Raw genomic sequence first — 70,529 nt, forward strand, 5'->3', positions numbered from 1 at the left:
TATATGCAGACACACACACACACATATATATCTATAAACCAACTGTGCAATATCTAGGCATCATGGAATGCTAAAGGGTTTTTTTTAGCCAAGACAGACCGGCTCATTTAACTTGTATAACAGGATTCTTTGAACCTTGCCACTGCAGGTGTCTTCATCCAGGTTCAAAATGGATGATCTATGTATTTTAGGGGATGATTGGTTTACTTATTTACTAAGGCATTCTGAACATTTAATCAATATTAAAATAAAGATGGAGCTAAGCCAAGCTCATAGCATGTACATTTAGGCTTATGCAAACACTGATGCAAAGAAAAATGCAGAATATAACATTATGTTGCTGAATAGTAGATTGTGAATGTGCAGGAATCATTTTGACTTTGGCTGTGATTTTTTTTGGTGTGTGCTTTTTTTTTTTTTTTTAAATCCCCAAAGCACCGTCCCACATCAAGGAATATGATGCTTTGTCATTCAATTTAGCTTGACTTGACTTTCTGAGTATTCTTGTATTTTCAGGATGAAGGACAATAGATAAGGTAACCATGTGGACCTGTAGTTAATCCCAAAGCCAACAGACTGGCATTTTTGCTTATCTGGGGTATCCAAGTAATGGCTTTAAAAATTCATGTTCATATTTTTAATATTCACAAAAGGGGTTGAAGTTATATAAGCAGCAGTTAATAGTGGAAAATAATTTATGTTCAGTATTTGTCAGGGTGGATTTAGAGTAGTATGCATTGCAGTATAACAGAACATCCTGGATATGTATCTTAATGAAGCAATGATACTGGAACACATGGCGATTGGTGCTATCAGTTATATATGTTGGGGTTTGCTGTATGTTATACAGATTTTAATTGAAATATTTCTTCTGCTAGAATACATGTTAAAAAAATACATTTTTGAGGGAGATGGATGCAAGTAGCTGTATGACAACTACAGCCTCATTGATACTGTAGTATTTTTATGAAGAGAAATGCTCCTATGTGGATGCTGTGCAGCACCATCCTACCATCTGCACATGCTCAATGCAGATCATGCCTGGTCCCCTTCCGTAGACAAAGTAGCCAACCCCCACCCTAAGCCAACAATGGGTTTAGCTGGGAAGGGGACTGACCGCTTAGCACTACAGCTTTATGAGTGTGTACAGCATCAGACCTGTGTTACATATACTTAAATGTCAAAATGTCATTAAAACACAGTCAAAATAAATGTGGTGCAAGGAAACTGTTAGACTGTGTGATTTTGCAGTATTCAAGCAATGTCTTGCACTCAGTCTAAATGTACCATGAGAAAACATGCACAGGACAAGATAACATTTAGGAATTTTTTTTTTGTGATAGACCTGTTTTTGATTTTAAGGTTTGTAGGTGTGCAGGAACACACCACACAAGGTGTGGTGGACACACATGCACGAACCTGTACATACCGTGTGTATTTATCTCTTCAGTGACTTCTATCCTACCAAACCCTGTATCTTTGCAGTTTCTATTTTTCATTCTGGGGTGTGATTGGAATCTGCTGTTGGTATCCTTTGGTGCTTGCTCATTGTTCTCTGTAGATGCGCTGTGACCACACACCTTCACACAATAAAACAATCACTCCCCTGAAGCAGTCATTGCCATAACTGCACAAGGTGCATTCCCACATTTACCAGTTTACTCAATTGTTCATAGACCAGTAACAGTAAGAAGACTGAATTTCTGTAATGTTCATACGTCCTGAACTTTCTGCATAGAGAGCAATTTGACATGGTTACGCTAAAATAGTTTTTGGACGAAACTGATTATGTATACCACGTTCAGCCTCTGGAACTTATACTGTGTAGGTTGTGTTGAACCCAAGCACTCCACCTAAAGAAGCTATCTGATGAGTTCTTATGCCTCGTTGATCACCAAGTTTGCATGTGGCATGGCTGCACTGACTAGGAGCAGAAACTGTGAACTGGGATGCAGTACAGAATAATACAACCATATTTAATCCATTAAAAATATTTTCAAAGGATGTTTTTGACCCCGTGCCTAAACTGTGTCATGGGCCCATCACCACATTCGTACCGCAGTGCATGTAATCTGGGAATATTAGGATCCATATGCCTTGGGAGATGTGGAAAGATCCTAGGATAATGTAATAGATGTGATCTTGGTCTTAAGAATTCTGCTCTTACACTTTAAATAATGACTGATTTCCAATTAACTTGAGACAGTCCAGAAACTCTACCCAGCAGGCTTAACAGCACCAAAAGATACTGGTACAACATTGGCCTTCTCTTCACAACCTATCAAGCACTGGTCGCACTTCCTCCACACTCCAGATACCATATACCCAGAAATGTCCCCAGGTAGAATGAACTGGACAAGGCCCATGACTCTACAGATGTAAGGGGAGGCCACAAAAACTCTTACTCTCCTGTAAGGCAAATACATAAGACCCTTGGATAAGTCCCTGCTGTATAATGATATTGTATTATTAGGCATAGGCCCGAAGCTGACTGTATCATCCACAGATCTGTTATGAATAATCAGAGATGCAGGGAGCATTGGCAGAGCAAGTCCAGACCACACCAGAATAAAACACCATAACAGGCCAAAGTTCAATGTACATCATCTGATAAGGCTCTTGAATGATCAGGCGTGCATGGCTTCAGTGGAGATGGACAAAGTTCTTTACTAACAAATTCTGCGCACAGAGTACAAGGCGTTACAATGTCTGTTGAATTCCCCTTCTCTCTCGCTCTCTGGGACAGATTTATATCTTGAGTCATGTACTAGTTGAAACCGGTTGATAATGTTTACCTCACAGAAGGATGTTATCACACTTTAGCCAATAAGCAGAGGAAAATAAGGAACAGACTGCAGCCAATAAGAAAGCACACAGGGGACAGATGGTGATAAACACAGAGAGAAAAGCACTTAAAATGTCTGACTGATGAGAGAGAATAAACAGATGAGAATGTGTCAGGAGATCACTATAAACTCACCTACAACAAGAATCAGACTTAGATGAGACAATATCAGAATTTAGAAAACAGATTAGGAATACTAGCAAACACGGGGAATATAGCTGACTAACTCCAGAGTGAAAAACTGCAAAAAAAAAAAAAAAAAAACAGACAGAGTGAAATGTAAGGGTATATATTAGAGACTGAGGATAACGATTAAGGAACAGGTAAGAGAATTATTCAACAAGCTTGCTGAACTGATGGTAAGTCAGCGACATGGACTGTTGATAAGACGAACTGGAGGGAGCTTGCAACAGGATGTGTGACGTCAGTACCATAAGGCATTAAGTTGGCAAATACGGTCATGTGAATAAGTGCATCCTATGGAAATTGTTGACTTAAACATATTTGAACAAGCAAATATTTGACCCTACAGATAAAGGTGATATACTCGAACAAAACCACAAGGAAAAATGAGCTTTTTCAATCATTTATTCAACAAAAATATCAATAGATGTAATATTCTTCTGTGGAGAAAGTAAGTACACCCTTGGCCTCAGAGGCTAGTATTGCCCCCTTTAGCAAAAATAACTTGTAGGCATTTTGCATAGTTGTCCACCAGTCTCTGACATCGGCTTGCTGAAGTTTTTGACCACTCTTCCATGCAAAATTCTTCAGGCGCAAGATGTTTGAGGGTTTTCTTGCTAGGCCCCAGGAATGGCTTAGTCAAATCTAGGCCATTCCATAACCATCCATTTCTTCTTTTTCATCCATTCCTCAGTGGATTTGCTAGTGTGCTTAGGATCATTATCCCATTGAAAGGTTCACTTCCTGTTCAACTTCAGACAGATGGCCCCATATCATCTTCCAGCACTCTTCGATATGATTCGGAATTCATAGCCGAATCAATGACTGCAAGCTGCCCAGTCCCTGAGGAAGCGAAGCAACCCCAAACCATAACATTTCCACCACCGTGCTTCACAGTTGGTTTGAGGTTCTTCTCCTGAAAAGTTGTCTTTGGTCCGTGCCAAACATGTTTACTGTTGCTGTGGCCAAACAACTCTCTTTGATTAGTCTGTCCAGAGCACAATGTTCCGAAAGGGCTGGTTTTTGCCTCTGTGTTAATTGGCAAACTGTAGTCTTGCTGTAATGTTCTTTTTGGACAGCAAAGGCTTTTTCCTGGCACGCTTCCTATGCAGATCAAATTTGTGCAATCTCTTTCTGATTGTAGACGCGTGCGCTTTGACACCAGCTGCAGGAGTTACCTGCAGATCCTGTGATGGAATTTTGGGGTTCTAGGAGGCTTCTATTTGCATCAAATGGTCTGCTCTCAGGCTGAATTTGCTGGGGTGGCCAGTCCTGGACAAATTGGCAGTCATTTGAAATCTGCGCCACTTGTAAATGATTTTCCTTACAGTGGAATGATTTACTTCAAATAATTTGGAGATCTTTTAAATCCCTTGCCAGACTCATAGGCATCCACAACCTTTTTTCTAAAGGCCTTAGAGAGCGCTTTAGATCTTGTTTTCTGATCTGTGATCTGTTTTTTTTTTTTTTTTTTTGATTGATTTAAATTATGAAAATGACTACAAAATGTGAATTTTATGTATCATTTGTTGGAGTATATCACCTTTATTAATAGGCGCTATTTCAAAGAGGATCAAATGTTTGGTTGTTCAAATATGTTGAAACAGTCAACAATTTCCATGGGGTGTACTAAATTTTTCACATGACTGTAGTTACGGCCTTGAGATACGTTAAGGCGATGTGATAAAAGTCTTTATTATCAAAGAAGTTAGAGCAACTGGTCTGTCATTGACAGGCAGCCTATTTTATTGTTTTAAAATGAGCAAGAACAGTGCACAGTTACAATGATTGAAAACACATTCAGAACAGGAGATAGTGGGTATCCACAATGTTTAAACAAAGGAAAGGAGATTTGGATCTAGATCAAGCAATCTTCTCATGTTCTGTGCGCTAGCGTAGCCACGGAGGTGCTCGGATGTGCCTGTGGCATCTAAATCTAAAGCTGGCACACCCAGTATAATCATAAAAATGTATGAGTTAGCTGCAAATAAAAAAAAAATCTTAAGATTATTTATTGTTATTTCTTACACTATTGAATTTAATAGGAAAAAATAGACTAATGGACAGAGACTTCCCGTCACTTTTGCTGAAAGTTCAAATGAACGCGGGGTGACGTTGGCCCAGGCGTTGCATTTATACTAGTCAATTGACGGTCAGTGACAGATCACAGCAAGATGTCCAGTGAGTAGACCATTGAGTTCGCCACAACTCCAGGTTTGGAATTGCGTTTATGCAACAGCTGTGCTATAACGTTACTTAGGAAACCACTGCAGCATTAAATGAGGAAATTATGGAAGCCCTAAGATGCCATCAGTTTACATTTTAATTCTGATTCCGTGTTCTCGTGATAACGTGTTATTTTTCTTTGTTTTCTCGAGATGTCGAGTTATTCAGGTCATTACCACGAAATAACGAAACTTTGTTTTCCCGTGATAATGACATAATGAATTCGATATCTCGGGAAAACGTTACATTGTTTTCCCGTAAGAGCGAATTCATAGGTCGGTGAGGTGGTCTGTCAAGTGCGGGATGGCATTCAAGGTAACGATGTCTGGGGAGCATGGTATCACTCTCTCCCTTAATGCAGCATAGAACGGTTCCGCCATTTCTACAGGTTTGAGAGCGCGCTGACATGCACCTGCTCCTTCTGCAGGTAACTGGTTACACGTCATGCAGCAAAGCACAGTCCACATGAATATTACTTTGTTATCACGGGAAAACAGGTTATGTTGCCCTTAAGGCATTCATTTGTCTTTCTTGTTTCAAATTTCTACTTCTTCCACTTCCTGTACACTGTAAAACTTCATTTATTTATGCCCACTTATTTCTTCTCTTTCAGTCAAAGTGCTATGACAAGTTTGAGATATTGAACTCAACTGTGTGAGTTTTCAAAAATTAAACTTACAGTAATTCATTGTGTTGACTCTTTGAGAATTTTGTAAGAGCTATAGCATATGTGTTCATTGAACGAATGTTTGTAAGTAATCTGTTGAAAAAAAAAAAAGCCAGAAAAAAAGCAGGATGGGGGTTGGGTGCTTAAGAAAAAAATGCGACTTGTGTGAGAATGAGAAAAACTTTCTTTTATTTAAACCAAACAAGGCTGAAGCATAGAAATCATCTACCAGTTATCCACTATCGATAAGCCATATAGATAGCACTCCAATGCGAACAAAAATATACTTTGTGGTAAACAACAGCTGACTACATCAACAAGTGAATGAACTGTTGTTAGGAGATGAAACCATTTTGTTTGATAATATGATCATTTTGTTCTTAAGGAATCTTCATGAAACACATATACTTACAGTAGGTGCTTTGCAGGCGGATGAGGGGGGATGCCATCACCCTCATTAGCAAAATGACCAAAATGCATCCCCCTTGTTAACATGCCATCCCCCTATATATTCTATGGAGTAGTGTCAGTGACCATTGAGCCATCCCCCAATTAAAAGATCAAATCACCTACTGCATGCATACATGCATACATACATACATACATACATACATACATACAGAGTGTGAGAGTGTTTGGTAAACACATAGCAATATTTTAAGTTCATGTGTAATGTTCAAATATATGTACTGTAGCGGTGAGTTTATGTAATAATTAGAAGTTCTTGGGTTAGGGATTTATGGGTTATTACTGTCTTAGTGTTCTTTAGCATAGTTTTCTCCTAAAGTGTAAAAATGTTACAGCCTGGGCTGTATATATGTGTGTTTAGAGGGAGCTTTGAACTTAATAACAGTGTGTGTGAATGACAGAATGTGCGCAGTCACCGTGACAGATAAGCCCAGTGCATCGTGTTAAGAGCAGTAAATGGCAAATGAGGTGATGCAGTGTCAAATTTCTAAATAATCACAGAACGAAAGGTGGTGGCAAGACTTCCAATGACCTGAGATGTCTTATTGCTTTTCTTGCACGTCCGCGTCTAAGCTATTTCTTAAAAGCTGAATTCCAAAGGTGTTCATTTCCAGTAAAGTTTGAATCCTTTTAACTTAAAATGTTAAGTAATATAAATGCAGTCGGGTTACTCAAATTTGTGCATTAAAGGAGTGCAAAAATCTGTGTTTCTTTGACAAGATAAGGAAAGTTTTCTTTCATGGCTAATGAAAAATAATAAATTGTTTTAACTCAGAGTATTAAGTTAAAGCAAGAAGTGACCAAAAGTTAAATGAATATCGAAAACGTAAAGAACAATGCGAAGAAAACAAATGCTTGGTAGTTAAATCAACTTTTTCAACAGTTTTGGAATTGAAACAATGGTATTTTTCAAGTTGACTTTACTCATGTTTTCAAGGCAGCAGGTAAACTTAGGTTTTTAAGTTTAATCAACATGAAATGTTTTACAGTGTATATAAATACACCATGTAAAAGGCCACCATGTGAAAACAGCACGTACTAAACTAGTCACACTAGCTATACTAGTTAGGTGATATTCTATGGAATCTGAAATATTTGAACCAGTATATGCAAAACAGGGCGGGGCGAGGAACATCCCCTCGACTGAACTTCTTGCTTTGAAAATAATAACAGCAGTAACTGCCGGTCCGCAGAACCCTGCTGCTGCGGCATTTTCACCAATAGATCACCCTGCACAGAGATGCCAGTGAGAGTTGCACAAAGTACTTATGTGATTTTTCGACCTATTTTGGCTATCCTTATCAGCACGGTTAAATTGTCGTTCGGCGATATTGGCGTGTTATGGTGTGCATATGCGACATTGTACCACTTCTTGTAGGGGAGAGTTACTTTGTGCCCTCTTGAGTGTGTAGCTACACTTTTGAGATCTACTGCAGATTGACTGAACAAGCTGTTGATAACCTGTCAGTGATCAAAAAGTTGGAAATGAGCAGTCAAGTTAATTAAACAGTCACAAAGGGAATCAGGCTGTTCGATTAACTGACGCTAGAAGATTGTGCAACAGGGGCACGACAAATTCAAGAGGTCTGTTCCAAATCTTTCCCATAAATAAGTAATGATGTTAGTCCTTGTATTCTACAACACACCAGCTATTGGCAAGATTTGTTGCATTTGGTCAAAGTTGTTTAGTTATGTGGAATTTGGATGAGAACACCTGAGAAATTAATAAATGTAAATGTAAATTATCTAAAATCAGATGAGCTTTAAAAAAATATAGGGAGGGTACTGGATGTGTATGATGCATGAGAGTGGAGAGAGGGGAAGTTTCTAAAAGACACTGACTGGAAAAATGAATTCTAAGTGGATGAATTTTAATTCTCAATGTGCATAAATCTTCAATTAAAAACCTTTTTGCTCAGGCAAAAAAAATTTAAACTATCCTATAAGAAACTGAGAGAATTTCACCTGAATAAAGCAGCTAAAGCTAGAAATGAAAAAAAAAAAAACCTTAATGTCAGGCAGTTGGGGAGCAGACTTAAATTCAGCAGAATGACTTGAAGATTGATGGCAATCCATCATTTCCAAGTAACAGTTATTTCATACAAACGTGAACATGTACGGAGAGAAGACAACTAAATAGATAAATAGATAAATAGATAAATAAATAAACAAACAGAAGAGATGGCATTGTTGTGATAGCTGACAAATCAAGTTGTGTGAGCCAAGACTGCCCCAAAACTGTCAGTTTTTATGAACAACTTGGGTTAATCAAGAATGAACAGAAATTGGTGGAGAAACAACCATTTGTTTCAATGTCAATTTGGTACTGTATGAATTATATTATGTTGTGTAAAATATTATCTTTGGAGGGCTGTCAGTTCTTGTCAGACAAAATTATTATATGTGAGCAATGCTGATGTTCTCAGTGTTTTTGTTTGTTAGAGATTAAATATGGTCTAACCCAAAAGTATTTAAAAATTAGAGATATAAAAATTTTTACCTCACCAATTTCCATTAAATGTTTTGTCATTTAAACACACCATAAGCCAATAACTGGGGATTATTTGCTTCTCTATGTTTTTTTCTCTCCTTGAAAGAGAAAAATAAGTTGATTTGTGAAGGCTTTAAGTGAAATGTAAACACACAAACATTTAAGAATGGTCGAATGTGTGCACTTGGTCGTTCAATTAATGAAAACTAGGAGAAATCAAAACATTATTTACTTAACTGATTGCTTTATCATATCCTATAATTTATGTTCTGTTCTCGTTTAACCAGCAGTTTCAGTGAGAATTTGGAAAACTCGTAAATAAACACAATTTTAATCAAAATAAACATTGTGGGCTGAACAGTGACCATGCAGGTCAATCTACTATTTGTTTTATGTCTTCATCGGATTACAGAAAAAAAAAATTCCAGGTTTTTGGATGACGAATTGTTCCCTTGTCATGATTGACTAATGTTTTCCTGGAGAAGCTTATGATATCATTTTATGAAATGTTTTGGCTGGGTTTAACTGGGGTGTATGTAGCCTACTGCATCACGCCCTCTTCAACCCACAAAGCTTGTTTTGCGAGCTGTCGCGAATTATTCACAATACTACAAGACTAGGTAAACGATTAAATAGAAAGCAGGAAAGACAAAGTTGACGAGAAAAACGTCGCCTTATCCGCTGTGGTGAGAATGGCCTGTGGGCTAAAGGAGTTAGAAATTACAATCTAGGAAATTGCAAAGGTACAATTACGACAAGGCTATAGTCTCTGGCCACCTTGGTTTACTTTGTCGGCAGTAATCATTTTCTTCTCGTGATAAAGGACTTTCTTGCCATTTTGATCATTTTTGTCAAAACAAAATCATACTTAATTTAGTAATCAACATGTCGCCATTTTAGGTCTGTTTTAGTCTCCACTTTTATCATAATTTGAGGATTTTTCTTATCTTTTCTATACGGATTATCGGAAAGGCAATAGTGCACACGTTCTGCGAGTATTTTTTTAACGTAAATATTGAATGAGAGTCCATTTGTCGCGTCAAATCATTTGACCCCTCGTTTATGCAAGAGCAAACGTTGCTTCATTGTTTTTGTTTTCCTTTTTATGCATTTTACACCTTTGTCCAATTAAAAATACAAGTGTAATGCTTGAATACCTTCCGCTCATACAAAAACGTAAAGCGTAAAACTACTTACGCGTTTTGGAAGTAACGCTGTCAAAACTGGCCAGAAAATGACGGTCGATTATTCTTACAAAAAAATAAATAAAATAAAAACATAGTTTCGAAACATCATATTGTATGCAATCTATTTTTGCGCATTATGTCCATAAGTGGGCAAACCAATACAACGAGAGACATAACTACCTGTATAGGTATATTCATTTCTGCATAAACATGTCTTTTAAATGATCTACATACCTACACATTACCAAATAAACAAATAAAATGATTAGGTTACGGTAGAACGGACATTCGACGCTCCAATTGAGCTGTTGGAATGGTAGGCCAACTGTAGCTTACATGCAACTTTATCCCGACGTTCCACAATTTTGCCGTCTACTGACCAAAACCCGAAGTATTTCCAAATGGGGCTGTTTAGACTGCTAAGAGTGCAAATCACTCTCTCTGCGGCCGAGTTGGGTTGTGACGTCTCTGCCATCATTACAAAACGGTTCTGTTGAATTATTCGCTCGTTTCAGCTTGACCTACACTTCATTTTCAATCAGTGAAAGCGAAGTTGTGTGACTCTTGTCCGTCATGTAGTGCATTCAGTGCAGCGGCCCAGGCCCACGCGAGAACTCATGAGGCAGACAGCCGCGGTAGTGCTGCCTTTTCCCCCTCAATAGAATATTAATTTTACAATCGAATGTCTGTTTTTGTTTACAATTCGGCTATATAATCGAATTTACAGTATTTTTTGACAGCAGTATTTAGAAGTCATTTTGTTCTTCGCACATCCTAGTCAGACTAAAATGTCATCATCTTTGTCCCCATATAGGATTTTTGGAAAATATTTATATTTTTTTTTTTTCTTTTTGAAGTTATCAAAATTCAGGCTTCAACTGTAATTTTCCTATTTTGGGGGGGTTGATGGAAATAACGCAACTACCCTATGCATGTGTGTTCCACATGCTCGTGCGCAAGTGAAATTTGTTGTTCATGTATGTGTGAGAGAAGGGTTTCAGAGATCTTGCACGTGGGAAATCCTCATGTGAGGGTACTTATGGCAAATGTTTTAATATTTGATCTATTTTAATCCCGGAACAACTGCATGGCAAACTGGCATCTCAGTGTCTGGGTCTTTTATTAGCCAATGATTAACTCTGGTAACACTCCTAACGGATATGGAAATACTCAAGACGTACACAACTGCTACAAAAAAACGCTGATATAAAGTTTCCATTAAAGTTTTTCACTGCAAGTGACAGTTTTGAAATGGCATGTCAAACTGCTATAAAAAAAGTTTCCATTTAAGTTTTCCATTGCAAGTGACAGTTTTGAAATGACATGTCAAACTGCTACAAACAACCTGATGTAAAGTTTCCAAAATCTGTTATTTCAGAATTTCCAAAAGGTGATATCAAAACCCTTATAAAAGATTTGATACCTCTTAATATCATAAGATGACTAAATGTCAGAGCCGTTTTATAAATAGTTAGGAAATAAGTCTTCAAGAAAATGTATGATAATTAAAGGTTTTGGACTAATTTCATATATGCTTCAGTAATTATGCCCATTGCAAATGATGAACTCCTGAAACATGAGGAAGGTGAAAACATGGGTTTGTCCGTTGGCCAATACTGCCATCCAGTGGTCAAAAGTAGTTACTCCTGGTTTACCCACTGCTTGGTCCTGGCTTTAGATTCCCTACATATTATTCAAGAGCAGATTACACAGCTGACATATTGTTCCTGCGGACCTAGTTCAGTTCAAGAGGGGTAGACAATTAGTACACGTGAGAATGTAACATTACTGTGACATCGGTGGACACTTAATGCAACACTGAAGTACACATAAGGGAACACATAAGACATGGGTAAACATGTGCTATGAAAGCATAGGTGCTCAACTAGACACCAGGGTAGCTAATCTAAGTCTCTTGATGTTCCTATACCAGAGCTAATACCAGTCCCCTGTATGACTACTGGGATAAGTGTCACTGCTGTTACCAGTACATAGAATGGATAAGGTATCATGAAGGAAATGAACCCTGTCACATCCGTGGACCTCAACATATGGTTTGAATGTTTCACTTGTATGTTAATTTAAAATGCTCACACAAATTGTGTTAACATTGTTTATTTGAAACAATAAATTTCCCTTCACAATCTCAAAACAGAACTCATTCATAGTGCAGCACTCCAAGGACTCAATTCATGAGGATTAGGAAAGATAGGCAAAGCTGGTCAAATTGCAATGAATGTATTTAAGGATAAAGAAGCATTTGATAACTATGACCTTCTGGCTTTAAGAAGGACTCTGGATACAAACAACTGGAATTTCCCAAGCCAGAAAAATGGTGAGCATTTACTACACTTGACACACTCTGCGTCTGGTATCAGATGCTTCCATTCAGGACACTTTGGCAAACCCCTTATAACTTAACAGGAAATACTCTTTAACAAAAACAGCACTTGTAGACACACACTAAAAATTACTTAACTTGACACTAGGCCGGTTGTGGCGCTACTTTAAAACCCCAAGATTCTTCGGTATACAAACATTCATCTTATTTTTATCAGTTCATTCTGGCAGTCGTGGCACAAAAATAACCTCACTTAAAAATTTCCTGGGATTCACATCTCAGCTGAAAGAGTGATTCGTGCAATGTTGGAGGAAAACTGGATGATAACTAGATGATTTCTCAAAAGGAAAAAAAAAAAGTGGGAGTGTGTTATGGTTCGGATGGGAGTCCTCTCTGAACAACTTATAGCGACAATGGGGGGGGGGGGGGTGTCATGGAAGAGCAGAAGAAAGGAATTCAGTTATAAACTTTCAAAGAGTGCCCCCTCCTCTCCCAAAGAAACCAGAGAAAAATGCATTGCGTGTGAATGGACAGTGTCTTGGATTTGACCGTCTCACCCAATTTTTTTCTTCCTTTATCATAAATAAACTATTTAGACATATGCTGACATCGTGAATGAGCAAATATGGTTATTGTTTTTTTTTCGCTCAGTAAGAAAGAGAAATGTCTAGGGGGCGCCAAAACCATGAACTGTAGAAAAAAAAAAAATTAGCTGGTGATGAGCTTACATGGGGAACAGAAAGAGTGATAGAACGAACATGTTTGTGGCTGATATGTAGGTTCTTCCCAGAAGACAAGGGACGCAGCAAAAGCCCCATTCTACACGTCCTGCACTTTCATGGCCTCCTCGGGCCAACTGTATGTGTCTAAGGAGAAGGAGTCATAGTCAGGGCTGTAGACATGGGACAATACAAAGGCTTCTTTGTCCTTTGGCTCTGGATACCAGGAGGCAATGTCCTCCTTATAGGCATAGTCCACAATCTAAGTTAGAGGACAGAAAAAAGACAGAGCGAGGGAGGAGTAGGAAAAAAATATGAGCGTCAGGAACGTGAGACAGGGTACAAGTTGACCCTCTCTGATGCTAGCTTCTGAAAAAAACAAACAAATCTTAAACAGAAATGACAAAGTGTCATACAGAGCGGGTGATATGTTTGGTTGGTTATATGTATGTGCATGTTTGTGTGTGGTCAGGTGCTGTGCATAAGAGGGGGTGGGGGGTGAGAGGGTGTTAAATAAAAGCTCTGACCTTCACTGCTATCTTGAAGGACACTTCTCTGATGGCGCTAAGAGGAGGGTACAGTCTCCCTTCTGCCAGGTTCTCCTCTGTCACCATATCTGCAATTGCCTGAAGAAGTGATATAAAATCTTCACTTAATATTACAGGTGTAACAGTTTACACTATTCACTGTTCACTTAGTACTTCGGTTTTTTTGGGCCATGATTCGGTTTGTACCACGGTTTGGCTTGAAAGAAAATTGAAGTAACATTAGTTTTTTTGTCTTTTTTCATTTGAATATTTACAAATTTAACACAAAAAAAACAAACCTGATAAGAACAGCAAAACAGGTCTACAGAAAGCGAGAATGAGTGAGAATCTTCAGTACCTTTCTTTTAAAATTCTTCGTTTAGAAAATGGTGGAGGAAAACTAAACTTGAGCAATAGTTATTTTATGGCTCTTCTTCTTTTAAGCTGCTTCATTAATAAAATAACAGCAAAAACATAACAACTGCAAAATACTGACTGACCGCTCTAACCCTTTTCAGCATGGCTATTTCTGTATAAAAAAAAACAAACAAGTTCTGGATCAGAGAACCCTACAGTTTAGATCCAGTTTATTTGTTTATGTGAATTTATATCTTCCAATATAACATTATTTATGGTCTAAGTACTGACGCTAAGACGCTAGGTTGTTGTTTAAAATGGTTACTCAGTCCATATCGTCCTTAAGGCTGATTTACTTGTCCACTCAGTTAAAGACAAGTGCACTGCATGATAAGCACGGTGCATATATTTTCTCGAGTGAGAACCGAACCAGAACCACAATTTTTAGTTTCACTGCAAAGCCAGTACACTCCTACTCAATACACTTGAAAAAAAACAACCTATGACCATAAAAACTACCATCATAATAAAAACCAAAACTCCTCTCAAGGAGAACAGAGGGGCTCATACTGGCGGCTCCATTTGCTTGTGGTAATAAACGCAATCATTTTTATGCTCATGTAAAAGCATGGTAACACTGTATTTCGCCAATCGCCAATGTTACGTTATTCATGTCATGTGGCAACCACATTATCATTTGTAAATGACTTCTTTAAGGCTGACCTTCTGTTTTTGTTGCATTACAACATCGTTGTTTATAAAATTACATGTCGTTTATGTTTAAGTCAAAAAGTCTTCAACTGCATTTCAGTGGATGTTTGTATCCAACTGTCTGTACCATTTTCCCCTGTACATGTGTCCACGTTGTGGAGGATTACCTCGGCTGTGGTGAGGAAAATGTCGTCAGATATGTGGCGCACCCCACAGGCAATCACCCCCAACGCCACTCCTGGGAACACGTAGGCGTTATTACCCTGGCCGGGGTAGAAGGTACGTCCATCCGCCAAGGTGACCTTCTTAAAGGGACTTCCACTGGCAAAGATGCCCCTGCCCTGAGATTCACAAACAACAGAAGGCTTCAGTAAACACGCTCAATTTCACCTCACTCAATTGTTTCATAAGCTTTGCGGGACAACATAATATGTTAGGATAAAGTTGGCGAGATCGCCATCTGACAGTCAAGCGTTAGCCAGCACTACTGTAGCACCCACCTGCAAGGAGGATTTCCAATGTTTGCATGGTAGAATCTGAGTATGCATTCATGTAGCATCGAGTAGAAACTCAAAGATAGAGCTGAGAAATTGCAGCAGTGTGTTACCTCAGTCAGTTGGTAGCACTGCTCAGCAGTGCATTCTGCCTTGCTTGTGGGATTGCTGAGAGCAAAGATGATGGGTCTTTCATTAAAAGAGGCCATGTCCTTAATGATCTTCTCAGTGAAGGCTCCACCAATGGCCGCCACACCTATGTGGTGGAACCACACAAAGGAGTCTATGAGTCATTTTTTTGAATAAACATATTGTCCTGTGAGACTCACTTTGGCCCTTTGTGTATAAAAGTTTTAAGGCAGATTAACTTCACTAGCTGTTAGATGTGGCCTAGTTTATAAGTCTTCGGGAATTGACTGAATATCGTTAAAACATAAATGACTGGTTAGGGGTTGAGGTGTTGCAGAGGAGACCATCACCCCCATACCCCTTACCGATGATGGCAGTGGGCTTGAGGGTTGCCACCACTTCCTCCAAGCTCTTAATGTGTGGATGCTCATGGGCAAACTCTTCTTTCTCATGGTTCAGGTGACTTCTGCCCTGAGGATTGAATGAAACAAACAACATCCTATGCCAGACCTTGACAGACAATGGTAATCTCTATATACAGTGGTCAAGTATACTATATAGCCTCCTCGATCACAATGAAAAAAGGCTTTGGTAAAAACAGACCCCTACATTACATAAACAAGCTATAATCAACCTTGAGCTAAAGACACGTCAGGCTATTATTTAGTCAGTCTTCTGGGCTATCTTTTGAACTAGTGTGGGAAGCAAAACATTACATTCTTTAATATAAAAAAGCCCATCTAAGATATATACTATATATGTACTTCAACACACCTACATAACGTTCCATTTCAGGACATGGCACAGACATGGATTATCTAATCATAAGGGGGGGGGGGGGCTCTACCTTGACTATAAGTCCTTTGGAGTCCACCATCCAGATCTTCTTGACTGCATCTGCGTGGGACACACCCTCCTTGGCCATGGCCATTATGAGCAGGTGAGCAATGCCCAATGCAGCCTGGTCACAAGATCAACACAGACTAGTCACTCTCCCGAATCCTAAACAGGTTCGATTCAAAATAGCCACTCTACCCAAGGACAATGGGGTCCAAACCTTACTTTAAAGTCAGTTATTCATTCACTGCCATTGCTGTTATTTATTTACTACCATCTCAATGATCTGTGACCACAACATTTCTAAAGACCTTCATCACTTCATTTGACATGGGACACGAAACAATTTCAGTATAAGTAATCTCATAGAAAACTTAACAAATAGTGTAGACCTGTAGAATTGGCACACACTGGCTTACAGGCAAGCCTCTTGTAGCTATCTGTGTATCTTTATTAAGAGACCTAAATTACAGTCATGTCTGCTAAATACCTCTCCTGCTCCCTGGAACACAAAGGTGTGGTCCGAAAGTTTGTTTTTGGTGATCTTTAGTGCAGCTAGGATTCCAGCAACAGCAACTGAAGCAGTGCCTGAAAGACACAAAAAAGAATGGGACAGAGGTTAGACTTCAAAGGAAAGCAGAGGCAGACTGGGTAAATGTGCCTCTGTGCATGTCAACAACTATTTGCAGGAAATCTTTTTTTCTGGTGGATAAACACTTGAAGCGGACTGCAAAAAAAAAAATGTTGATGTGTGCATTAAAGCCAGACAACCATGACCGGAAATCACAGAATGCCAATAAGAACAACTTCAAGTCCTCAAACAGTTCAAAGTTTTTGGTGTTTTTTCCCTCCCTTTCTTTCGACTTTGATACAGAGGCAATCATAGATACCTTGGATGTCATCATTGAAGGTGCAGTAACGGTTTCGGTATTTGTTGAGTATACGGAAGGCATTGCTGTTGGCAAAGTCCTCAAACTGAATCAGACAGTTCATTCCATACCTGTAATACAGGGCACTTAAGTTTTATAGAGATTCTGAAATAAGTGCTATAAAAATTTACAGATAGCTGACTTTAACTTTGCTTCTCAAATCATGCAGCTGGACACCATAGTTACGTTACAAGATAACATGATAAAAATCTACCATCATTTTTCATAAATTATCTCCAATCAAGATGGTCAGCAGTTTTAGCACTGGCGAGCAAAGTACACAGACAGTGTCTCCACATTCTAATGTGGAGACGCTGTATTTGAGTTTGTCACTCACTTGTCTGTGACAGACTGCATGAATTCATCGATGAGGTCATCATACTCCTTTCCTCGCACTCTCTTGTGCTTCAGCCCAATGTACAACGGGTCATTCAGAAGTGCCTGTATCAAAAGCACGAATACAACGTTCCTTCTGCTCTGTCACTGGTCACAGTCAGAATATGGAAGAATTCAATGCAGCCTAGGTATTCTTCTTTCTAGAACCTACACATACTTGGTTATCCAGGGTTGCCATGGAACCTGTGACACACACACACACTCACACACAAAGTTGAGCCCTATCACACACTCTCTGTATCAACCCCAACCTCTTTTCGAGTGTGTGTGACTAAGATTCCAGATAGTGCCAAGAGTATGAACAAGTAGCTTGTGTCTACAAACCTAAACCTTTGTATCTTGAAATATCTGTGGCATAACACCATCGAGATTTGGGGGTCATCACAGTAAATTAGCTTAAGATAAGTCAAATCATTAGAACTGGGAATTAGATGAGCTTTAACGCTCAGCAGATAACACACTGTACCCGTTATGCCATTTTGCTAGCTAACAAAATTAGCTAATGTTGTAAACTAAGGCAGATGTGTTTCATTACGAGGTGGATGAACAGGTGAGCAATGCTTGTATAACTTGTATAATAGGTGAAAATGCTAGGTAGTTAATATAATTTAACATTACATAATATACAAAATTTGGTGTTTTAAAGACTCAGAAATGTTAAAATAATCCGAATTTGATGAAAGCTTCTCTCCCAAATGGGGCCATCGGGGTCACTGCGACTACCATCGAATGCTGGTAGTTCATCCTTGTCAACTGAAAAAGTTCAGTAGGGAGACAGGTCAGTAGCAAACAGTCCACCCCACCTGATTATCTGTCCCCACATCCAATAAAACAGGCAGACACTGCTGGGGGGGCACTCCTCCACATGCCGTGTAAAGAGCTAGTTTGCCCACTGGAATGCCCATTCCATAGCTGCCCAGGTCACCAAGGCCAAGGATCCGCTCTCCATCTGTTACCACAATGGCCTTAAAACACACACAGACACACACACACACACACACACACAACTGTCTTCATATCCTGGTGGGGACATTCCCTTGACTTTTACTTTACTTTGACTAAAGATTAACAATCTAACTCTACCGAAAGAATTACAAAAGAAACCAAACATTGCCAAAAAAAAAGTTCAGAGCTGACAAGAGAATCTCCCCAGCTGAGCTAAGATATTTATATCCTTATAAAAAAAAAAACAAACAAAAAAAAAACTGGTCCTCATGCTAACACAAGCACCTAAACAATACACACAAACGTAATGACATTTTTCACTCCTCCATGTCTGCCTTTAATATTTACAGTTTCATGTTAACTCAGTCACATCCCCTATTCCTTTAGTGACCCAGCATATGCATACACCCACAGAGCTCCACCAACATCCCATACCTTGATATTTTCCTCAGGCCACGAGTTCAACATGGTGGCAATGTGGCCTCTATCATGAATGGTAATGAAAAGCCCTCTGGTGGAGACAGAACAGTAAATCAACTCATACTAACATAATCAATACAACAGTCTAACAGTAGTCTGCCAGCTGTGCATGTGATTATGAGAGTGTGCATTAGTGTAATCACCAGCATAAGCGTGTTATATTCTGATCCTTGTACACTCTGGTAATCACTCTCATGTCATAATCTGACACGCGTGTGTATTCATGCTATACTGTGAGTTTGCAGTAACTGTTGAACTGGCTAGAACACTGAGGAAACAACTTTGATACTAATGATTCAAATACATCACTGGTCAAAGAGAGAAGAGTAGAAATACTCAAGACATAACTGTTGTAACAGGTGTATGCAGGTGAATGTTAAGGTCTGTGTGTGCATGCGTGCGTCTATATAAGTGTGCGTTTGTCTTACCGCGGTCTCCTAAAAGCCAGGCCGTACTGTTGACAGGCCAGGCCCACAGTGGGAGTGTAGACTATAGGCATAAACTCCTCAATGTCAGAGGTCAACACTCGATAGAAAAGCTTCTCATTCCTGTCCTGGAGTGTCATGAGCAAAATATATCTGACAGGAAAAAGTGAGAAAGAAGGGGAGAAAGAGAATGAGAGAAGAACGGAGGGAAAAAGGACACATGAGGGCTATGGACATTGCTTTGTACTTATATGTTACACTAGCCACTGTCAATGTGCTTGTTTGTGTATTTACAGAAGACAGAGTCTCATATAAAGGTATTACTTGTCCAGGGGATTGCTCCGTGTCTCATAACTCTTCATTACTCTGAGCACTTGGACATCCTGAGACAGGAAACAAGGCGGCAGAAGACCGTGGATGCCCAACTGCAACCTTTCTTCCAGGGTGAATGCCATCCCCTGTGAACCCCAACCAAGCATGACTATGCTGGCAAGCAACCGAACTCCACACAAATAGATACAATTACACTTCCATACAGTCTGTGTCTGGATAAATGCCCAGAAGAGAGGACGGGCACACCACATGCTGATTCTATTTATTTCCCACCAATAGCATGTCTAACTTACCATCCACCCATGTTTGGCCCTCATCACACCTTCTGACTGGCTCTAATTCTCTCTTAAACAATCCTTCCCACTCAATGTAAAAAGTTCCTGCTGTCTTTCTCTCTCTTCCAAATACAGGACATCTGCAGCTCTTCAGGAAAAAAATGTGTTCAAAACAGGACGTACTGTACATGTGAAAGTGCTCTGCTCAGCAAAACTCATTTTTTATGACCGATATAACTGCCGTCCAAAATACTGAATCAAGTCCTTCCTTCTACAGCAATGCCAGTGTAAGACAGTATTTGCGGAAGCAGCTTTGGAATCAACACAATATGTTGACCATCTTTGACTTGCGTGGGATCATGGCATGCACTGAATTGTTCTTGGACATTGTTTCAAGGTGTACAGTCTGTTGCACAGCTGTTGCTACCAGAAACCTTCTGCCATTCTGTTTTGGGAATTTTGTTTTCTGTCACCCTCATATAATACGTTGCTAAGGCAACATGACCTATAAAATGAGCTAAGCTAGTTGTCAGTGATTTGGAAGACATAAAAACAAACTGATTTGCTACGATGTACCTCTGCTTTCAACCAAGCCTACTGAGTCATTGTATCGAACTGTGTTTGCATCTCAGCCACACTATCTTGCACCTGGCTCACTGGGAGACATCCAACAGTGCCACCTTATCTCCGGGAACTTTGATATTACTGGCAGCATAATAATAAAACTAACATGAAGATTCACTGCAATTCATATTTAGACACGTGCAGCCTCTTTCATCGTTTCAACCCTGGACACCTTAGTTTTTCCTCCCCTTTTCAGTTCTCTCGAAACTCAGAGTAGTCCCCTAAAGAAGCACTATTTAGGCCTTATCCAAGATCACTTAGAGTGTCGCCTGTATTTGTGTTACCTTATTCAGGTGCGGGTTTCTCGTGATATCGTAGCCGCGCTTTTTGGTGCTGACGCTACCTTTGACGCTCGTGCTGGAGTGACATATCCTTGTTGTACTGGAAACAGGGCTGTCGATACCGCGAGCAACTGGGAAACTGGAAGGACTGGCAAAAACGCGTATGACGCTGCTGGATCTTCTGCATAGCGACAAAACGCTGTTCGGGAGAGAGTTCATGTTTCCTGCAAAGGGGAAAACACGAGTCAGAACAACCCCCATGCTTCCAAACGTACATAACAAGACTGAAAGCTCCAGCACTAAGCTGCTACACCCCTTGCAAGTTGTACAAATTTGTCCTCCAAAACTGTAAACAACTTTGGGCCTTCCTTTGATGAGTGCATCTTAACAATCGATTTCCATTAAATGGCCACACACCAGGTGGCATCCAATTCAGGTACACGGCTATACAGCTTGTGCATGAGATGTGTATATGAAAGCTTCTTTATTTTAGACAATCGATAACGTTTCCGAGCAAGCTAACAACGGCTTCATGATACAAACCATTCTATATCAACGGATCAGCATACCTGAGAACGATATGACGTTGTCCTCACTGTGTTATGTTCCAGCAGTTTCAGTAAGCATAAGTTTTGCGATGGCAACCAGTCACTTTACCTGTCGTTTGTTATCAGTGGATGTTGCAACAATTCTGCTGAGTAAATACTGTCTGACATTGATACTCTCACTTCCCAACACTCCTGCCTAGGGCCCGCCTCCTCGAGGGCGTCGGCCAATAGAAAAAGGCGATGCAAGCGAACCGAGTTCAGGAAAACGACTGGTCCTTTGTAGTCCTTTCCCCTCCCCGTTAAGTTTTCCTTTGTTTAATAGCCCGTTTGAGCTTCCGGATCGACTGGATTTGGAATATGTTGCCGCCGACATAATTAGACACAACATCAAAAACTAAATTAAAAGGGAAAAGGAAATGTATTTAAACGTAATTGTAGAAGTAAAATATCAAACAAACCATCCCTAATTCTACAGTAAATAAATAAAAATGGCTGATTAATAACGAAAGCTCGGTCAACACTCCTTCATTCCACCTGAGTCTCCCTAACACTTAAACTGGCTAAAGGCGCCTTTCCACATTCATAAAACAACCTCTTATCCTGCAGTCATATACGGAGGACCGTAACAGCTATGGGAGAGCCCGGGGGGGAACTAAGAAGAAATAAAGAATAGCCCACCCTAAAGATTGTAGAGTCAGTTCCAAAAACCAAATATATTCATTGTGGAAAAATACAATCTTGTTACGGACCAATGGCTCCCTCTGTTAGTAGAAAATTGCTACTGTGTCTCTGAGGAGGCCGTCGCAGGCCTTTCAGTATCCTGAATAATGAGCATCCTTTGGACAAGTGAAAACTCAAACACACTGGAGTACACAAGGTATATTCATAACTCCGAAACGTTCTGTCATGTCGGGATTAAATTCTAAAGAAGTTCACAACAAGTCATCTAGCGACCATGTTTTGGAGGTCGCTTTGGATAAAAGCCTCTGCTTAAAGAATAAATGGAAATGGGAATATAAATAACCACTAAAAATGGTAAGCCTAGTTATATAATGTATTTTATTGAGTATTCCATAAACTGTTCTTCCATAGCATTTTTTTCTAGTCTTCATGAAAGGATAAAAAAACATACATATAAAAACACACTTTTGACTTCACATGAACTGGAAATTCAAACCAGTGCACTTAGTCAAATAGAGTCAAGTAAGAGCATTACTTCATATGATTTCACCATACCTTCACACTACGCAAGATATGCCCAAGAGCCGAAATTAAAACTTAAGTTTTACTGCATGTTTGTCCTTCTCTCTAACAGTCAGCTAAAGAACTGAAGGAGTTTAGAACTCGGTTCATCATTTAAAAAAGTGATTATATAGACACACACTTCACAAAATCAAGAGACTACAGAAAGGTGAGTAACCATACACTACAGACTAAAACACAAATAAACAAGTCCGACATCTACAGGATACACACAAATGTTTCACAAAATCAAAAATTATTAACCCAGCACCATACACCAACATAAACAACAAACAGTAAATAAGTAAACAGATGTATCAGGACCCATACGTTAAGAAGACTGTCTAGTCAATGGTTTTGTCTGTATCTGTGGTCTTGAAAAGACAGCATTCACAAATGGAGAAGACAAAGGAAAAACACTCTTTCAAATAAACAACAAAATACAATTTCACGAGAGATTACAAGTCTGAAAGTTTAGACCTTCAGGCTCAACAAAAAAAGACAGAGAGGTACTACTGAACATTACTTCATTCGTGTAAAGTTTTGCTTAAGGGGGAAGTTCACTGTTTTGACAGATGTGCTCATTATAACCCTTATCTGCTGCCTTTTAATTCTGAATTTAAGACAGGTTATAATGCAATCAACAAAACACATTGGTAAATATCAGTATACTGATATAACATTTAACAAATAAACACTGTGCCAGCTACATAATTACAAGGAGGTTATTGGACAAAATTGGCCCATATGTTAACAAGGGTGAACATTCCCATTTACTCTCTATTGTGCACCACTGTCAATCAGTTTTTATCTAAAATATTAATGGGCAAATCAAAGTGAAATAAACGGAAACGGGACAGTGATGATTATCGATGTGACTGAGAGCAGAGGTCAAGGGAGGTGAGGCATCAGATTACAACACTGGTACCGCTACGGGAGCTCTTATCCTAAGGGAGAGACACGAGGAGAGACGGAGGAGGAAGAGAGAAAGTATGGATAGAGAGAGTGAAGGAGAGAAAAGGGTGGGGCGAAATTAGAGTTTATAAGTAAGTGATTATTCATGCCACAGACAGAAGGATAGAACTTATCATTAAATATATCATGGTCACTGACTGACCAATGGTAACAACACTAGATTCTCACCGAGTATCGGTCGTTACCCCTCCTGATGGGTCCGGGCTTAAGGTCGATTGAAAAGTAGCTGGGTGGTTTCTCAGGCCAATCTCTCCTTTGTGATTGTGCACCCCCTCTGTCGCTGTACTCTTCATCTGAGCCCCAAGACCCCCTGTGGCGTGGAGGTGAATAGCTCCTGTCCCTCCGTGGGACGTAACGCTCCAGCTCCTCTAAGAGCTCATCTTTACTCCGGGCAAGCGGCCTGCCGCGCTCTGCACCTGAGCCTCCCCTGCGCCCTGAGGAGCTTCTTTCTCTATGCCTGTCCTCCCAGTCAGACTCATCGCTGTAACTGCGCAGGATCCCACGCCTGGGTTCTCGCCGGCTGTTGTCACGGTAACGACCCGTGCGGTTGGAGCTGCCGCTGGACTGACTGGACCGGTGGGGTCCCCCACGGGACCTTCCAGTGCCCCTACGTGAGTTAAGACTCAGGCCCCGACCGACAATGGGGGGCAGCTGGATGACCCTGCGCTCCACACCCTGAACACCCATCTCATCCAGAGCAGAGAGCATGCTGGGCGGTCCAGCAGAGAAGGGCACAGCCTGAGAGACAGGCTGGGCTGGAAGCGTCATATGCTGAGGAGGAACACTCTGGAGAGGAGCTGCCATGTATTGAGATGGTACTGGCTGAGGTTGGAGGACTGGAGCTCCGACATCCATACCTCTCACCTGACTCTCCAGAAAATCTAGCATTTGATTGGTGCCTTGCATGTTGCTACGCATACTGCTCTGTCTACTGCCATTGGAATGGACTCCGTGGTACATGACGGGTGGGGCAGCCTGGGGAGGAGGGAGGGCCATTGGGGCCATTGGGATGTTCTGTTTGGTGGGGTATTCAGATACAGTTCCTATGGAAGAAAGATTGGCACAAAATGGTAACTGTATGGCATACTTGGTTCACTGCTTGTAAGAACTACTAATGGATGTGGAGAGAAATGGGAAGACTGACCTGCGTACAGCAGAGGGTTTCCCTGAGAGGCATTGGAGCTAATGGGGGCATAGACAGGCTGGCCGTAGAGCCAAGGAGCCATAGCTTTCTTAGCATCCTTCATCATCCTGTGCTGCATCACCGCTAAAGATGGATCCAAAGCATAAGCTTAAGAGTTTGATCCCTTTTTTGATCAAAACATGTAACTACACAAGGTAAACACAGGTGAGTGAATGCTCGGTTATACAAGGTGGTGTAAAAACACTCCTTAGCTTTGTTCTAATTCATTTATAGCACAACCCCTATGTGGTAGGTACACAGTTGGTCATTATCTACAAAATGTGGTCCAGCTCCAGAACTTATGGTAGTAACTATGTAAGAACACAAATATGGAAAACATCAGGGCAGGGAGCTGATTTTCTACCTTTCTCAGGGCAGCAGCAGGTACGTGGACAGCAGGGACAGCGGACATAGCAACAGCATTTCTGAGGGCAGCACTGACAGCAACAGATGCAGCACAACATCAACAGGAGGATAGCACCAATGATGATGAACAAGACTGTCAACCAATCTAAGAGAGAGAGAGAGAGAGAGAGAGAGAGAGAGAGAGAGAGAGAGATTAAAGTTATATAATCAGTTTATGTTCTGCAGGTTCTCTGACAGAACATAAATTATATGTTCTCCAAATAAACAAATCACAAACAATGAGGCATATTTGAAGCACATTAGTTGTAAATTATCACTCATGTACCAGCTTTCGGCATTTGCCTGACAATTCTATGGATTTTATTAACCTAGCCTTGAGATTTTGTTTTACCATGAGGACACTGAATAGGAAGGCCCCAGCCACACTAATTTTTAGTTTATTAAATGAGGTACACCATCACTCTGGGAGTGTGAAGAGTGTAACGGGAAGGCAATCAGTCATGATGGTGTGTAGTCATAGCTTTCAAAGGCACAGCTGAGAGGACAGGAAGAGCAGGTCTTATGCTGAACACTTACGGTAGACAATGAGCTTTATCTCCCGATCCGAGTCCCCCACCGTGTCTCCCGGGGCATCGATGGAGCAGAAGTACACGCCATTATCCCACCACATGACCTCAGTAATGACAAGATCTGCCTCTGTATAATGCACAAACACACAAGCCAAATCAGCACTCACAAAAACAAACAAACAAACAAAAAGAATGTGCTGTCCATTTCACCTGAAAAGAAGAGAAACCTCCCTAGTCCGTCTGATCATTTGTAGAGTCAGATTCATTATTGTGAAAAGCGAGATTCAGATTTACATTTAGTATCATGGTAACATTTGAACAATTCAAATTTCCATGTGATTTTTTTGCTGTTCACACTGCTCTACATGCATCCGATTTGTGTCACATGAGGGGAAAAATGAGATATGAGTTTTAACAGTGTGAACAAAACTGTACCATCACTGTTCACTGCTCTGTGTTTAGTCAGGCTGCTGTTTATAGGTATGTGTCCATGAGGTCAAATTCACACATTTATCTAGAAATAAATCGAGTTAGACTCACTTGTTCAGTTGATGATAATTTGAGTCAGCCTCACTGCTCTGGGTACTGATGTTTATAGTCTGTAATAGTTTTTTGAATGATGACTTTTAGTCTCAGACTTACTGTTCTGGATGGTGATCTTGCGATTGCGATATTCTGCACCCAAAATAGGCTCATTGATGCCTCTTTTTTGAATCACTGTGCGAACTGTCCGCTGACGATCTGGACAGTCGTTGGATGGGTCCTGGCCCAAAGAAAGGGCAGCTTGGTAGGCTTAGAAAAACAAACAAAAACATTTTTAGATTCATTGAAATAACAGATGACATGGTCAGAACTGTCAGATGGAACGGGTTAGAGTAACATTAAGATAAGGGAATGACCCGTTAGGGATAAGACAATTTATGCAACATTTTCTTATTCACCAATTAGGCAAAGAAGCAGTAAATAAAAAACAAAAATTTAGTTGCCATCTAAATTTAGTTGCCCCACACAATTTAGTTGCCATCCAAGATGTTTATAGCGCTGTGAAAAAGTATTTGCCCCCTTCCCGATATCTTCTATTTTTGCGTATTTGTCGCATTTAAATGTTTCAGATCATCTAATTTTATTATAAGACAAAGACAATGTGAGCTTTTAAATGATCATTCCATTTACTGAAGAGTTATTCAAAACCTTTATCACCCGTGTGAAAAAGTAGCTGCCCCCCTAAACCTAATAACTGGTTGTGCCACCCTCGGCAGAAACAACCGCAGTCAAACGTTTGCGATAACTGGCAACGAGTCTTCTGCATCACAGTGGAGGAGTTCTGGCCTACTCTTCTTTGCAGAATTGTTTTACTTCAGCCACGCTGGAGGGTTTTCAAGCATGTGCTGCCTCTTTAAAGGTCATGCTACAGCATCTCAATCGGATTCAAGTCAGGACTTCGACTAGGCCACTCCAAAACCTTCACTTTGTTTATTTTGAGCCACTAAGAGGTGGACTTGCTTGTGTGCTTTGGATCATTGTCTTGCTGCACAACCCAGCTGCGCTTGAGGTTCAGATCACGAACTGATGGCCGAACATTCTCCTTCAGGATTTTCTGGTAGAGAGCAGAATTCCTGGTTCCACCAATTATGGCAAGTTGTCCAGGTCCTGAAGCAGCAAAGCAGCCCCAGACCATCATACTACCACCACTGTGTTTGACTGTTAGCATGAGGGTTGTTATTGTAGAATGCTGTGTCAGCTGTAACGGAACCAATGTAACGGGACCAATGTCTTTCAAAAAGTTCCAGTTTTGACTCATCAGTCCACAGCATATTATCCCTAAAGTCTTGGGGGTCATCAAGATGGTTTTTGGCAAATATAAGATGAGCCTTTGAGTTCTTCTCGGTCAGCAGTTGTTTTTGCCTTGGAACGCTCCCATGGATGCCATTTTTGCCCGGTCTCTTTGTGGAATCGTGAGCACCGACCTTAACTGAGGCAAGTGAGGCCTGCAGTTCTTTAGATGTTCGGCTAGCTCGTCGGCTAGTCATCGATGCGCTCTTGGAGGAATTTTGGTGGGCTGGCCACTCCTGGAAAGGTTCACCACTGTTCAAAGTCTTCTCCATTTGTAGATAATGGCACTCACCGTGGTTTGCTGGAATCCCAGAGCTTTAGAAATGGCTTTGTAACCCTTTCCAGACTGATAGAGTCTGTTCTTGAATTTCTTTAGATCATGGCATCATGTGCTACTTTTTGAGACCTTTTAGCCTACTTCACATTGCCAGACTGGTTTTATTTATTATGTTTAGATTCAGCAGGTCTGGCAATAATCATGCCTGGGTGTGTCTGGTGAAATTGTACCCAATTATCAGTTAAATTTGGTTAATTGGTTGATTTAGTAAATAAGGGGCCAGTTACTTTTTCACATAGGGCCAGGTGGGGTTGGATAGCTTTCTTCCTTCAGTAAATGAAATCATCATGTAAACACTGCATTTGGTGTTTACTCAGGTTATCTTTGTCTAGTATTAAAATTAGTTTGATGATTTGAAACATTTAAGTGTGACAAATATGCAAAAATAGAAGAAATCAGGAAGGAGGTGAATACATTTTTCACAGAACAGTATAAGTAATAGGTGTCTCTACAGCAGTATTCATGCTCTCAGAGAGGATCACCTGTTGAGTAGTACTCCAGCACTGGGTCCATGCAGAAGGACTTATAACGCCATGTAACCAAGACATCTTGGGAGCTGGCAGAGGTTGAATAATCGCAACGCAGAATGACTGAAGCAAACAGAGCTGTGCTCCTTTCTGTCTCTGGTACTATCACCTGGATAGACTCCAGCTCTGAAGGTGCAAGAGTGATAGAGAAAGGAATTGCATTAAAAAAAAAAAACAGCCAGCAAGGCAAGTTGTGGCCTAAAAGTTAAGTGTAAGAAAAAATCTTTTGCACTGATGAGTTCTAAACGTAGTACCAAAGGTCGAAAAATTATATTTAACTAAACAGCATCTCTTTTGGGCACGAAATAAACACAGTAATAGCATGCTCATCTCCTGTCCTTGAAATAAGAAAAACGGAATAGCACTCTTTAATGACATATAAATGCTTTGTCTGTTTGTTTTGCTTCTTCAATTTAAGCCGAACTCATTTTACACACTGATAACACTAATAGCTCTAATAACTCACAGTGCGCTTACGCCGCAAAAAATGCATGACGTGAAACACGGTGTAGTGTAAAACAAGGGTATGGGGTAATTTTCTAATATCTCATAACAAGTACACAAAAGTACATATATGTCTGTTGCGTAGTTTTTCTTCATTTAGAATGACAGGCCAATTTGTAAATATTTCCCAGTCACGTGACTACGACTAGTTTTGTCTTGTTTACACACGTAGATCATTAACAACCACATGCCTTATATAAAAACAAAATAGAAAAGAAAAACTCGCAATTCCGTATTTCACAAACCTCTCTTAAAATAAAACTGTTATAAACTGCATATTGTCAATTATTATGAAAAAAGTAACCTGTTGTCAGGAAAACCAGCAGCGTCACTAGGATAGTGAGTCTTCCCATTTGCTTTTTCTGTGGCAAGTCCAACACGGAAGCACTCTTGAGATACACAATTTATCTAAAACTCTGTGCAATTATCAGAATATTTCAATTCCTCTCAATCTACTAGCACAACTCTATCCCATACTTCCGAAGTTCCCTTCCAAAATGCAAAAGAGAGTTCCTTCGCACTTGATCCGTGTACAGGTGTAGAGGTAACTTTCACAGACCCGCTTCCTCACAGACAATTCCCATCCCCCACTCAAGGTGACATCACTTACTCCACCCCTCAACAGGTGTATTCCTTAGCCACGTTGAAAAGGATGGTGGATTTTAAAGCAAAGCTTCAGAAATGGAAAAACAGAGCTAAAAAAAACCATCGTAAAGTGCTAAGATCTTACGGCCAATCATTTTGTTTCCAGAGACTGGATTAATTTTTAACATGTGACCTCCACGGCGGCGAGCACTACCTTTGCCATTAGGAGGCGTTCGTGTTCTGGGCCTCGCGGCCTCAATTTAGGCCTCATGTCACCAGGGAATTTCTCGCCTAAAACCATCTCTGTGACCATCGTGACACTCCATGCCATGTGGCCTTTTAGCTTGTTTCCGTGTTACTACGCAAATCTGTAGCTCTTTAAGTTTCCTCGGCAGGCTACTCATTCAACACCATAGTTCCTCGAAGCGTTGACGAACAATATCCTGAGGGAGTTTTCGTTCTAACGAGAAGCCAAGAGAGCGAGAATTCAGGAGTCTGATAAAGTAACATCTAAGGTGAATTCCTGTTGGAGCGCCTTGATATTGGCTCAATTTATCTGGCTAACAGAGAATTCGTGCTAAATGAACAAATTTTGAATCTGCAGGGTTCTGTTTCCTTGTTTGTTTGAATCCCTGTGTATGTGAGTGATTGTTTGATCTTTCTCAAAGGAGTTTTGCTCTGAGCAGCATACGTTGCCATAGTCACTCAACACCTGTGAGAGCCAGCATCAGTTTCCTGCTATTGTGATTTCATTTTAGGAAAGATGCATCCTGTCCTCCACTGTGTCAAATCCTGCTCAGTTTCCTGACTTGATTTTTTTTGGTAAATATCTGTGTACTTGTGTCAGCTGCATTCAGATAGCACCTCTAGTATCTCTGTGATGCATGTAGCCTAATACCTTATCATTATCAAAGGTGATTATTCGGCATAATAATATTAATGTCTAATAGATTTCTGAGCAATTGTAAGAATGTATGTGTGAGTGTGTATTTTGCTGTGTATACTGATACGAGATAAGAAACATACACTTGTTATCATGAGTGCACAATCTTAATCAGTCACAGTAACCAAACAGATATCACAAAGTGGAAAACAGGCAGGAAATGTTTATATAAAAATGCACCATTATATTACATGAGTTAAATACATATTTATGGCCACTGATGGAATGAAAACCATAGTTCATTGACAGTGCCCATTATAGGCCAACAGATTAAAACCATAATACAAACTGAAGTGCAAATGTAAACAATAATACATATGTATAAAAAGAAAAAAAAAAAACAGTGTCTATTACAGTACAGCATTCCCACAGAATACAATGACTGGCGTCTCAGAACGTCAGTGCAGTCATGAGTCTATGTTATTTGAAGGTCATTTGAAGGTCTCTGAGGCAGACTGATTGAACATGCAGTTTCACACAGCCTTAATGTTTCATATAAAAGAGTTGTCTTTTTGTTGAGAAAGAGACAAAAAAAATACCTGTCCACATTCAGAAGCAGGACGGGGGAGAAACAAGACAGCTCGAAATGAATGGATAAACATACACAACTAAATACACACATACGGTGCTATTACGTGAACATACCCTAAAGATTCACTCTTACACTAACTCACATCCTCTGTCATTTTTTCATTCCTCACTTTTCTTTCTTAAACAATAAACAAGAATTTATTCTCTGCATTCCACTTGCTTATGCTGGTTAGTTCATTTCCTTTTTATGAACCACACACCCTTCTGAAGAATAATGCTTGTCTCATTGCGGAGTGGTATGACATGGAATAGCTGGTGAACCTCTCTGCTGCTTGATGTGTGATGCCTCGTTAACAGTGTGCTGCCAGTCGGGACTGCTCTGATTGGCAGATGCTCTGGAGATCTCGAGCCTCTTTGATGATGTCACACTATAAGAGAGTCTCTGCTTAGATGAGTGGTCTGTTAAAAAACAGCAAGAGCCACACATTAGAGACCCAGCAGTCATGCAGCAAATGCTTCATTAGTCAGGTCTCACAGACACACACTCAGGGCCCAAAGCAATGATGCAAACTCATGCTTCATTAGTAAGGCCTGTTAATGCGGTCATTTATAATACATATCACTTGATATAGAAATAAAAACCAACAAAATACTGTGTGGATACGCTAAATGTGTACATAAAAAGAAAGAAAAGTTTAGACATTTTCAGTGATCTGTTAGACTGGACTAGACAGTACAAAAAAAATACTTATAAGCAATAAATATATGGATTTAGATTTCAGGCAGTGGTATACTCCTCATACAACTGATATTATTCCATAGGTGACAGAGAAACATAAACTTTTTAAAAAAGGGGAATGCTGATGTAATGATCACATGTAGCACGTTCAAGTCAGACAAACAATCTGCCGCATGTACGATTCATGCATTGTTTGCAGCATAAGTGAAAACATGTACCTGATGAAAGAGCAACATCTTGGTACACAGTCAGCGATACAAAGTGGTTCTGTGCCATTCACTGTAGGCCTTTTCCTATCTCTAGGGCACTGAAAATAGGACACGCTTCCTGTCTTTGAAGCACTGAATGCAACACACTTCTTGTTTCTGAAACTCAGAGCTTGAGGAGTTTTGTTTCTAAATGGGACTCTAATGTATCCCAAACTCTCAGCAGGAGCATCATGCTTGCTGTAAAAATCTTTTGGGCTTCAAAGAAACAAAGAAACAAACAAACAAAAGAAAGGTCTGCACTTCTTCTTCCTGGAACATTTTTGGGATAGTTTTGAGATATTTTCTCATTCCTGCCGTCTCGTGCCTGACACGCAGTCAGACTCTGAAGCTCCGCATCTGTTCACAGGAGGCAGGAGTTCACCTTCCAACTCTTTCAAGTTGAATTTTCTCTCTGTGGCTGACAACTAGAGATGTGACTGCTGCACCACAGAGGACCCTCTTACAAATAACTCACCAATTTTCGGGGTCTGTCCCTCTCCTCTCTACGATCCTGAAGGGTGTGGGACATCCCCTGAGGGGGACGCGTGTAAGAGAAAGGTCGCCTAGCGGGGTCAACAGTCCTGTACCGTTCCACAGGCTCTGCTGCATGGTACCGATCCCCTTCTCTCTCAGAGTACGGCGGCAAGGGGTCTTCCTCCTCTGGCCGGTTGCTCGGCGACCTGCTATAGTAACAGTCACTGCTCTTCTTGGAGCTTCCCTTAGACGGTGTGTCGCTGTCCTCGTCTTGTCGCCCGCCCCGATCGCCTCGCCCGCGTGCTTTGCGCTCCAATACACTGTTCAAGTAGGTATCGTCGTACGACTGGCCACGTGAAGCGTAGCGTTCGCTGTCGCCGGTGTCACGCCTCTTTCGAGGGGAGGGCGGTGGGCTACGCCGACGCCAACCTTCATCGTTGTCATCATGGAAACGCCGTGGACCATCCTGGTAATGCGGACGTTGGTCCCATGTCCTCAGCTCCATGTCACAGTCCTGGTCAAGGTCACGTAAGTTCCTCCGCCGCCCCCCCCGGGGGCCGTATGACATGGCAAATTCCTCCAGTTCATCCAGAGAGCCAGTTCGCCCTATAGTGTCAAAGTTCTTCCTCCGCAAGTGCTCTGAACGAGGATTCCACCTGCACACACATAGATCAAATTAAACATGCAAAGAAAATATGTCTTGAGTGAGAAACGCAAACATGAAGGCAGCCACTCAAATATGTTCAATCAAACTGATCCGAACACGAACACACACACACGCATCACACCTGCTGTCCTGTTCCTCAGTGTGGTTGTTTTGATAGCGTGTGGGCCGCAGCCCATGACCTATTGAGGCTGAGCGCAGGCGTGACTCATCGTCATGGTCACTGATGGCCGGGAGTGCCTTCCTCTGGACCTGCCGAAAGGTTTGCCGGAAATCTGTGTCTCCGTCATGCAGTGAGCTCAACTCTGATAGGCTGCCAGCTGATGAGATATAAAATCATCATGGAGACCAGGTCTACTGCCACCTACCGTTACAACACTGACACATTCATATAGCTCTTTTTCCACAAAAAAACGAAAACAAAAACAAAATCTTCATCATCAGTAAGATTTAATAAAAAGGCTATTGGTGATTTCTGATTCTACGTGAGAGTATTGCATTACTAATCAACAGAATCAGCAAAAAAGCACTTCCTATCTGAGAATCTATGTTGTGGCATGTAGTATGTGATTCACTGATTCCCCAACAGGTGCCACTGTTAATACCACCCTCACTGAAAAGCCATGACATCCAAAAAACCTAAATGGCCAGATCTCAGACTATAAAGACCGGTTACCCTGGACAGTCAACTGCTGTACAGCAGTGGTGTGCTTATATAAATGGAAGAAATGATGTATCAGTAGAGGGAGGACATAAGAACTACAGTTAAGAGTATAGACTCAGAGTTTACATGACGACAAGACATCACATAGCTGATTAGAAAATTAAACATGACATCAACTAGAGGGAAAAATGACCACGTTAAAGGAAAGATTCAAAGTCTTGGCTTTTTCATATTCGCAATGTTACAAGCCACATATGGCAAACATTAGAATCTTGACACTCATAGTTTTTGAAATGCATCTAATCTCCACCAGCAGAATTATTTCTAAGAAGACACCATGATAAAAAGAAAAAAATTAGAAGTTGGAGAATCTTTCCTCTAAGGTCTGAATTTAGTCACTAACACAAACCAAACACTTACTCACTGCACACAAGCAGAGACAGATGTTAACAAACAAACACACACAAACACACTCACACACACACACACAGTGATTGACTGAGGAGAGAGATGCTGACTGCATACAGGCTTACATGGATGGCTGGCCATCTTGGTTGGGTGGAATTGGGCAAGGTCTCTTTCTATGTAGTACACAACCTTCATAGGGTCCTGAGCCTGACTGGGCTGAAGACGATAGCCACTGCGTACTGTGGACACACACACACACATATTCTGTGTGTTGCTACCACTCCCTCCAGAAATATCACACATAAACTCCATATAGTTATCGTCCACGTATAAACTAGTGCACTCTGAACTCGCAATATGAATGCACACAAGATCCATATATTATTCCCTTTCTACTGCGTGTACCAGCCGAGACTGCGCAAAGCAAGAATTCTCCGACTGCTTCCGTCTGCGTCTGTCAGTTTCATTTTATTAAAAGCAGTGAGGCTGACTGTTTATTCCCAATATAAGCTTCCTCTCATGTAGATAAAGCAGAAAAACTCATGAACCCCCTCAAAACAGACCCTGTGCACCAAACAAATAGCCAAGGTTAATGATGGTGAGAGAAAGACATTACAGATGCATGAAGTTAAAAGGGTTTCAGTAATTGTTAGTAGAGGGTTAGAGAGCCTACTGTCAAATGACTCACTCGTTCAGTGTATAGATATCTGAATAGTGTTTTCTCACGCTTGGACCATGTACCATTCTACTTGGGGTTTGATAACTGCTCTGAGATATTGTCCAGATTACTCACCTCCTGGTATGTTGTTCTGCACCACAGATGGAGGCACTGAGGTTACCTTGGGGTCAATCACGGAAGGTGGTGCTTGGGGGACCATGGGAACTCCAGGAATGTAGTAAGGGGGATAGAGGGCAATTTGGGGGGGCTGGCCACTCTTTGCCATCTTACCTGCTTCATAAACTGAAGGGAATATTCCATGTAAGTTCTGAATAGATACGACTGCAGTGCTAGTGCATGAACATAATTGTTTATGTGTGAGTGGTGAGTGCATCTGTGCGTATGTGTCTTGTTTGTTTTTGTGTATGTGTTTGTCGGTGTGTGTGTGTGTGGTGTGTGTGAGAGATAGAGAGAGAAAAAGAGAGAGGGGGGGGAAAGGGTGGCTCTGTCCATATATGAGTCTGTGTGTGTGCACACGTGTGTCTTTGTGTGTGTGTGTGAGTGTGTGTGTGAGTGTGTGTGTGTGTGTGTGAGTGTGTGTGTGTGTTTACTCACGGTGGCGTGGACAGCAGCAGGTTTCTGGGCAGCAACAGCAAGGAACATAACAACAGCAAGAGTGAGGGCAGCACTGGCACCAGCAAATCCCCACCAACAACAGGAAGAGCACAGTGCCCAGGACTACAGCTCCCACAAACACCCATTCTGCATGTGAAAGAAAGTTCATTTGAATTAAAACAAAATAAAAACCCATGAGAGATGTTGACAAAATCCACCTTAACATGTGTAAATATTGACTAAAGAACTGCTGGTTTCTGAAATGTACAGGTGTATGAATAAGCAAGTGAAATAAAATAAAATAAAATAAAAAAATAAAATAAAATAAAATAAAATAAAATATCCAATAATGTTACTCATTCTAATCCTTTGTCTAGCTGAGTGACCATCACCAATCATTTAGGTTTTTTAAGCACAACTCTAACCAACTGAGGTGCCAGAAGTAGTTTTTGTCTATGTACTGTGATCAGTGGGGGAGGAAGTGTAAACCTTTCTGGCCTTATCTGTGCCTTATCTCTGCGGTCAGTTCCTATTCCAGACCAAATGATGCACTTCCTCAGGGCTCAATCTAAACAGCAAGCGACTAAAAATCACGCCCCATGAAAAACCTTGTATCCGTCCTTCTAAAAAAAGACCCCTGTGGTTCTGCTGTTTTCTGACGTGAACATATCTTCTGACTCAGTGAAAAAATGCTCCATGAAACAGACCCATCAAAGATGTTAATATTATTCCTTAAAATGTCTATTCAGAGAATTATTAGTTATTGGTGCCCACTCAGACATTAATCATGCGTTGTTAGTGCGCAGGGCTGTGAAAGTGACAGAATTTTAATTATGGACAATTTTATAAAAGGTATTACAGTACAGTCACGGCCCATCTACATGAGTTCAGAAGCGAGTGTTTCTCTGACACAGATGTGTCCAAAGCGAGAGGAGGGAAGCAGAGCAGCAGCAGGGACAGTGACAGGGACAGTGACAGGGACAGTGACAGAGGAGGACCAGGTGAGAGGGAGCGGACATAGCAGCCGTACCTGGCATGATCTCCAGCTCAAACTCAGGCAGGATGTCATCCAGTACGCCTGTCTTACCTGGGGAGAGGAGAGAAGAGCAAAGGTGAGCAGCGACGGCGGACAGCAGCTGAAACGCCCAAAGTCAGAGGGCCAAGCGTGGGTCAAGCCGCGAACTACTGATTAGCAGCTATTCTCGCTAAGTGATCGGGCGTTCGAATCACTGATAGAACAAGCGTGCAGCAATTAGGTCAAAATGCGCCGTTTCCAAGTTAAAGAAAAGTGTCATTCAAAACTTTTGATTTGTCTGAGAAGGCATGTAAGCCCGATTCAAACAAATGAATGTTAATCTTGTGCAGGAATGTGGTTGCAGGAGGCTAAGACCGCAACTGTGTCAGCTGAATTTCAGGCATAAGCATAGAGATATTCTGAAAAGAATATTTCAGATGATTCCGTAGAGCAGTGTTGGTGAGGAAGGAATCCACACATATGGAATCAAGCAACACTGTCTGTAGAGCCTGTCACCATAGAAACCAAGACTCACTAGAATTTAGGTCATTACTAGGCTAAAGAGAGCACGGATCTAACTCAGCTGAAATTGTGTGTGTGCATGTGTGTGTGTGTGTGTGTGTGTGTGTGTGAGTGTGAGTTATGCCTAAAGGACATAGGTTACAGTTCACCATCCTTTCTAAAGAGGTAGATAATTTTAGTGCCGTGTCGTGTTTGCATAGTGTTTCGGATCACACAGCACATATGACTAAGCGAGACAGAAGTAGTATTCCATATGTCTGTCTCACATATATATGTACGTAGTCAATGTGTTTACCTAATCAAAATAACATACAACAAACACTGTCAGTGTGCTGCTCATCCAATTAATAAAACATTTAAAGTTAAAGCCAAAGTTAAAATTTTGTGAGGAACGTAAAATATCTCATATATCGCATCTTGTAATGTGTCAAATACTTTCAGTATTCATATATCGTCAGGTTTAGTCCAGGTACTTAAGCGTAAGCCGTTCTACCCGTTTGCCTGGCATTTATATTTATATTTAGCCTGGAAAACAGATCCAGTTCTCAGGAAAGTAGAGAGAGTGGGCAACAGCAGAAGTGCATGGAAAAGGGGGGATGGGAGGGTACTAACTTTGTGGACTTAACAGAGACAGACAGTGAAGGATTATGGGAGACTAATTAAACCATTCAGACTCATCAGAGGTTTTGGGAAAATGGGGGTCAGGGGAGAGCCATCACTACAGTAACAGTGCCAGCCTTGTTGGGAACTAAGGGGGTATCCCATTGTCTCTGGTCTACAGCCGACTTGCTTTCTCAGAGTTCACATTATCTTTTAGAGAAGGAACTCCCCCTGCATGGCGTCTCTGCCAAACTCAGGGTAATATTCACTTGAGATATCTGAGAAATGTGATAAATTATCTATTTACACAAGTAAGTTGACATGTGTTTCTAAATCCCTGGATATCAATTCCCTGCTACGCAGAGAGAGTGAAAAAATCCCTCCTCTTTCGGTCTTTTAGTACGCTTGCTCAACTATCTTTATGGCACCTCACATGAGGGGGAGTCTTGTGTTTTCTGTCATAAACTGACAACTCTCTGCGTTACTCAGGTTAACCCAAGTCTAAGAGAATTCTTGTCTTAAAGAGGTCTGCTAGCTGTCAAACCAGATTTAAATCGCAAAAGCCTTCAGTGCTGAGTTAGCAGGCAACAGTGAAAGAGAGAGAGGGACAGAGGTTCAGAACGAGCGAGAGAGAGAGAGAGAGAGAGAGAGAGAGAGAGAGAGAGAGAGCGCGGTCATTGGTCAGTGTTCTCTTAAAAACAGCCCAGTAACCTGAGAGTGAGAGAGACACCAGGAGCTTGGACTTGCTGAGAGAGAGAGGTATAGGGGTGAGGGAGGGTCTCGGGGGGGGGGGGGGGGGGGGGCAGGATAAGCACAAAACATGGACTGAGCAGAAAGGGAGTGTGAAAAGGAGAGGAAAAGGGAAAAGAAAGGAACAGAAAAACTGAAAGTCACCAAATAAATTAATAGGGAAAGAGAGAGAGAGAGAGAGAGAGAGGGAGCAGAATCAAGAACAAAAGAAGGAGAGATAGGGTGATAGGGAGGAGGGAGTTTCAGGTCCAAAGTCCCACAAGATCACTATGACAAATAACATCAGCGCCCACAAGATCATTTCTATCTTCCCACCTCTTCCCAAACCAATTATGTCATATTTACTCAGAGTGCCGGAAAGCAATGCTGTGTAACTCACTGGACACACAAACATACTCCCTGTGATCCTCCACTCTTAAAATCTAGCCTTCTTTCTCTCTCTCTCTCACTCCCTCTCTCCCTCTCACTCTCTCTCTCTCTCTCTCTTTCCTCCTGGAGTGGACTACACCCGAGGCCGTTCTTTGGCCTCTAGAAAAAAGGAAAAAGCCTCACGTTCCCATGGTAACAGCTTAAGGGGCGGCTTACATTGCTCACGTCAATAACTGCCAGTTATTTTTCTTTTGTCTGGCCTCGAGAGAAACTATGCGGTCCAGTTTTTAACATGCTGACTAAGGCATAAGATATGAAACAATACTCTGCCAAACTGGCAGTCTCTCTCCCGTGAGAGGTTTTAATGTAATTCTGTATGTCAGGTTATACTGTCCAGAGCAGGACAGCCAAACAAAAGAGTTACTCTTACTATGGAGTAGAACCCTGTCGAGAGGCCATGCGTCATTCAACTGTCGCCATGGCAGCGCTTGTAAGTCCACTATTGAATGCACACGCTACTTCATTTAGCATGAAGCACACCCACAGACACAACAAACACGCACTTTCACACCATCATGCAAACAAATACAAACACAATTCTTTTACATTTTTGAAAGCAAAGCTGTTAAATCCAATTTGTAGCATTTAAATTGCTTGATAGTAGTATAGTTTTATAGTCCTAAATCTGTTTAAAGTCTTCAATTCTGAGCAGAGAAGAGAAAAGGAAAGACATGATGTATAATTCCAATAAATAGGAATTTTTCTTTCACATTCTCTGTTGGTGGGTCTTAAATGTGATAGTGTTCTCTGTGATTTAATCACTCCAGACTAGCTAAAATGTATTCATTTTGTGTGTGTGTATGTATGCGTGTGTGTGTGTGTGTGTGTGTGCGTGTGCGTGCGTGCGCGTGTGTGTGTGGTATGTGTGTATAAATGATGTAAGACTCACCAAGCACCAGTAACTCCACCTGTCCCTCATTCTTTCCCTCCAAGTCATCGGCAACAACCACCTTACAGTAGTACACTCCGCTGTCTCCCCACTGCAGCTGTCCGATACGCAGGTCTGCCTCTGAGCAACCAAAACACCACAGATAAAGTTCACGGTATGGCCCTCAGTTTGCTTACTGACTCAAGCATCTGATGCTAGGTCACCCCTGCCTTCAGCAGCTGAATCACTGCTGTTTAAGACATAAACATTCACGTTCATTCATTCGGGGATGTTTTTGTCCATGGACTACTACAAGAAAAGTGTTCAGGATGTTGGGTAAAAAAAACATTAGTGACGCCATCATTAGTTTTTATACTGTACAGTATGATGGGGGAAAAAATGGAAATGTTGAGAGTTTAAATGGTTGAAAAGGCAAATAAGAAGTCCAGAAAAAAACGAAATATAGAATTTTTCAGAACTTGAGAGTGAATGGTCTATGGGACACTCTCAAACTCTAACATGGAATTATTAGCACTCTAATATGGAATTTCAATATTACTCTAATATGGAAAACCAGAATATAGTCTGAACAATATCCTTGCTTAGACCATGGATTATACTCTCAAATGCTCAAACATTTGCACATATATTCAGCATAGGGTTAATTTAATATGGTCGGTGAGAGCTAGTGAGAATATTAGCCCAGATTTGTTTAAATAAAAAGTCCCTGTTTTGAAGATAACAGAGGATTGCACCAAGCAGCTTATATTCAGAGTATATCTGACTGAAACAATGCATTATTCATCCTCACACACCTTTCACGCAGATTTGAAACTGAACAGCAGAGAGACGGGGAGAGGTTTTGTTGGGTGAGAAGGGAGGGCAGGCTGGTTGGTTATGATAAGAAGGAGTGATGGGGGTTTTTACAAAGAATAAGAGTGGGAAGGAGAGAGCAGGGGTTTTTTGTTTTTTTTTAAACCAGGTTCAGTTCATTGTGCAAGCGATAGGAAAACACCCCTATTTAAGGAACAGGAAAAGCACAGTACAATCACCAGCACTTCCTGCAGGAAGATCAGTCTGTGTGGAACAGAGGAACACAGCCTTCAAGACACATGCATTATGGGTTGAAAGAACTGAGAGCAGTAAAAGGACATGCAAAGCTTTCATTATCCTCAAATCTGACAGGTTTAGTTAGAAAATAGTACATAATCAACTTATCAGAATTCTTTGGGAGAGTAAAATGTCATATGATGTTTTAAAAAGGTTTTTGTTGGCGGTTTTATCTATGTGCTGATAAAATACCGTTCAGTTTGATGGAACATAGATTGCTAATTGTGTGTAAGTACAATTTTCTCTGAGTTCCATGGTTTGAATCTACATCTTAGTCTATATGATGGTCCAGAAATGACTGTGACATCATAACATTTCCGAACAAGAAACAAAATTGATATTCAACATCTCACAAATGCAAGAAAAAAGGTTCATTGCGAATTTATATTTTCGGTGTCTGGAATACACTCCCGAAACTGAACTCAATTAATGTAAAATGGTTATTAAAATGGTTATTAGACTTTCAATTTTTATTGACAGTTTATGTCCATGTGACTGCGCTACATTGCTAATGTTTTAGCAGATGATTCACTTGTGCCTACCTGAACACAATTTATATATCTCCCACCAATCAACTTCCCTTTACCACTCATGGCTTGCTGAAATGAACCCTCCCAACTCAGTAGTTAATAAGTGATCACCCTACCCTGAGTCATTAAATTTCATAAGGCTCCCTGTTACTAATTTACAGAGCTAGAGATGAGGTCGGTTTCTGTATTATCATAACATCTGTCCAGGAATAAATGGCTTGCATATACTTAGAGAATATAGCACATTAGCAGCTAAAGTCTTTTTTAGAGTAAAAGAAATCCTTGCCCTACTCTCGCTGAATTGGTTCCATGAGGACACACTGCCTCACATGTAATACACAGCAGTTCTTCACATAAGGGTCCAATGTAGTGAAGACATGGGCAAGGCAAACAGCAGAGTGAGATAACTATGAAATAAGACCTTAATAAAAGATGCATTACTATTGATGATGGAAATGTCCCGTCCCTGGTAGTACGGCAGCAGCGTCACTTTTGAACCTTGTTTGGAGGCCACGATCCGGACCGTGCGACTGTTGTCAGGGCAGTCCAGATGGGACGTGGAGCCGACCTCAGATGCCTGCATCCCTAAGGCCTCAGAGAAGGTGAAGGAGTCGCGGGTTCGATCTGTACAGTAGGACTTATACCACCACTGCACCACAGCACTCTGGGTGGAGGTAGTGGAGTAGTGACAGTGTAGCACCACTGAGGAGAAGAGCATAGATAACCTCTTCTCCTCTCTGACCGTAACCTGCACGCCATCACACCTCCACACTAAGGGAGACAGAAAGACAGACACAGAGACAGACACATTCACAGAGAAAGACACAGAGAGAAAGAAGGATGAGATGTTGACATTCATTTTTTTCTTGTCATTATCAAATAACAAAATTTACTTAATAAAATGACATATCCACGCCTTTTCTCGGAAAGAGAAGATAACAGTGAAGAGCCTGCTTGTTTGACACATAACGAAACTAAATAATAAAAGACAGGCTCCACCTCTGAGCAAATAGAAAGCTATGAAAGATTTCTGAGATACTCTCCGCAGCTGTAACTGTAAAACCACTGTCCAGTTAATGATTCATAAGAGCATTCAAACTTTTACTTACTTCTCAGTAAAGGATTCAGTAATGCCAGATAAAGGCCAGAAGCACATATGAGTAAATTCACCCATGGAGGAGAATCTGCAGTGGTCTCTCTGAAATGGTACAGTTGTGTACTAGTCTCTCTCAGTGTCTCTCCCTGTTGTGATAGCTGTGACCTACATCTCTTGGGTCAGTTGGAACAGGTTAAATTCTGTGCTGCGTAGGGGGTGGTAGGATGTACTAAGAGGTTTTCATATCAGCCAGAGGTCACCAGACCCAGCCCAGTTTTTATGATTACAAACAATCTCACAAAACCCCCCAAAAAACAAAAATAACAAAAAAAAAAACCAGAAGTACCAACAGGAAGAACTCATTCCTTTGCATGGGGAAAGTCTAACACAGACAAACTTCATATATAATATCATAATATATCCATTTCCAGAGGCAAAATGTGCTGTGCTCTTTGCTGTTTACTTCTTGAGCAACTGGGAGATGGTACGTTTTTAAAGCTTATTACTTAAAGTGGGACACAGAATGTCTGTAATAACCAGCAGTAGAAGACAGTTGGAGGACTGCTGACCAGGGATGTGGACTCTACTCTAAAAATTTCACACACTGGTTTGTTACAAGCCAGCCTTTTGTCCTTTTGTTCTCCATCTGACTCATTGTTTGGCATTACGGAGAACCCCCTCCCTACAAGACCAAAGGGAGGAGGAAGGAGGGAGGTGGAGGAGACATGGAGCACCACCAATAAGATAAACCTAGTGGGCCAGTCAGCCATGAGTATCCAATTAGCTGCTAGAAATTTAAACAGAACCGTTACAAAAAAGTCCAGAAGAATGTGGATAAATAACTAGCGGTGGCTCACGCACTAATGACATGCAATAATTTAATCTGGTCATAGCCCATTACAGAGGAGCTCTTGAATGGTAATAATTGAGTGTACAGCCTCAAACATACATACAAGACACGTAGAAACGCAAAAAATACGCACAAATATTTATACTAACAGATCTTATAAATTCATTTTCTCAAATTGTGTTCAGTTCTCAAAATATGACCACAACACAGACTGAGCCCAAACTTTGCAAATGAGTTAGAGGCATTTTTGCTAACCTCAACAGAAAAGCGCTGACTCTTTACTAAAACAGCTGAATTTACTCAGTGAAAAGCTCAAATCATATCTCCTTTAAAGTGTTTCATGCATTAATCATCACCAAGCCCTTCCTCCCAAAGTGATACACTGACAGTCCGACGCATTCCAGCACTTTGGTGCTCAGCCAGTGCCTTTTTATATGTTAAATATAATTTTCAGAATTTATAAGTGTGTGGCTGTGACGAGTGGCGGTACACTTTTAGTAACACAGTTTTTGCAGACAACCATAAAAATTGCGTCAAATTCATGTTCATAATGTTTGCGAGCTCAGAGCAGTCCGTCCGGCCGGTGCACTGAGAAAGAGGTAGTTATTACTGGAAGTGAAGTAACGGGATCTCTGTCGAAAGAATCTGCATCTAAGAAGTCTTGGTTTTTCCAATAAAGTGAATATGTACTCTTTTAGTGTTCTTCAAAAGCGCACATATTAAAACAATTACCTTCAATGACACATACTATACAGCGTGAATCACCAAGATAAATATCTGGACTTAAAATTTTGACAAATCAGTATTACAAAATTTGGGTGAAATACAAGGGGAGAAGGAATTTTCTGCTGGCAAAGCGGGAAATATGTTTGGAATTTAATTTTGGAGGAGGCTTGGCAAAGCAGTAGCAATAAACTAACGGAAAGCCGAGGGTTTTAAGCCTTACAGGATCAGCCTGTTGCACGTTCGGAATCCTTCTTCCACAACACAGAAAAAAATTAAAAACTCACCTGTGAAGTAGGTAAACAAAATCCAGTGACTCAGAGAAAAAGTCATTTTTCAGTTTACTTAAGGCCAGTATTTACAAATAGGCATTCCAAGTCATCCTTCACGAAACCGTTTTACGCTTCTTTCTCATGACCACATTTAAGTCTGGGGTAAGTACTACAACAGGGTTGTCTCTAAGCCTGGGGTGTACCATTTTGAGAAAGGGTATACGGAGCTATCAATCTAAAAATGTAAATTTTCACCCAATTCCTTAAAGATACAGTGAAATTAAAATGAGAAATGGTCCTGAAAAAGAGAAAATTTTCACTGAATATATCGACATTGGGCGATGCGTAAAAATAGAATATTAAGGTAGTCAAATGGCACCTGTTGCATGAAGTAGATGCGTCCACTAATATTATTAGGTGAATTAATGCTCCTCCAATAGCATTATGATGATGCTTTTTAAGTATGAATATTTCCAGATTATTTCCAAAAACTTTCCTCAAGAATCTAACGCTATCAATAATCCAATGGGTCATAGAAGTGAAAATGTTCATGAGTAGTCTCGTAAAATTAATGAGACAGAAAACATGCAACCGAGCAAAATAAGCATTTCTTTCTGTAAAGCTGGTTAAACTACTAGAAGGTAGTTATTTTAGTTTAATTAAACGGAAGGATGGTCATGTCTCATTTGAGTGCGAGACCCTTCATAACATGTAATGTCTCACCGTATTAATGGCATAGTAAAAATACGTGATGGTGTTGATACTAAGAGAAATGTAACATTAATTATATTAAATGCTTTTAAATCATGATACTGCATTACATCACTTTATTTATTATGTAGTACAGATCACATATTATAAGGCATAAAATGGTCATTCATAAAAAAAAATGAACATACAAACAAATAAACAAATACAGCAAGCTTTCAGTCAAAATTACTAATGGAAAGATAGTACTGCAGATTACTTTGAGATCAATTTGACATGCGCTTGTTGTAAAGTCGCATTGATATTTAAAATATTTCTCACAATGTAACGGTAGTTTAACCATTAACCATCTAAACTTTTCTGAGGTTGTCAAATGTGGATATAAATATGCTCCATTTATGCATTGTGAAATGAAATTATGTAAAATCATGTGGTAAAATCTACACAAATACAATGGGTTGTATTGTACTGAAAAAGAGAATTCTGTAAATATAAAAAATACCTCCAAAAAGTTAAGGAATGCCCATTCCACCAAAGCTCCAGTGTTAATGTACTGGTATCATACAATGGACTTCTCTTCTACTGTAAAAAGTAATGGAGTGAATCATTTTCAAGAATAATCTCTCATTGCACAGGCGACGTTATGGCCTGGTGTGTTTCCAACTGTGGTCATATGGGTCATCATATCTTTTAATCTTTAAATTTAATAATCAGTGTGGTCATCATAGTGATCTTGCCGGTTGTCATAACGGTCATGACGATCAACGTAGCGATCGTGTCGGTCATCGTAGCGATCGCGTCTGTCGTCATAGCGATCGTCTCGGTCATCATAGCGATCACGTCTGCCGTCATAGCGATTATCTCGGTCATCGTAGCGATCACGTCGGTCGTAATAGCGATCACGCTGGTCATTGTAGTCATCGGGGTCATTGAGCCGATCCTTAGATCGGTAGACAACATTCTTCTCTCGCAGTATATCTGAACTGTTCCGTCGCTCAGCGCTCTTCTCACTGTGCTCTTCATACTGGTCACGCCGATCAATGCTGCCCTCAACGCTCCCCTTCCGCTTGTCCCCACCTTGATCCTCCAAATGCTCTGTGGGCGGCCTGTCATGGTACTCCACCACTGGACCACTGAAGGAAGCACGGTAAATAAGCATTTATAATCCCACTCTCAAAAAGGTTACAATTCTCTCATGCCAGAACTCACACAGAAAGCTCTCAAAGAATCACAACACCCATGTATCTCTACAAATTTCTCTATGAGGGGCTTTGAGTGAACAGATACTGCACATACTTGGTAGCATGCTCTTCATCTTTCTCCTTTTTTCTACAGCAGCAGCAGTAAATAATGATCACAAGCACCAGGACTCCAGCAGCACATCCTCCAAAGATGCCTGCTGTAGAGGCAATATTCATGGTGGCTGCAAAAAGGAAGAGGAGGGGACTTGATAAGAGAGACATTTAAATAAAAACTTTCAATGAGATCATGCAGTTTTACAGAATAGCAATTACAAGCTGTTGTGTTTCCAGTTCATTTTAAACTTCACCTATGCATCCTAATATGTATATGGATGGGCAAATAAATGAGGGGGCGGTACTTACATGGCATAACTGCAAGCGTGACATTGCACTTGGCGGAACCCATCTTATTGGTTGAAGTGCAAACATAATACCCTGACATTTCCCTGGACATATTAAACAGAGATAACACTCCATTTTCTGTAGAAAAGAAAGGGGAAGTAAGTCCAGTTATGCTTATAAATTAGAACAGAGGTATGGACGAATACACAATACAGCAGACAAATGGGAACATACGTTGTGTGGTTTTGGGTGGGAAGGGCCTCTGAAGATTACTGACATCATATCCTTGCCACTGGTAGGTAGGTGTGGGTGAGCCTTCCTCAGATACACAGGTCAGGCTGATGTCGTGTCCATATTCAGTTGCACCTTTAATCTCGCAGACAGGATCTGAGGGTGGCACTGGTAAACAGGAAGAAGACATCAATGTAGCATTAATGTAGAGAGGGGAGAGGGACCACACAGATACTTTTAATCATCATGAAGTTTAATTAAATTTTTTTTGGGGGTGGGGGAGCAAACCATGATCATAAAGGGTAAAACAAATAAAGTATTGAAAATCCAGCAAGACATAAGAACAAGAAGTTCAATTTCAGAGCTCGATCATATGTGAAGACACCTAAAATAAAATATCTCATTTGCTGTATTGAAAACATACCCAGTTTTAACGAGAGGCCTCTGCAAGGGAAATGTTCTGTGTTACTGCACTGCTAGAAGTATGAGACCACCATAGTGGACTAATTATGGCCTGACTGACAGTCAAGGGGGTCAGGTATCCCAAGTAAATTGGTTGTGTGTGCATTTATGTCTATGTGAGTAACCTATTCCCAATACACCTCAAAAGGTTTAGGCAGTGAGGTCTCTGCCAGGGAGTGTAACATGGGCAATCTGGAATGTGCTAGAATGTTCTGTGAACAGCACAGAGGGTATAAAAGATAAGGTGTTTCACAAGTTTTTGTAAAAGCTCTGCTGAGGACAGTCTCTCTCTCTCACCGAGTTCTTCACCTACATTGTTACAAACTCTGCTCAACTGAATCCACGATCTGACTAGTACCCCGGTCTGACTAGTTCCTTCTTGATTCATCATCGTGCCCAAGCTCATCATGTTCAAAGCCCTCTCTCAATGTCAGTCATAAAAATGAGAGATGAAATATTAAAGTTATTTGCAAAAGGTTGTTTTTTTTAATGCAAGGTCTCACCTAGTACCACAAGGTTGGTGGTGTCAAACGTCTGTCCCTCATCATCACCTGGGATCTGGACTTGACATTTTATGTCTCTGCTCTCTTGCACTGTGACGTGATTCAGGGTCAGCCGAGATACTTTTTGATCTAGGTCAGTTTCTATTGAGGCTTTTCCTTCATAGTCAGGACCAATGTCAATGTGGCCATCATTGGAGTAGTATGTCCCAAAAGTAATCTATAAAGAAAGATTGATTTTTCCCATTTCAGGTTGCTTTATATGTCATATTGCTTTTCTCCATTTTTTATAACCAATATTAAAACAAGACATATTTCTCTTTTTTCAAAACTAGTTAGTCAGTGCCCAGAAACTTAAAATCACTTTGCAAAACTTCATATTCCCTTCAAAATCAAATCAGATGGGTAGACACTGAAAAATAAATTGATGAGTTAGCATACACAATGTCATATTTTGCTTCCATATAAAGAGATAATGTCAATAACCAGCAAAGGCAGTTATCCATAGTTTGAACATATAGCAGAGATTAGTATTTTCTTTTACATATCCACAATAGTCTCACAGTGTATAGCTCTTCAACTTAGCACTTGCCTTTAATAGTATGTGACCTGCTGCTGTAATATAGATAGTAGCTGTACTGTAGAGAACATAAAGGAGCACTCTTATGTCTAAGTGTCTTAGCAGATGCTTATAGTATTCTTTGTAAAAGAAAAAAACAAACTGTTCTAATAACAGTTTATAAAGCTCTCGAAAGTGCAACCACAATGCCCTGGACTCAACTGGACTTAAAACCATATACACTAATTGCTGTTTTGTTCTCAGAATGAAAACAACATACAGTCAACACAGGTCTCTTTGGGTAGTATTTAAAAAAAAAAAAAAAATCAAGTATGGCAACTTTTTCATGTTTGCCATGCCCCGCTCAGAAACCCATTTAAGGTTGATTTTGAAAGAATTTCATATTATCCCTCATCTTTCTGTTATCTTTGTTGGTATAATAATAGGCCTTTTGATTTTTGTGTAATCTACAAATAAGCACCATGTTCACAATCGCAGTTTCTTGTTTCATTGTGACGGTTTCAACAGATGATGGTTTCAGTGCAGATTGAATTCTCTTTACTAAGAATCCCCCATAAATGGTGAGGAGGATTTGAACTTCGTAACGCAATGTGTACAAGCAGTTTAAAAAATAGATCTATCATCACAGGATTTCTATTTACGGCACTCAAATTGTTGTTAATGGTCATAATGGAACAAAAACTGGTATGCATACACTGCATGGCATATAACAGCTGGACTGGTCTTTTGAATTTGACATTCTTAGTTGCCTCCATGAGCGAATAGCATGAAATCAGATTAAAAACTGCCATTGCAAAATGAATTAAAATTAGAGACTGTAGATTTAATGCTTGTTGAAGGCTCTAAAAGGTTAACTGTTAAACGTCCCATGTCTCCAGTAACCCTTAATGGGTTCAGGAGATGATGAAAAGATGCCATTCAAAAATCAGAAGATGCTTGACATGAGCAGTTCATGCTGGAAAAAGTGAGTTGGAAAAGAAAACAGATTCATATTTATTAGAAAGCCAGTTGTACTTTGTAGAGGCCTTTACCAGAGGACATAAGAACACGTTATTATGGATCAGGTGAGTATGTTGAGTCATTTACCGATTCGTCAGATAGGTCCCTAGGCTCACCACTCCATGTGATGATGATTAGAGAATTGACAGGACTTTTAGGATGAAATGTGCACGTCAAGATAACCTTTTTTCCTTGAGCAGTTTCAAGTGAAGGCTGTGCCATGCTCACATGCAAACCCCAGGTATTTGAGAGAACTGCAAATAAATACAAAATAAATAAATTACTTTAAAAAGACATATTTTCAATTAGACCGCAGAAAACTAACCTATAATTTTACTCTCAGTATTTAGAAACACACGTAAAAGAATCAGTCCTCAAAAAAACAACAAAACAAAAAAAACTCTCAAAATCATGAGAAGGACAACATTTAACAATACTTTTTTTTTTACTTTACTTTTTATCATTATCTTGCCAAAGAGACACACGTTTTTGCACTACTTTTAACTTGCAGTTTCAAGTACAAGTAACCTAACTATGCTCATAATACTTGTCATTTCAAGGTTAGAGGACTTCAGTTTCAAATTAGTTTCAATGCCCGTGTTTCAGCTCTCGTGACTGACAAGTGACATCTTTTGTGACTCATCTGTTCAAAAGAACTGTAGCAGTGACACATGTTGAATGTGACTGTGCACACTCTGACATTCACACACACACACAATTACTAAGTTCAAGGCCCCCTCTAAACGCATACTCACGGCCCAGGCTGTAACATTTCACACTTTAGGAGAAAACTACGATAAAGAACACTAAAACAGTCATTACCCATAATTTCATTACCTATTGCTATTTGTTTAACAAACACTCTCGCTCTCTACCTGTATGTATGTGAGTATGTTTCATGTATAGAAGATTCCTTAGAGAAGAACAAAATGATCAAACAAAATGGTTTCATCTCCTAATAACAATTCATTCACTTGTCGATTTAGTCCGCTATTGTCTACCACAAAATGTATTTTTATTGGCATTGGAGTGCTATCTAAATGACTCAGGGGTGTGCTGGGGAAAGAAACGGCCTTGAATTTATCCACTGGGACTGGCCCGCAGGGGGGGTGCTCAGGTTGGGTTGGTGAGAGTTGATTACATATGTACAATATATACAACAGTCAGTTACAGTTGGGGGGGGGGGGGGGTCAATGTAGTTACATAGGTTTTTATTGCAACCCTAATGTACACACACAAATATTTAAACGGTTATCACATTTTGTGTCATGTTTTAAAGTGACACTCCAGAATTTCTTCTCGCTACTCCTTTTATTATCTTTCGTAGAAAATAAAACCTCACAAATCTTGCATTTCTTACTGAAAACAAATGAAAAAAGTTCTAAAATGAATACAATGAGGACATAACATTGCCTACATATGAACTGAACTACATATACACTACGGTATTTCACGTATTTTCAAACTAGCCAGATAAGATAAGCAAATGTTTATCATCTTTCAACAGGATAGAATATAATTAAAGAAAATGAAACAAACAGCTTTAAAGGTTCAAATTTGACATAATGAAGTAATTTCCCCAGAACAAGACCTCGTATTGAGCTGCGTCATGCCAAAGATCTAGGCTATTCAGTTCCTATATTTGAAGCACGAGACACTCGAAAACCCAAAATATGTTCAGAATTAACAGAGAATAGTGATCTTTAAATGATGAAAGAAAGTATCAAGCAATTATGATCGCAGGCTGCTTTAATTCAAAGGATAGTGCTAACACAACAGTCTTACACATCATTCTTTTTTATACAGCTTTGGCTTTAGAGCTCGACCAAGACGCACACTTATTACTCATTGATATTTTGATATTCTTTTTTTACATTTAAATACAGTTGCGTACACCATCTTTTCAGTCTGTTAGAAGCCTAACTGGTAAAGTTCGTCGTCTGCCGCAGTTTTGACATAAATTACAGCCCAGGCGCAAAGCCTATCCGGTCTAATAAAATACAACCTTTCGCATTCACGCTAGATAATGGATATAAGTCTGAACATTCTAAGAAAACATGACATGTGTAGTCTAATTCTTTTCCTATTTGCAAAAACCTCCGAAAAAACAGAGAAACATAAAGGTCCATACCAGAAAATATGATCATTCCACATAACGCGAACATCCACTTGACTCTCATGGCCACTAGTCCGTAGTCCGTTATTAATGCAAAGACAAATGTTTGGGAATTATTCAGTTTGTCTCAGTGGCAGCTTTTTCACACATTTACTTGAGACAATCTATGACACCTCTAACCTCTTCCTCTATGGCGAATGGGTCAATTACACATAATGCTATCGCCTTCAGATGGGCCACACCTGTCTTTTAACTTTCGACTCACTCCACGCGTTCAAATCATGACGAAACACTCGAAATCTACGCCTCTCAAGCATAAATTTCTCATATTTTTTTCTCCACCTTCAGTGACCTTTGAACTCACTCTGTATATTTAAAGTGTAGGCAATTAGAAACCAACAGGTTTATTACAAAAATTAGATTCACTGAAGTCTCGTAAAAACAAATCCTATTCTTACAGTGTATACATAAAATTACTTGCTCTGCAAAACACAGTAAGCTATAGTTTCTGATTAAACAAAAGGTGTCTCTCATACTCACATGGTGGCCCGACTGGCCATTCATTCAGTATCACTGAGGTATCTTTGCTCCTGGAGGCCTAAGATGACCAGCAGGTGGCAACACAGTACGTTTTGTGGTTCAGAAAAGTCAGGTAACTTTTACCGCCGCTGGAATGGAACAACAGTTATATAGTTCACTTCAGTGTAGGCCTTCACGTCTTTTCATCTGTTAGGTTGTCATGGCATTTGTAGCTCTATGGATAAGAAAATAACCTACACTCTGATATTGCGCTGGTTTAGTACTTTGTTAAAAATTTCTTAATTTAAGGTTATGGACTTAAAGTCCGTTTTTAATCAGTTGCATTGATGCAAACGTAAAAGGTATGGGTGGGCCTATTATTTCTTTAAATGTTTAGGTATTCTGCTCTTTTGCAAACGTAGGTTATAGTTTCGCAAAAATAACGATGGGTGCTCCAATATCCCCCTTCCATCCCCCCACCCCGCTCTCTCTCTCTCTCTCTCTCTCTCACACACACACACACACACACACACACACACTGGATGGAAGGGGAAAACTGGGAGAAAATAGGCTATATATCTTCAACTTTTTAAAAATTAACTTCTTGTGTCTCGTTGCTTGTAGTGTTCGAAATTCGGCTTCTTTAACGCCATCAATGTATATGCAGGCGAAAAGTACAGTGTTTCGTTTTTTGTGTGAGAGATGTCTGGGATGGTAGTTATTAGTGTAATATTTTTGAATAAGTTGCTAAGAGCATGGCGATTATGTATTGTGCTTTCACAGAGTGCAGGGTGCTAGATATGATGTTTTTGCTCAAGTCGTGTTGGGCATAGCGCTACTGTATTTGTAGCGTTTTGTATAAGGAGTGTAGTGCGTAGTGTGACTGTATTGTGTTTTTGTATGAGGGGGTGTCGGGCATGGTGCTACTGTATTGTGTTTTTATAAGGGCTGGGATTTCGGGTTAAATATTCAAAATGGCGGACGGAGGAGCAGCGAGTCAAGATGAGAGTTCAGGACCAGGTAATCATTACTGCATTTTACATATTCATATTCATATTCAAACACTCTTTCTCTCAACCCAGATAAGCATGGAGGAAGAGTGTAAACAAAATATTGAAGTCTCACGTCGCAGTAAGCGGCAGTATTTTTTTTAAATTCACGTATCAGCGGATAATTGTCAGACAGTGTGAGGGTGAAACTGGTATTGCAGTGCGACGGCAAATTAAAGGGGAAAATGCCTCCCTTTGTGTGATTACAGGGCTAACCGCGTTACATATTCATATCGACGCAGACCAAATGCGTTTTAGCATATTTTATTAGTCATTGGCGAGACCGTTTAAGTTCATCTTCTCTGTAGTTTTGCGGCCGCAACTAAGAAAAATGGGGTTAATGATAGGTTGCTATATAAGAGGGACTTGCTAACTGGCTAATGCTAATACAGGCGGCTTTGTGTTTTTGTATTGTGCCATGAAACCTGTGCTAGATGACTATGGCTAATGGGGTTTGCATATTCATTTACTCGCTTATCGAACACAGCGACTGCGCATTATGTTTACAGTCAAAATATGAAATTGCTGAGTAACTGAAAGGGGGACAGGTCGATGTGTGGTTGTTGTGGAGGATATTAGCGCAGTGTGATTTTTATGTCCATTTCTCTCCTGCCTTTGTGCCTCTGCAGGCGTGGAGCCTGTTATTCATACGGGCCTTTCTAGATCACAAAAAGCAAAATTCAGCATGTTTTTTATCAGTCCATTCTGTTGTAAACAGGGACGCTGTTGCGGTCATTTATACGATTGTACGGTATTTGACACAGTAAAATACTAATCAAAAGGCAAACATCAAATCAAGTTTCAGTATTGCTGTGTGTGTAGCCATCGCTGTTAAATGGAGCTACACTCGGGTGTTTTTACTGTAGGTTTTACAAGCTAGCAGACGAACAGTGGCCTCTTTATCCCGGCATTATGCAGTTTATTTGCAAGGCTAATAACTATTTTAATGGCTAGTTCTTGACATTTCCGAAGTGGCGGAAAATAACTTCAGAGTAGTTCTGTTAAACAGATTATTTAAGTGCTTCCATTGAAGTAGACCGTATTCCCAGCGAATCTGTAGATCCCATTTTGTGTTGATGAGAGCTGGGTTCGACTTGTTAGATTTTGACAAAACTGCTGTAGTAGTTAATTGTTTGGGGTATAAACCATTACACTTGTGTAATTAAACCATTTTAATGTTCGGCTTTCTTAGCTATCAGATTGGAAACGTCAGTTCAGTGCAGATAATGTGAAGAATACGGAAAGTTATTTGCTTATAGCTGAGTTGTAAATTAGTTCTATTGGAGCAAACTGAGAGACTGTTCGTAAGGAAATATTGCCAATTAGAAATGCCATCCGTTTTTGGAAGCTTGTATAGCTACTGAGAATGCGAAGCTGTTGGAAAACCCAAATGTATTTTAGCTGTTGTGGGTGGTGTTTACGATTAAATGAATACATATTTGTGTCTCATTAGAATGCGCAATTTTGGGAGGTGTCCAAAAACAGACATTCAAAATAGGCAACGGGCCTCAACTGTACAGTATAAATAACTGGGTTCACAGAACCAGTGTGTGTGTAATAAGGGACAAATGCATGCTCCAGCATGTTTTCTTATGTTGCCTTTTTCCTCGCCAGCCCAAGATCGTCTGTCTGTCTGTCTTCCCTCTTCACTTTTTTGCAGAGAATAAAGCTTATCAAAGGCAGTAGGATTTCTTTACTTTAAGCTTTCAGCATAGTTCTAACTTCTCTCTCCAATGCCTCCATGCTCATGTCTGACGTTTTGTGGTGTGATAAATATAAATAATTAACCTAATTTAGCTGAATTCTTATGTTGTTCCTCTCCACTTGGTTTGAACCTCACTTCCATATCATTTTTCCGGGTTGTTTTCAACAGGCTTTTTTGTTTGTTTGTTTGTTTGTTTGTTTGTTTGTTTTTTTTACTTGCTACTGTGGTTACCTACCCAAAATGTGCATCTTTTTTCCGCAAATTACTTTAGGCTTTGACTTTGATGTTACACTTGTGCCTTTTTAACTTTGTAGTTAAATTCAGATTCATAATTTGAATATGGTTAACATTCTGTATTCGTAGTCTCTCACTTTGAAACTGTCAGCCCACTTTACAGTCATCTTTCAGTAAAACGACACTAATGAGACCCTTTTTGAAATTCCCCAACTGAAATATTTGCATAATTATAACACAGATTAAATTGCGCATCTGTAGCTTGGACAAATGACATGTTTTTTCCCCCCTCTTTTCAAAGAAAAAAAGTTGTTCCCAGTGACCGAACTGTAATCGTTTCTAAAGTCGTGTCCAGATTTTATATGTACAGAAATACAGTAATGTAATGTCACATAGTCCTCCACACACACACACACACACACACACAGTAAAGAGATGTAGGCCTGCACTGACCAGTGTGGGAGACCAGTCATCGTCCCATAAGGTTGTAATTAACTTTCTCATCTGTGAGGTAGTTCTCTTTCATATTCATCACTGACTGGTTCGACTTGGCCTTGGTTTGCTATATTTTATCAGGTGAAGGTCTTAAAGACTCCTGGACAGTTGTGGTCTTTAGTCCTAAAGAGGTAGTGTAATCCAGTTCAAGATCAATTACATCAGCGCCAACACTTTTTTAGTGCTCCACCGTCTGACGATCTAATTTCCATGTCTTGGTTTGCAAGCATGAATTAACATTTGAAAATGAACTGTTAATAGAGTCTGAAGTTAATCTAAAAATGCTAATCAGAGCACACATTCCATGTACCAGAGAACTGTATCAGTTTGATCAGTGGAGTGTTAAAGCTACAGGGGACTAGGCCATTATTGATACATGAATTGAGATTCAATGTGAAGATAAGCTTTTTTCTTTTTTAAAGGGCCACCATGGGGCCTTACTTGAAGTGATGAAAAATTATTTGGGAAATATATATATATGTATATATATACACATTATGCATATACACACATACCACGTGCACACACACATACACATCGGTGTGTGTGTGGAAATATATATGTATATATAACTATACCCGTACACATATATACACTTAGATACATATGGGGCTTTACTTGAAGTGATGAAATTTGTGGGGGGATATACATATATATTGTGTGTATGTCTAACAGCTCTCCATGTGAAAGGATAATTCCTTATATATAGTTCTTGTATCGCTGCTAAGAAACTCTGTTTACCTGTCTTACTGATTGTAATTCCTGCAGCACTCTGCTGGTAATTGGGCATGTGCTACCACCCCCACACTGTTGTGCAGTGCTGAGTTTTTTTCTCTTTCCCCTTCCCTCCAAAGTCACCCAATTAATATGTAAATGAGCTAATAAATATTTATGAACTGTTTAAATTATGCAGAAAGCTTTCAGGGCTCTGTGTGAAATGAATTGCTTGCAGGACTTCAAAGTGTTGCTCCACTAACGAGGCAGGGACTCATTTGCATACGACTTTAATCAGCTGAATACTGATTACTCTTCATTATGGGCACTGCCAGCTGAACTCTTTGTTTCTGTTTCAGTGTAGAAAAAAATCAAACTTTTTCACACACGAGTTATCGTGACGATCATGTCTCGGTCTCTGTGTGTGTGTGAGAGAGAGGGAGAGAGAGAGAGAAAGAGAGAAGGAGGCAGGCAGGCACACACACAGAGACAGAAAGGAGAAACCATTTTTACAGGCTTTAGCTGTGCATGATTTGTGTGTTGAGTGCAGTATAGTGTGGAGTGCTCTTGTCTTTCTTTTTGCTGCGTCTTGCGGGTAAATCCGAGCCTTCCCTGTGGGAGGGTTGATTTTCAGACCCTTCATTGTTGGGGTATAGGGTAAACCCAGTTACTGTTGATGCTCTTGGACACGGTGCTGGAAAGTGCAGGTGCAGCTGTTGGGGGTGAGTGGGGTTTTTTTGTGTGTGTGGTCTGTTTGGCTCAAACTTGTTTGCCAGCATTGTCAGTTTGCGTTAGCTATACTCATTCATATCTAGTCATAGCACTGTATACATTTGCATACAGTCACGACGGTAATTGACGAGTTATCTCTCAGTTTAAAAATCATGCTCAGTGGGGTGGAATTAACTCTTCAGTCAAACATCGTTCCAGTGCCCAGATTTTCGTGATCCTTAGTTGGATTGGATTTGCACAGTGTCTTACTGTACACTTTTCGCTGATATTACGAAACACGCAGGGGTCATTTATATTATACAAAGCCTCTCTTTCATTTACATAACCATCAGACCTATTCAATGACTGAAGACATTTGGGCACAGTCCGGGTCTCCCATGCTGCCTCTAATCGAGGCTCTGTCGAGATGCTTTTGTAGTGGGTTAGCAACAGATGAGTGTCTTATGAGGTGAATGGACAGTTCAGATCAAGTCTGTCTCTGTCCCTTCCAGATTCTAGAATGAGTAATCCGTCAGAAACAAGTAAATGTGCAATGGAGAGTGGTGAGGGAAACACAGGTGAGTTACCTGCTGTGTCCAGCCGCCTGCCGCCTATCTGTCATTAAGCTTCCTTTGTTTGCTCGTTTGAATGCATTACAATATTATAAATATTTAAATGTTATGTTTTTTGTGTGTGAAGCTGTATGGAGTATGGTAATGACCTGTGATTGTACTGTTTTACGTGAAGAGGCATGGCTTTTTGTCTGTGTGTATACACGTACGCATGAAAGTATTGTGGTCATTATGCGGCTACAGTGGAAGTGTGGTTGTGGTGGTGGCACTTGGGTAAAATATTCGGAATTTCATCATGTGTAAAGAGGAGGAACAATGATGAAAGATTTTCCTTAAATCGTAACATTTCTCCACAAGCGGTTTGTTTGTAGACACTAACCAAGACACTCAAAATGGAAGTGAGCCGCACTCAAACAGCAGTTTGAATGGGGTTTTGTGCGTATGTTTGTGTTTGGCTGTGCTTCTATAGCACTCCTAACTTCTTTTCTTCTTCCAGGTGCCCAAACAAATGGACTGGACTTTCAGAGGCAGACAGTGCAGACAACAAGCGCAATCACCAATGCACATGCACAAGCCTTGCTCCAACAGGTATGCACGCGCTTTCTCTCTGTCTCTCTCTCTTCTTTTTTTTTTTTTTTTTCCTTCGCTCACACACACAGCCATGCGCACAAACATGCCCAATCAGGTAAAAAAACACACTTGCACACAAAAGCCATAGAAGAATGTTAAGATGTCCCCAGGGTCATTGTTCTTGGCTGACATGACGGGTCCTGTCTGTGTAACTGAACTGGCCCTCCTCTGGTTTGCTGTGTTATTAGCATACCATAGATTGACACTAAGCAGCAGGTTGCTTTGTGTTGGTGTGGGAGTGTGGAAGTTGGCTTAGAGACAATAGGATGTTTATTGGAACTCTAAAGATTAGAATTAGAGTGAGAGGCAGAGAGACCTAGAGAGAGAAAGAGAGAGTGCGAGAGAGGCCGACAAAAAACAGCACAAGCTATCTCTCAGTAACAAGGGACATTAATCCGCCCCTTATGCTAATTAGCTGCTCCACAGTTGCTCGGAAACAGATGGTGGAGAATATGCAAATCCATGCAGAATTTACATGCACTGCATAACCGTTGTTTTAATTAACATACCACCCTGTCTTTCCCTTCAGGTCTCTGAGGGGATGTAGTATATTTTTAACACCTTCTCTCTCATCACACCAGAAGCATTTTATTTAAAGCAAAGCCTGTTTTGCATATCTTTATGTTTCTCTCTCAATCTCTCTCTCTCACTTTCTCTTTCTCCCTGGCTGCTTTTTGGTAGAAGGCTTTTGTTCTTTGTAAATTTACATTTCTCAGGCTGAAGGAACACTCGGGGAAATTTCAAGTTCGCAGTGTTTCCTTATTTTAATACTGACCCATCATCCGTTGTCCAAATCAGAAAAAAAAAAGCTCAGGTGATCATTTTAGTGGTCTTTCCTAAAACTGGCCAGATTTTAAAGACGGGAAATGAACTTCTACTTAGTAACACGGTCGACCCTCGAGGCAAACAGTTATTACGTCCTCCCGCGTACTAACCGAGTTAGAGTGCGTTAGTGCATAGGCCCACACAAGCTCCCTGGGACGGTTAATGCACATTAACTGAGCCTTGATGCTGTTCTGTATTCTGCCCACTAGTCTAAGTCAGAGGATTCAGCTGAGCCTGCAGCGTCCAGCCAGCAGAGTGCACTGCCTCAGACTCAGCTGATGTTGGCCGGGGGACAGATAGCAGGAGTAAGTGGCATGCCGCCCGCCCGTGGCATAGAGAAAGGGTGGGCACATGACGTGCACGGTCACTCCCGTCACCTTACCCCTCATTCCACGCCCTCAGCTTAAACGCGGCCCAGGCAGCGCCTTTTCCTTTGTGACTACCAATCAGAAACGATATTTATGACCTAGCCTGTAGTTATAGATCTATGCTCAATCTGGACGTATTCCTTGCTGGTCCTTGTAGGCCCGTGAAACAGATCCAAAAGTGCAGGGCAAATTGCCAGTGGAATTGGAGGTATCGTGGGACTACGGTAGTCACTTTGGAAAATCTCTTAGGTTGAAGTTAGATCCCATGAGTTAACATACCGAGTGTCGTAACAGGAAGTGCATGCTGGATGCGTCATGCTTGGTTGTGTCAAGGGACCAGGTACCAAGGCTGGGGTCGTAGGCCAAAAGATTGACATGCAGGTTCTTGGCTTTCTTTTGGTCTCAGTGTGAATGAGGAAGAAGAGGAGAATGGTTATCACAGCTCATCCATCTTCACAGTGCCATCTGAGGGTCATGTGATTTGCATGCGCTCGCCTCTGCACTGCCCATCTGCTCATTCAGAACAGGTCCACAGTGCTGCCTGTCTTCCTCCTGCAAACGTCATTCATAATCTGTTTCCAGTAGGCTTTAGGGTTTCCAATACAAGAAAAGGCAAGTTTTGGAAAAGTGACAAGTAATAGGAAAGAGTGTAGTGTCCAAGCCTTGTGTGGTATAGGGCCTCCAGTCATGGAGAATGAGGTAAATCTTAGCTGTGTTGCAACATTCACGGGAATTTGACCTTGATTATTGCATATATCAGTGAGAACATTCATCTTATTTTTGTCTTGGTGTTTTTCTCTCTCTCTCTCTCTCTCTCTCTCTCTCTCTCTCTCTGTCTGTGTCTGCGAGTAGTTGACTCTGACTCCGGCACAGCAGCAGTTGTTACTACAGCAGGCCCAGGCTCAGCTTTTGGCTGCAGCCGTCCAGCACTCAGCCAGCCAGCAGAACAGCACCACTGGAGCCAACATCTCTGCCTCCGCTGCCACGCCCATCACCCAGATCCCCCTCTCTCAGCCCATCCAGATCACACCTGTAAGAGCCTCTCTCACTCTCACCGCTCCACTCTCAGCTACTGCTTAACCAGGACTCATACTCCCATTTATTTCTGTCTTGTCCTGTTGAACAAATGCTCTTTATACTTGTTTTGATTTTTCCAGGAGTAATACTTTCAAGTGTTTATGTATAAACAGTAAATACTGGCTGAATGACTGTTGTTAAATCATTGTGCTCTGTTATTTACGTCAAAATCTGACTGAATAATTTGTAATAAATAGTTGTGCGAACGTAAGAGTACCTGACTTTTTGCATGTTACTTACTTACTCCTTTTTGAGGATAACTATAGTTGTCTATGCACAAAAAGCTATAGATGCAGTCAGTGCTTGCATTGTGCAGCTGTGCTAAAATGTGCTCCTCTCTCTCCTCTGTGTGTGTGTGTGCGGAGGACCTACAGCAGTTGCAGCAGCTGCAGCAGCAGAATCTGAACCTGCAACAGTTTGTGCTGGTGCAACCAGGCCACCCCATCACCACTCAGCTCCAACCCGCACAGTTCATCATCTCTCAAACGCCACAGGGCCAGCAGGGTACGTCCTCACGTCCGTCTCTCCATCTGACACACCCCTCATATCTTTGCTCTGGAGTTTAACGTCCTTTTTGTTGTTGTTGTTGTTGTTGTTTCCTTTTAATTTTCTAGGTCTGCTGCAAGCCCAAAATCTTTTAACTCAACTACCTCAAAGCCAAGCCAACCTCCTGCAGACTCAGCCAAGCATCACCCTCGCCACACAGGTCAGGAACAACACATCATTGCTCCATCGCCCCCGTAGCAAATGATGTCACCTGTAGTGTTTTGTTTTTTGGGGGTTTTTTTTTGTTTGTTTTTTTTTTGATCCGCTGTAATTCCCTGAAATTGTCAGGTTAACGATGTACACAAAGGACATGATTTATGTGGTGGTGTTTGTTTTTTTTTTGTTTTTTTAATTTTGTGTGTTCAGCCAGCAACACCGACTCGCACAATAGCAGCTACCCCTATCCAGCCCCTGTCCCACACCCAGACGACACCAAAGCGCATGGACACTCCCAGTCTGGAGGAGCCCAGTGACCTGGAGGAACTGGAGCAGTTCGCAAAGACCTTCAAACAGAGGAGGATCAAGCTGGGCTTCACCCAGGTGTGCTCTTACGCAAAAACACACACACACGTGAACACAATAAACTGAGAGCGGTTGAAACTGACTTCCCTTAAGTCAACACACACACACACACACACACACACACAATGAATGGAAGAGGATGAGCCAGTTTCACATTTAGTCTCTATTTATTGTAAACTCTTACCATGTGGTACATTAGCCTGTAGTTACATTTTTGCAGGTTTTTTTGGGGTTTTTTTTTTAAATCTACTTCACCTCTTTGTTACAGGGGGATGTTGGCCTTGCAATGGGAAAGCTTTACGGAAACGACTTCAGCCAAACCACAATATCTCGCTTCGAGGCCTTGAACCTGAGCTTTAAAAACATGTGCAAGCTAAAACCTCTACTGGAGAAATGGCTTAACGATGCAGGTGTGTCTTAACACTACTCTCTTGTATGTAAGAAAGTGTTTTCTTAAATTTCTCTCTCTCTCTCTCTCTCTCTCTCTCAAAGTTAGCGTCTGGCAATCCGGCCATGAGTAATTTGTCAGATTATGTGGAAGGAGTTTGTGTGATTAGCACTGAATTGAATTCACTTCCTGTAATTCAAATTCCAATGCAAATGACACATCCTGAGGATGCTGGACAGTTCAGCTTCTAACTCATGAACTAAATAAGAGTCAGGTCCAGGGTTCTGATCTCTGGCCTGCATCAGGGCCCAGGGGGCGGGGGTCCGTGAGAATGATGTTTAGAGTGGTTTACACTTACTGTCTGTTCTCTGCACTCTTGTCTTAATGATGATGTCCTTCAGTGTGACTGTATGTGTTTTTCGAGGTCCTTATTTCGCTCTGTGTGTTTGTGTTTGCGCTGTGTATACAGAGAACCAGACGTCTGATCAGGCCCTCTCCAGCCCTAGCTCCCTGGGCTCTCCTGGGCTGGGCATGGAGGGGCTGAACCGCCGCCGCAAGAAGAGGACCAGCATTGAGACCAACATCCGAGTGGCCTTAGAAAAGAGCTTTCTAGAGGTGACCGATAGTTCACTTTAGAACTTAAACATACACACACACACACACACACGCAAACTAAATTCTGAGGAAATATTAGTCCTAAAGGGCTCATTGTATCTGCCTTGAAAAAGTCAGTGTGTAATACAAGACTTTATACAATCTCACGCTGTATGAGCACATAAAAGCCCCTGAAACCTGGAAGGCTTCAAAATCCTGCTCAGAGGAACACACTGGTCGATCACCTTCTCTAAACCTTTGTCTGACACGGCTTCTTCTCCAGCTTATGAGTTTAATTTAGTGCAGGAATCATGCATTTAGCTCTGTGATAAGGCCCATTTTAAGTACGCTCTGCCTAAAGTCGGAGGCTCTTTGAATTTGTGGCGATGGAGATTTACAGCCTTTGAACTATACTGTATTGAAAGGGCACGTGTGTGTATGTTTGCCCTCTTCAAGCAGAAGCAAAAACCTACCTCTGAGGAGATCACCATGATCGCGGATCAGCTGAACATGGAGAAGGAGGTGATCCGTGTGTGGTTCTGTAACCGACGGCAGAAGGAGAAGAGGATCAACCCGCCCAGCAGTGGCAGCGCTGTCACCACGCCCATCAAAGCAATCTTCTCCCCCTCCAGTCCCTTGGTAAGCTCCCCTACACACACACCCCCCCCACCCACACCCGCACCCCCACCTCCAGTTACTTTACAGACCCATTATGGCATACTGAGTATGAATTGTACAACTGTACACTTATCTCTTGAAGTGCTTATTCATTTCAGGGTATGGGTTGCATTCTGTTATGTCCTATGCTTGGTAAAACAGAAAATAGCCACGTTCAGAACAGTAGAATTAAAAGCAAAAAGCAGTTTGATAATATAATGTTACCATTGTTTCTTCTTAATGATTTACCTCCTCTTCTTTTGTCAGGTGCCCAGTACAGGTAGCCTTGTGACCAGTAACACACCGACCACATTGACTGTAAACCCAGTTATGCCTCTCACCAGCACCAGTGTCTCCAGTCTCGGGTTCACTGGTAAGCACACTTGCTCAGTGCAGCCTTAGAACTCAGTTAGTTCCACTGCATTAATAGATGTATATCTGGATAGCTTTACAAGGTCAGAATACCTTCATCGTCAAAGAAGAGTTAGAAGCAGTGTCACGGTTATAGAGTTTCCATTGACCTGTGAAAGGACCTCCCTCATAGCCTTCATGTTTTATTCCATAACAAGCCTTCTGCAGGTCTGAACATCCTAGATTACCTCCATTGTGTGAGTTGTAGTGGTGTTGATGGCTGGGGGAAGGAAAAAAACAAAAACAAAACCTTTCTCTCACTCAGGCACAACCATCAGCTCGGCGACCACAAACACGGCATCGGTCATCTCCACGGCGCCCATGGTAACAACAGCAACATCGTCGCCGTCCCGAAGCCCGTCACCAACGGCGCTACAGTCGTCCACGACGGCCGAGACGGCGCCGGGACACGAGCAGGTGACGGCGACAACGGTGACGCATGCCCCTTCCTCGCTGGCCCAGGCAGCGCTGGGTACGGGTCAGGTGATGGTGGCAGCACCGGGGCTCTCCGCCGCTCTACAGGGCGCTGCCCAGCTACCAACCAGCGCCAGCATCGCTGCCATGGCCGCAGCTGCTGGCCTCAACCCAGGCCTCATGGCGTCATCACAGTTCACGCCAGGGTGAGCATGGCATGTTTGTTTGAGTTTATTTACCAGTCGTCACGCTTAAGGAGAAGCATGCTGTCATAACCTGTTCTCTTATATAAAGTACCTGTTGAGGGTGGGCTTGACCGAACATATGCTTTGCGGTAGGTTGATGGGATGTTTACCAGTGGCATTAAGTCTGTTGTGGATCTTGGGTTACATATTAAGCGCGGTCCTGTGTTGTGTTGTCTCCTCTCTAGGGGGGCGTTGCTAAGCCTGGCTCCGGGGGGTCTGGGGAGTGCTTTGAGTCCCGCGCTGATGAGCAACAGCACCTTGGCCACTATCCAAGGTGTGTGGAGCGGCAAGTACCCCATTATTTACAATATTACACTACATCGCTTCAGAACGCCCTCTGCCCCGGATGCCTGCGTTGTTCCCCTTCTCTAATGTCTGTAGATCTGTGTCTTTCACATCTATGTGCACCTTTGTCTGCCACTGCTATAACACGATGCAGCATGTATCGCAGATTTCCTGGGTTTATTCGACACACACTCACAGTTTTGTTTTCAGACACATATTGATGATGAGGGTCATGGTGGCAAAAAGCCCATAAGGCCTCACATTCACTTGTCACCAGATGATTAGTGTTTGTTTTAATGATATTGTTCTCCACCTAGACATGACGTTTCCCCCCCCCCCCCCCTCTTTTTCATTCGTCCCACTCACAGCTCTGGCATCCAGCGGGACTCTACCAATCACATCTCTGGATGGCAGCGGGAATCTGCTGTTTGCCAACGCCAGCGCCGGCAGCACGCCAAACCTGGTGACGGCTCCTCTCTTCCTCAACCCCCAGAACCTGTCTCTGCTCACCAGTAACCCAGTCAGCCTGGTGTCTGCCGGAGGGGCGGGAGCCGCGGGAGCCCTCAACCTGCAGGTCGCCGCAGACACCCACCAGAACGCCGTCACCACGGCAACGGTGCCGGCCTCGACCATCACCACGGCGTCCAAGGCCCAGTGAAGGCTACGCCCACTCTCTTCTCCTTCCTCTTCTTCTTCTTCTTCTTCTTCTTCTACTTCTTCTACTACTTCTCCCTCTTCTTACACCTCCCTTCTCCTTATCATCCAATCATTATTTAATCCCTTTGCTGCCACCAAAAAGAAACCCACTTAAAGGAAGATTTGAAGTTATTTTTTTATTATTAATCATCATCTTTAATTCTCTTTCTTTTATCTCTCTTTCAGTTTTACTTAAGAACATATGCTTTGCTGACTTTTTAGGCTGTTATCATTATTATGATTATTATTTTTACTTATACCTTCAATGAATGTTATTAGCATCGGAGGGGAAGCATCAGCCATTCGGGAACTAAACTTTCTCTTGACTGGGCTAACCCTCTGCATGCTTCAAAGATACGTTCAATGGAGCAGGACTCTTTTAGTCATTCTCCTGAATTATATCTTCTCCTTTGTCCTTAGGACTATTTTTGAAACACTTCCAACCAAAAATGTTTTTTTTTTTCTTTCTTTGAACTGTAAGTACTAATTTCAAACTGCTGACACATTTACGTTCATCTTCGTCACAATGGAAGGTTTTAAAGAACTTTTGCATTGATTTGACTTCATAGTTTCTATCGGAGGTTCTGTTTTACAGGCCTTGACATCATTCGTATTTATTGTTTTTAGCTTTATCTTTGGTCTCTTTTTAATTTTCTTCTATCTAAACGTGGGTTAGCTTTAAGTCCTATATCACTTTATACTTGTGGTTACAAGGCTTTAACAGAGTGATACGTGGCTGAGATGTGATTTCATAGTTTGACTGAATTGTTCAACTGGTCTCACTGTCTGGAAACACTGACTTTTATACTGCTCCGCAGCAGGAATAGTTTTGTAGAGCAAACTCTGGTTGTGTTGACCATGGACTCTGAGACTGGATTGACTTCAATAATACTAAAAGCTTTAAAAGACTGCGTCTGTGCGGTCTCAACAGAGATGTTGTTCTCTGTGTGAACTGTAGGCCTTTTGCTGCAAGAGCTGTAAGCAGCACAGACAAACACACACAGAGACCTCAGGCATTGCATATCACATGGAGACGGTGCACTGAGAAGACAAGCATGTACATTTGTGTAGTCGCTTTATAAGGCCTAGACGACCAACCTGAACTTCTCCTGAGATCCAGCAGCCTCATATGGTCTTCTGGAACGGAGGTCTGCTTATAGCGTAGCCATAAAGTGATAACAGTCTAGGTTAGACGAAAGATGAAACTTCTCTCCTCTGAAATGTGTGCGGTGGACTGCTTTAACATTTCAGATGGTAGAATGGATGCTTCAGCAGGGAGGAAGTAGTGATTTTTAAAAAAAAAAAAAATTCTCTTTTTTTTCTTTTCTTTTCTTTTTTTTTTTTTTAAGGGGTTTGTTTTTCTACTTGTGCACAGTATCTGTACCAAAAAAAAACTGGATAAGAGTACTGCAGTCTGCCCAGCTATGGGAGACAAACTTCTGTCACACTTTGAGTAAGAGGTCTTTATTTCTAAAGGTTCCCTAAAGAACCTGCCTTTCTTTTAAGATATACCAAAAATATTTGTAAAACAAAAAACCTGTTGCTGTACGTTGTCATGGTTTTGTAGCATAAGCCTAAATTCTTATGACTAAGAGGCTGTTGACAGACCACAGGAAATATGAAAATGCAATATTTTGAAGATCATTTCCAAAGACAGTTGTTTTTTTTTTTTTCTTTTCTTTTCGGTAATGGCTCCTCGATGTAGCGTTAGTCTAACCAATAACCAAAACAAAGAGAAAACCAAAAAAAGAAAAAAAAAGAAAGAAAGAAGCCTGATGCTTGACAGCAGTATGAGATGAGAGTGGAGCCTGCCTGAACCCTTCCACTGTATGGGTGTGAGCAGAGTCTGAGCAAGAGAGGGAGGGAAAATCTCCTTTCCTCTCCTTAATAGAATTAATATATTGTTGGTATGAGTGATGCAGATGTTTCCGGTATGTTTTTGCCTTACTGGGCTGTGATTTTTCTCTCTCCATGACCCCTCTCCCCTCGTGTTTTCAAATGGCGGACTGTGTAGTGACCCTCGTTAGACTGATGTATCTGTTACAGAGGCAGTTTGGGACCATATGTAGGGAGTACTAGTTTGATTGTTTTTGTTTTTTTTTTATTCCTACCAATGTAATTCAGCCATGACTCAAAAGCTTGAACCAAAGTCATTTTCTCACTAGCTGCTGTGCCTGTGTGGACTTGCGAGATGCTGGCCTTGCTATCACTACTCGACACACTACTGATCAATTTAACCCGATGCCCGACACACAAAGCCTCCCTGTTAAGAACTGTTGTGAGTGGAGTCCAGCTTTAAAATGCTAAAGAGCTAGTGCAGTACCATTTAGAAATGCTAACCAGGTTTTAGCTTTTCATATCAAAAGCTTTTAGTGATCCAAAGAGTATCTAAGAGCCTTGTCTCTAAGTGCTGTTGAGGGGACTAATTTGGATGTTGTTGTTCTTGGTTTCACCCAACACCTCAAAATGGAACAAGAGTGGAAGATCATGAGTTTTACTGAGAAAATGCTCTCCAAACTTCCCTTTGGCACTGAGCCAACCTGTCGACAGCTTACCAACAAATGGTAAATCAGTCTCTTTCATTTTGTGTTGGCCAAGTCCTCTGTGTCCCTGTTTGTAACTAGTGTAATCTCTAATGTTTCTATACACTAGATGCGTAGTTTTTTCTCTCATTTGTAGTATTTCATTATCATCTTACCTTTGTGTGTATACCTCAGCAGCACTTAAATGAAAGGTTCATTTTAACCAAAAAGACACCAATAGTCAGTTTCAGAATGTACAAATTAATATTGCTTTGCTGTCTGTTTTGTCCAAATTTGTTAAGTGCAACATAAAAAAAAAAAAAAACCTTCAAATGCATTAATAACAAAAAAGCAGACGGGAGAACTAATATCAATGTCAAATTACTACTGCTGTTTCATGAACTACTATTTTTAGGGTATCTCCAGGTTAACCAGTAATGATTATTTTGTTATCTTACTTGCCAAAGTAAAAAAGCCTTTGTCTCTGCGGCTGGGTTGATGTCTTGTTGCTGCTCACTCCGCTGGTTCTGTCCCGAGGTCACCACAGAGCCTCATGGGAATTGTAGTTTTATCTGTAGTGAAGTATCTTAAGTTGTTTAGTGCGGTAGCATGGTGACCTGGTTGGTACCAGGACCATGGAAAGTTACTGATATATTTATCGGAGGAACGACTTAAAGGATTAGAGAAAGATCTTTTTTTCTAAATTCTATATATATACACACATGTAAAATATTCATATTTTATATTTTAACTATTATCAAGATTGAATGTAGTGTTTGTCTTGCTTCACACAAAAACAAAACAAAACAAACAAAAAAAAAAACTTCCTTTCTATGATAGCAATTCTAAAAAAAAACTGTCAAGACCAAAAATGAAAGCCACACCCCAAGGGTGTGGTTGTTGCTGACATCAGAGCCCCTCCCATAAAGTTTTGTTTTCTGTAGTGGGTGGGGCTTGCTCTGGTGCTCCTGATGGACAGCTCCTTCCTTTTACCGTAGAGAGAAATTCGAAAGCACCTAATCTTAATCTTAGTTTTTCTTTGCTTTTTTTTTTGTAATGGACTTGATTTGCTGTGTGGTTGTTAACAATCATTTGATTTTTATTGCTTTAAGCCTTTTATCATTTGTTTAGCATGAGGGAGCAACATCACTGGCTTTCTTAGTTTTACAAAATGAGAAACGAAACTTACTCTATCATGTATGCCTTACTGTTGTTTTAGAAGATAGACGCATTTAAGCAAACTGTTGTGTAAATGTGAGCGAGTGCACGTAACTTTTTTTTTTTTGTTGTTTGGGTTTTTTTGTTTGTTTGGGTTTTTTTTTGGTTTTTTGAGATGGTGTATGTGAGTGAGTGGGGCAGATTGTTCAAGCATACATTTAAATCTGGCTCACTTGGTGCATATCCACTGCAAAAACTAACGCTGTGAGTTTTAGATGTTTTGTTGTGGTATTTGGATGTGGTAATGTTGCTACCTATTTTTTATTTTAGGTGTGACTCGAACAGGTGGGATACCTGTAGAAAAAAAAACAAAAAAACAAGCTTTACTAAAACTCAACTCCAGCTAACAGCGTGCGTTGGTTGATAGGGTGATGGTGCATTTACTCTTATCGGTAATCCTATTGAGAACGTAGAGTATTCCACAATGGTAACATCTCTCTTGGAAGTAAGACATCTCAGTTTTTGGTCCTTTTTAATTCAAAGAAGAAAAAATTGCTGGGGGGGGGGGGAACCCGTCAGGAGAATAAAAGAAAACGGATTATTATAATGTGACAGTGAATATGTGTGTCAGAGATCACTGGGTGGGAGCTTCTCAACCTGCTATCTACAGTTTGGCTGTACAGACAAACCATGTGTTTCAAATGGCATAATTCTATACTGTTAAAAGAGGTTTTCATTTGCATGATGTCTGCTCCCACTGAGAAATATGGCAAAGATCTGAATGTTGGGCTCTATTAAGTTTTGCACTTAGCGGTATCATGACAGAGCATGTAGCAGAAGAGGCTCTAACACACTCAAGAGTCAAAAAAACTCCTGATCCTTCCAGGCAGTTTCAGATTCTGGAGCAGCAAACGTGAGGCCGATGCCAATAACGTTTTTAACAGTTAACGTCCCCTGTCCAACATGATGCGCGTCATGATGCACAAGGCATCGTTTTCCTGGAGTGCAAAACGGTTAGTGCATAAACTGAAAACAGTATAACGGAAAGAGTCGTACCCTATGTACTCTGAGTAACAGTACGCGTTATGCGATTTGAGACACACTGTAACAGACTGGGTCCTTTTGCTGTGGGTTTTGTTGTGGATCCTCTGATTTCTGAGTGAACGGGAGCTGTTGTGTGAACGTTAGGGCAGTTTCTGGACGCTCTGCGTTGTCATTGGTAGGTTTCTGAATCTCTGGTTTTAAGATTGGATTGTAGCAGTTAGACCCTAAATGCAACACTGCTGTAGTGAAATGCTGTAGATTATCATGCACCAGAATGGTGGAATAGCTGGTATGGGTAAAGGAGCTGTTGAATACCTCATTTCTAACTCGAGACTGAGTAAAAAAAAAAAAAAAAAAAAAACTTGCTTTAATCTACTTAAAAAAAACAAAACAAAATGATACAAAAAACGTACAGACGTCACTTGAGAGAAGCCCGCGGGTGTCCGCTATGTGTGTGGAGTGAGGGACTGTGTGAGACAGCCAAAGAGAGAACATCATACACAGACATACCTTCAACAGTGAAACAGGTTCCCGCATTATGAAACTCCTTCACCCTTCAAGTCATTACTAATGGTGTTTTCACTCATTTGTCGCTAATTTCACTCATTGTTAGTCACTTCGGTTTGAAAGCATATTGTAAATTGTAAACTTTCACACCTGGTCCTTTTCACCCAAATTTTGCAAATTCACGGTAGCTTTTCCGGAAGTTTGATACATATTT

At 40.9% G+C, this 70,529-nt stretch overlaps 5 protein-coding genes across 6 annotated transcripts; 1 reads left to right on the forward strand and 4 right to left on the reverse strand.

The window, feature by feature from the left end:
• Positions 1-13,220: 13,220 nt before the first annotated feature.
• me3 (malic enzyme 3, NADP(+)-dependent, mitochondrial) lies at positions 13,221-21,530 on the reverse strand. Its single transcript, XM_030786405.1, has 15 exons — positions 21,440-21,530; positions 20,874-21,094; positions 19,682-19,815; positions 19,361-19,510; positions 18,888-18,963; positions 18,311-18,472; positions 17,449-17,552; positions 17,073-17,182; positions 16,673-16,770; positions 16,193-16,306; positions 15,711-15,816; positions 15,330-15,472; positions 14,890-15,063; positions 13,655-13,753; positions 13,221-13,389 (listed from the first exon to the last, which is right to left on the reverse strand). The coding sequence occupies exons 2-15, from the start codon at positions 21,087-21,089 to the stop codon at positions 13,228-13,230; spliced, it is 1,848 nt and encodes a 615-aa protein (XP_030642265.1). The 5' UTR covers positions 21,090-21,094; positions 21,440-21,530; the 3' UTR covers positions 13,221-13,227.
• A 924-nt stretch (positions 21,531-22,454) lies between these two features.
• On the reverse strand, positions 22,455-29,504 carry ildr1b (immunoglobulin-like domain containing receptor 1b). The gene is made up of 8 exons (XM_030787178.1): positions 29,259-29,504; positions 28,406-28,576; positions 26,396-26,545; positions 25,761-25,880; positions 25,183-25,329; positions 24,780-24,902; positions 23,804-24,678; positions 22,455-23,607 (listed from the first exon to the last, which is right to left on the reverse strand). The coding sequence occupies exons 1-8, from the start codon at positions 29,305-29,307 to the stop codon at positions 23,569-23,571; spliced, it is 1,674 nt and encodes a 557-aa protein (XP_030643038.1). The 5' UTR covers positions 29,308-29,504; the 3' UTR covers positions 22,455-23,568.
• A 1,628-nt stretch (positions 29,505-31,132) lies between these two features.
• LOC115822596 (immunoglobulin-like domain containing receptor 2) lies at positions 31,133-44,373 on the reverse strand. Of its 2 annotated transcripts, XM_030786499.1 has the most exons (10): positions 44,264-44,373; positions 41,749-42,078; positions 39,689-39,808; positions 36,514-36,570; positions 35,484-35,630; positions 35,004-35,171; positions 34,336-34,449; positions 33,263-33,458; positions 32,476-33,130; positions 31,133-31,472 (listed from the first exon to the last, which is right to left on the reverse strand). In XM_030786499.1, exons 1-10 carry the CDS (start codon positions 44,307-44,309, stop codon positions 31,437-31,439), a joined length of 1,869 nt encoding a protein of 622 aa, XP_030642359.1. In that variant the 5' UTR covers positions 44,310-44,373; the 3' UTR covers positions 31,133-31,436. The 2 variants fall into 2 exon arrangements, with proteins under 2 accessions (XP_030642359.1, XP_030642360.1); XM_030786500.1 differs by lacking the exon at positions 34,336-34,449.
• Positions 44,374-45,659: 1,286 nt separating this feature from the next.
• gpa33b (glycoprotein A33 (transmembrane), paralog b) lies at positions 45,660-49,775 on the reverse strand. Its single transcript, XM_030787559.1, has 7 exons — positions 49,766-49,775; positions 49,399-49,565; positions 47,736-47,952; positions 46,774-46,938; positions 46,561-46,677; positions 46,253-46,379; positions 45,660-46,089 (listed from the first exon to the last, which is right to left on the reverse strand). The coding sequence occupies exons 1-7, from the start codon at positions 49,773-49,775 to the stop codon at positions 45,660-45,662; spliced, it is 1,233 nt and encodes a 410-aa protein (XP_030643419.1).
• Positions 49,776-55,878: 6,103 nt separating this feature from the next.
• On the forward strand, positions 55,879-65,048 carry pou2f1b (POU class 2 homeobox 1b). Its single transcript, XM_030787560.1, has 14 exons — positions 55,879-55,933; positions 57,923-58,014; positions 59,091-59,186; positions 60,102-60,281; positions 60,692-60,830; positions 60,941-61,032; positions 61,239-61,412; positions 61,663-61,804; positions 62,252-62,397; positions 62,836-63,015; positions 63,301-63,406; positions 63,710-64,064; positions 64,289-64,377; positions 64,757-65,048. The coding sequence occupies exons 1-14, from the start codon at positions 55,879-55,881 to the stop codon at positions 65,044-65,046; spliced, it is 2,136 nt and encodes a 711-aa protein (XP_030643420.1). The 3' UTR covers positions 65,047-65,048.
• Positions 65,049-70,529: the final 5,481 nt, after the last annotated feature.

This window comes from Chanos chanos, chromosome 10 (assembly GCF_902362185.1).
Source record: "Chanos chanos chromosome 10, fChaCha1.1, whole genome shotgun sequence".
NCBI classification, from domain to species: domain Eukaryota; kingdom Metazoa; phylum Chordata; class Actinopteri; order Gonorynchiformes; family Chanidae; genus Chanos; species Chanos chanos.

What these genes read in the sequence shown, in the direction of transcription:
- me3 (XM_030786405.1), bottom strand. Translation starts at nt 21,089, where the DNA reads ATGAACTCTCTCCCGAACAGCGTTTTGTCGCTATGCAGAAGATCCAGC. An exon ending in CGGAGCAATCCCCTGGACAA is followed by an intron (nt 19,511 to 19,681) that starts GTAATACCTTTA and finishes TTTTCCTGTCAG; the next exon opens with ATATATTTTGCTCATGACAC. An exon ending in CTGGCTTTTAGGAGACCGCG is followed by an intron (nt 18,964 to 19,360) that starts GTAAGACAAACG and finishes TGTCTCCACCAG; the next exon opens with AGGGCTTTTCATTACCATTC.
- ildr1b (XM_030787178.1), bottom strand. Translation starts at nt 29,307, where the DNA reads ATGGGAAGACTCACTATCCTAGTGACGCTGCTGGTTTTCCTGACAACA. An exon ending in GCTGGTTTTCCTGACAACAG is followed by an intron (nt 28,577 to 29,258) that starts GTTACTTTTTTC and finishes TTGCACCTTCAG; the next exon opens with AGCTGGAGTCTATCCAGGTG. An exon ending in CAAGATCACCATCCAGAACA is followed by an intron (nt 25,881 to 26,395) that starts GTAAGTCTGAGA and finishes TGCATTATACAG; the next exon opens with AGGCAGATCTTGTCATTACT.
- LOC115822596 (XM_030786499.1), bottom strand. Translation starts at nt 44,309, where the DNA reads ATGACTTTTTCTCTGAGTCACTGGATTTTGTTTACCTACTTCACAG. An exon ending in TTTGTTTACCTACTTCACAG is followed by an intron (nt 42,079 to 44,263) that starts GTGAGTTTTTAA and finishes TGTCTCCCTTAG; the next exon opens with TGTGGAGGTGTGATGGCGTG. An exon ending in ACTGAGGAACAGGACAGCAG is followed by an intron (nt 33,131 to 33,262) that starts GTGTGATGCGTG and finishes ATGTGTGTGCAG; the next exon opens with GTGGAATCCTCGTTCAGAGC.
- gpa33b (XM_030787559.1), bottom strand. An exon ending in GGGACCTATCTGACGAATCG is followed by an intron (nt 47,953 to 49,398) that starts GTAAATGACTCA and finishes CTTTCTTTATAG; the next exon opens with ATTACTTTTGGGACATACTA. An exon ending in CACCAACCTTGTGGTACTAG is followed by an intron (nt 46,939 to 47,735) that starts GTGAGACCTTGC and finishes CCTGTTTACCAG; the next exon opens with TGCCACCCTCAGATCCTGTC.
- pou2f1b (XM_030787560.1), top strand. Translation starts at nt 55,879, where the DNA reads ATGAAAAATTATTTGGGAAATATATATATATGTATATATATACACATT. An exon ending in TCTCCCCCTCCAGTCCCTTG is followed by an intron (nt 63,016 to 63,300) that starts GTAAGCTCCCCT and finishes TTCTTTTGTCAG; the next exon opens with GTGCCCAGTACAGGTAGCCT. An exon ending in TCATCACAGTTCACGCCAGG is followed by an intron (nt 64,065 to 64,288) that starts GTGAGCATGGCA and finishes TCTCCTCTCTAG; the next exon opens with GGGGGCGTTGCTAAGCCTGG.